Source organism: Salvia splendens, chromosome 10 (assembly GCF_004379255.2).
Source record: "Salvia splendens isolate huo1 chromosome 10, SspV2, whole genome shotgun sequence".
NCBI classification, from domain to species: Eukaryota; Viridiplantae; Streptophyta; class Magnoliopsida; order Lamiales; family Lamiaceae; genus Salvia; species Salvia splendens.
Window position 1 is genome coordinate 1,140,012 of NC_056041.1, and position 70,039 is coordinate 1,210,050.

General features: G+C 37.7%; 9 protein-coding genes and 1 pseudogene across 13 annotated transcripts; 4 read left to right on the forward strand and 6 right to left on the reverse strand.

Annotated features, from left to right (window-relative positions):
• The first annotated feature begins 6,892 nt into the window (after positions 1-6,892).
• LOC121753032 (putative late blight resistance protein homolog R1A-10) lies at positions 6,893-16,048 on the forward strand. Of its 4 annotated transcripts, none has more exons than XM_042148174.1 (5): positions 6,897-8,523; positions 8,591-12,210; positions 12,684-12,751; positions 12,875-12,993; positions 14,791-14,925. In XM_042148174.1, exon 2 carries the CDS (start codon positions 9,651-9,653, stop codon positions 12,192-12,194), a length of 2,544 nt encoding a protein of 847 aa, XP_042004108.1. In that variant the 5' UTR covers positions 6,897-8,523; positions 8,591-9,650; the 3' UTR covers positions 12,195-12,210; positions 12,684-12,751; positions 12,875-12,993; positions 14,791-14,925. The 4 variants fall into 4 exon arrangements, with proteins under 4 accessions (XP_042004109.1, XP_042004108.1, XP_042004106.1 ...); XM_042148172.1 differs by lacking the exon at positions 12,684-12,751 and having other exon boundaries at positions 6,899-7,109; positions 7,228-8,523; XM_042148173.1 differs by lacking the exons at positions 12,684-12,751; positions 14,791-14,925 and adding an exon at positions 15,915-16,048 and having other exon boundaries at positions 6,899-8,523.
• Positions 7,364-8,995, forward strand: LOC121751747 (LRR receptor-like serine/threonine-protein kinase GSO1). The gene is made up of 5 exons (XM_042146541.1): positions 7,364-7,799; positions 7,896-8,039; positions 8,118-8,168; positions 8,368-8,523; positions 8,637-8,995. Exons 1-5 carry the CDS (start codon positions 7,364-7,366, stop codon positions 8,993-8,995), a joined length of 1,146 nt encoding a protein of 381 aa, XP_042002475.1.
• LOC121753031 (putative late blight resistance protein homolog R1A-3) lies at positions 13,240-16,785 on the reverse strand. Of its 2 annotated transcripts, none has more exons than XM_042148170.1 (2): positions 13,600-16,785; positions 13,240-13,466 (listed from the first exon to the last, which is right to left on the reverse strand). In XM_042148170.1, exon 1 carries the CDS (start codon positions 16,654-16,656, stop codon positions 13,624-13,626), a length of 3,033 nt encoding a protein of 1,010 aa, XP_042004104.1. In that variant the 5' UTR covers positions 16,657-16,785; the 3' UTR covers positions 13,240-13,466; positions 13,600-13,623. The 2 variants fall into 2 exon arrangements, with proteins under 2 accessions (XP_042004104.1, XP_042004103.1); XM_042148169.1 differs by having other exon boundaries at positions 13,240-13,494.
• A 1,075-nt stretch (positions 16,786-17,860) lies between these two features.
• On the forward strand, positions 17,861-20,598 carry LOC121750574 (putative late blight resistance protein homolog R1B-14). Its single transcript, XM_042145134.1, has one exon. The coding sequence runs from the start codon at positions 18,020-18,022 to the stop codon at positions 20,483-20,485; it is 2,466 nt and encodes an 821-aa protein (XP_042001068.1). The 5' UTR covers positions 17,861-18,019; the 3' UTR covers positions 20,486-20,598.
• Positions 20,599-20,657: 59 nt separating this feature from the next.
• Positions 20,658-24,717, reverse strand: LOC121750575. Its single transcript, XM_042145135.1, has 9 exons — positions 24,090-24,717; positions 23,351-23,874; positions 22,131-22,181; positions 21,956-22,063; positions 21,687-21,782; positions 21,483-21,581; positions 21,355-21,414; positions 21,192-21,260; positions 20,658-21,028 (listed from the first exon to the last, which is right to left on the reverse strand). The coding sequence occupies exons 1-8, from the start codon at positions 24,574-24,576 to the stop codon at positions 21,195-21,197; spliced, it is 1,491 nt and encodes a 496-aa protein (XP_042001069.1). The 5' UTR covers positions 24,577-24,717; the 3' UTR covers positions 20,658-21,028; positions 21,192-21,194.
• Positions 24,718-25,172: 455 nt separating this feature from the next.
• LOC121750576 (splicing factor U2AF-associated protein 2-like) lies at positions 25,173-29,896 on the reverse strand. Its single transcript, XM_042145136.1, has 14 exons — positions 29,756-29,896; positions 29,380-29,460; positions 28,939-29,064; positions 28,660-28,862; positions 28,164-28,373; positions 27,920-28,012; positions 27,783-27,821; positions 27,213-27,302; positions 26,994-27,096; positions 26,794-26,874; positions 26,419-26,495; positions 26,012-26,092; positions 25,817-25,908; positions 25,173-25,587 (listed from the first exon to the last, which is right to left on the reverse strand). The coding sequence occupies exons 1-14, from the start codon at positions 29,778-29,780 to the stop codon at positions 25,464-25,466; spliced, it is 1,425 nt and encodes a 474-aa protein (XP_042001070.1). The 5' UTR covers positions 29,781-29,896; the 3' UTR covers positions 25,173-25,463.
• A 1,148-nt stretch (positions 29,897-31,044) lies between these two features.
• LOC121750775 lies at positions 31,045-31,823 on the forward strand. The gene has a single exon (XM_042145379.1). It carries the CDS (start codon positions 31,125-31,127, stop codon positions 31,695-31,697), a length of 573 nt encoding a protein of 190 aa, XP_042001313.1. The 5' UTR covers positions 31,045-31,124; the 3' UTR covers positions 31,698-31,823.
• Positions 31,824-32,308: 485 nt separating this feature from the next.
• Positions 32,309-34,703, reverse strand: LOC121751748 (stearoyl-[acyl-carrier-protein] 9-desaturase, chloroplastic-like). The gene is made up of 4 exons (XM_042146542.1): positions 34,673-34,703; positions 34,031-34,034; positions 33,215-33,719; positions 32,309-32,986 (listed from the first exon to the last, which is right to left on the reverse strand). Exons 1-4 carry the CDS (start codon positions 34,701-34,703, stop codon positions 32,426-32,428), a joined length of 1,101 nt encoding a protein of 366 aa, XP_042002476.1. The 3' UTR covers positions 32,309-32,425.
• Positions 34,704-35,485: 782 nt separating this feature from the next.
• LOC121753081 (chromatin assembly factor 1 subunit FAS1-like) lies at positions 35,486-40,752 on the reverse strand. The gene is made up of 12 exons (XM_042148244.1): positions 39,828-40,752; positions 39,078-39,177; positions 38,654-38,801; positions 38,448-38,571; positions 37,897-38,261; positions 37,496-37,813; positions 37,262-37,343; positions 37,049-37,186; positions 36,465-36,878; positions 36,242-36,379; positions 36,060-36,105; positions 35,486-35,965 (listed from the first exon to the last, which is right to left on the reverse strand). Exons 1-12 carry the CDS (start codon positions 40,323-40,325, stop codon positions 35,880-35,882), a joined length of 2,457 nt encoding a protein of 818 aa, XP_042004178.1. The 5' UTR covers positions 40,326-40,752; the 3' UTR covers positions 35,486-35,879.
• Positions 40,753-67,144: 26,392 nt separating this feature from the next.
• LOC121751749 overlaps positions 67,145-70,039 on the reverse strand; it is a 3,638-nt pseudogene continuing 743 nt past the window's right edge.

Consider the following 70,039-nt stretch of genomic DNA (forward strand, 5'->3'; position numbering starts at 1 on the left):
CAGAAGCAAAGTTCGATCAAGCAATCCCTGTCATTGCCGAACAGAAAAATTCTACCAATGCCGAACTAGCACAGCCCCTGGAATCCGAAGTAGAGCCACCGGACTGCTGGAGCGGATTCGTAGATGGAGCTTCGAATAAAACGGGAAGTGGAGCTGGTATTTTACTTATCGCTCCCGACGGACACGAGGTAACTTACTCACTTCGGTTCTTATTCCCAACTACTAATAATGAAGCCGAATACGAAGCTCTCCTTGCCGGACTCCAGCTAGCGCAAAGTCTATTTATCAAGTCTCTCAAAATCCATTGTGATTCACAAGTCATAGTGAATCACATGTTAGGTACAAGTGAAGCCCGTGATGAGAGGATGAGGAAATACTTGGACAAAGCGCAAAGCATTAGCCGAAGTTTCTCTTATTTTCGGATAATCCGCATTCCCAGAGCGGAAAACAGCCGAGCAGATATTTTAAGTAAGTTAGCCTCATATCCAAGTTCAAAGGTGGAGGAATTGATGCACAGAAGCATTGATGAAACTGAGGTACTTTCAGTAGCCAGCTCGCCGAACTGGATGACGCCGATCTTACAGTATCTAGATCAAGGACAACTGCCCGAGGATAAGAGAGAAGCTCGGAAAATCACATGCCGAGCCCTTCGGTACGAACTTCATGCAGGAGTCCTATACAGAAAGTCCTACCTTCAGCCGTTATTGCGATGTGTAGGACCAGAAGAGACGGACTACATCCTTAGAGAAGTCCATGAAGGATCTTGCGGTAGCCACATCGGAGCTAGAGCTTTAGCTAAAAAAGTTCTGAGATGGGGATATTATTGGCCAACTTTGGTACAAGACGCAGTGCAGCTCGTCAAGACATGCATGAAGTGCCAAATCCATGCAAATATCCCAAAGATGCCGCAGACCGATCTATATGCTATGCAAAGCCCTTGGCCTTTTATGCAATGGGGCATAGACATAGTGGGACCACTACCACAAGCTCCTCGGCAAATGAAATTCCTTATCGTTGCCGTGGATTACTTTACAAAGTGGGTAGAAGCTGAACCATTAGCTACGATAACGAGCTCGAAGGCATTGGATTTCGTCTGGAAGAACATAGTGTGCCGATTTGGCTTACCCCACATCCTCATTTCGGATAACGGGACTCAGTTCACCGACAAGACATTCAAGAATTGGTGCCAAGAGCTGAATATTCAACAGCGGTTCACTTCGGTCTCCCACCCACAAGCAAACGGACAAACGGAGGTAACAAACCGTATCTTGGTGAAAGGGTTGAAAACTCGGTTAGAACAAGCCAAAGGACAATGGGTAGAAAATCTCCCTCAAGTCCTATGGTCCTACCGAACTACACCCAAAGCTTCCAACGGTGAAACTCCGTACAGTCTGGTGTACGGCGCTGAAGCCGTGATTCCGGTTGAGATCGGCGTACCCAGTCCCCGAACTCTAAATTTCTCCTCAGAAATGAATGATGACGGACTGAGAGCCGAACTAGATCTGGCCGAAGAAAGAAGAGAATTGGCCTGCATAAAAGCAGCCAAGTACAAGGAGCAAGTAGCCCGGTATTATAACCAAAGGGTGAAAAAGCTGCAATTTCAAGTGGGAGATCTCGTCTTGAGAAACAACGAAGTAAGCCGAGCAGAAAAGCTGGGCAAGCTCGAACCCACATGGGAAGGTCCATATCGGGTGTCAGAAGTCCTCGGCAAAGGGTCTTACAAATTGACTCACATGTCAGGAGAACAAGTACCCCGAACATGGCACATTTCCAACCTCAAGAAGTTTCATTTGTAAGAGACAGTCCGGTCAGTCCGTCTTGTGTCTAGTTCGGTCCTAAGGCTATGTGCGTTTTTGTCTCTATGTGCTTTTTATTTGTCTAGGTGTGTTTTGTCTGTCTATGTGCGTGTCGTCTCTTACAAATGTTGCTGAGGTATCTTGTTCTTCGAAGGCTGATCCCCTTTTTAGAACATATATAAGCCTACGATTGTGAGTCCAAGCTTCTAAAGAGGATACAAGACCACAATTCGGCTTAAGAAACAAGCAGTTCGTCTGAAACGAACTGCAACAATAAGCCAACGATTGTGAGTCCAAGCTTCTGAAGAAGATACAAGACCACAATTCGGCTTAAAAAACAAGCAGTCCGTCTGAAACGAACTGCAACAAATGGATAGTCCGATCCACGCGATAAAACTCGCCGAATTAGGACAAGGGAAAGTCCGATCCAAGCGATAAAACTCGCCAAATTAAGACACAAGCTTAGTCCGGTCAAAGAAATTTATTTCATCAGACCAAAGACGAGTCCGGTCAAAGATGTTTATTTCATCAGACCAAAGACGAGTCCGGTCAAAGATGTTTATTTCATCAGACCAAAGACGAGTCCGGTCAAAGATGTTTATTTCATCAGACCAAAGACGAGTCCGGTCAAAGATGTTTATTTCATCAGACCAAGGACCAAGTCCGGTCAAAGAAGTTTATTTCATAAGACCAAGGACCAAGTCCGGTCAAAGAAGTTTACTTCATAAGACCGAGAACAAGTACGATGAAATTATTTCGCTGAGCTGTTAATACGCAGTGTTAGAAGCGAAATGAAAATTTCATTTATTAAATCTTGTTCGGCATACAACTCCGCTACTCTACAAAATGGCGTTACGCTATTACAAAGGACTATTCTACTGTCCAGGGTTGCTGAAGTTAAGCCACCTATTCACAAAATCCTCGTGAAGCCGAGTTCGGGCGTTCTCGGCAGCTGAAGAATAAGCAGGTCGACGAGATGCTCTAATCGACCTACCGCCTCTTCCCTGAGCCCGGGAAGCTCTAGCACCTCGGCGGCGAAGAGTCTCTTCACGAAGCATTTGTTGATCTTGCTCACTCATAACCACAGCTCCTCTGCGAACTTCAGTCCGTCCTCGACTTGACGTCTCTGGTTGTCCCTGAGTTCGTTGCTGACTTGGAGTAGGGTTTTGAGCAAGTGAATCAGAGGTTTGAGCTGGAGTACTAGCATCTGTTGGCGGGAAATGCCTGAGGAATCTCTCAATTGAGGGACGCCGGGAAAGAACTATGTCGTACCGAGAAGCCCAGCGCCGCAATGATTTCACGACTTGTTGGCAAGCCGAGCTCTCCAGCGCATTGTTCCTCCGGAGTACATTATATTCCTCCCACAGTTCGTCAACTCGTTCCTGAACTTCAGAGATGGTCATTCCCCCGCGCCTGCAGATGAAATCCTCATACGCAGTCCTCTCAGCGACGGCGGTATTCAGCTCGGCCTCCAGATCTTTCTTTTCGGACTCTAAGTCCTTATTGTCGGCCTCCAGCTTCACTGAACGAGCCAAGAGTTCGTCATTCTTCACCTGGTCAGCTATGGCTCTTTTCTCAGCTTCGTCTAAAGCCGAAGAGTACAGCCGCTTCCAGTGAAGTACCTCCAGCTCCTTAAGAGTTCAGAATATAGAGCAGCTATGTCAGTTCGGCATTTCAGATTACTGAGCAGGTAGTAAACCACAACAGGAGTAAAAGAGAGTACGAAAGGCTATACGAAGACACAAGAGCAGAAAGAAGAATTTTTTCATTCATAAGAAAAAAATTTTTCTACACAAGGGCTTCAAGGCCGTTTTACAAGAAGGAAGAAACTAAACTAAGAGAAGGGAGACGAAATCATACTCCGCCAGCTTCGTCTCCGCCTTCTCGGTGAGGTTCAGCTTCCTTCTCCTTGTCTGCTTCAGCTTCAGCCTCGGCCTCCCTGCTCTCCCCAGCCTGTTCGGCGCCACCGTAGCCGATCTGCTGCGCCTCCTGCTCGGCCTGCTCATTGCCGGTCTGCCGCTCATGCTGCTCGGTCTCACCCTCTCCATGGAAAATTGGAGCGGGTGAAACTGACCCTATGGAGGCAAAGATAGCCTCCATGTTCTCATCGCGGTCAGCTCGGCAACTACGAACTTGGTCTGCAGAAAGCAGGACCGAGGACGAAGCAAGCTCCTCAAGCACCGGCAGACTCTGAAGCCGAGCTGCTATCTCTCGGCCGTACAGCGGCAGGATGACTTCGGGACCCTGCTCGGCTTTATCGGTCATCAGTTTCAGCAGATCACCGACAAAGGCTGAAAATTGGTTGCTCAGAAAGAGTTTCTCCGTGAAAGCACGGAGAACCTCCCCTTGGGCAACCACGGCGGCAGCATCCCTCCGTTTTGTCTGCTCTCGCTGAATGACGAGCTGGTTTTTGGCAAACTGAGCTTCATCCTGGGCCGAAATCCTAGCAGCTCTGGCTTTCTCAAAGTTTGCCTCAGCCTGCTCGGCCCGGTGACAAGCAGCCGCCAACTTCCTCTGCATCTCAGCATAGTCGTTGGACGCTTTGGAGAGTTCGACGGCGACGAGCTTGGAGAGCATATCGTTCCTCTGAAAATGGAAAAAACAAAAAGTCAACAGAGGGGCCACAAAAAATACAGGAAAAAAGCAAGGCCAGAAAATCAAGAAGAGAATTCACCTCAGCGAAGTCCGTGGGCCATAAAAAGGGCTCACAGATATGTTCCGAAGGAGGCGCCAAGACCACGTCTTTCTCTGGCGCTCTCGGGGGCTTCTGGGTCTTCCCCTTCCTACTTGCCGAAGTCGACTCCGGCTTCTTTGGATCCGAAGAGGTCTTTTGCCTCTTCGGATTCTTCTCGGCATCAGGCGCCGAGCTGGTAGCCTTCTCTTTCTCCGGCTCCTTAAGCTCGGAGGATTTGCGGCTCATCTTATTCAGCATGTACACTGCCAAAAAGCAAGAAAGCAAGGTTAGTTTTCGCCGCTAAAGCAGTAAAGCATAAAAAAGAAATCCTCACCCTCAGTTTCTTCGTCCGAAGACGAGATATTGAACACGAGGTCGCCCTTGACGAGCTCAGTTTCCGAGTACTGTTTCCTAATCATAGGAATCTTATTGAGCTCGCCCTCGAGCTCGGCCAACGGTTCTAACCGAGGATGAGGAATCACGGACTTCGGCCCTCTCCAGGGAAAGCCCGGAGCCGCTGTCCTATTATAAAAAAGAAGCGGTTTTGCCATTTTGGCCACTTGGTTTTGCAGAAGGCCCTAAAAGGCTGTAAAGGGATCAGGTAAAACCAAGATCCCTTCCTCTTAAACTGGAAAAAATTAAGGATTGCCCTCAGAGACAGATCCTTATCTAGCCTACGCAGTTCGGCAGCAATGGCCGATAAGTGCCTCCAAGAATTCGGAGTCACCTGACCTAAAGGGAGTTGAAAGAAATCAAGAAGCTCTACAAAAGGTGGGGGAAGAGGGAAACGAAGCCCACATTCTAAGCAGGCTTCGTAAACGGTAGCATAACCCTCCGGCGGCTCGTTAGCCCTATGATCGTCGTCGGGAACCACCGCCTTCCCCCTGGGAAGAAGATATTTTTCGTATATGGATATCACAGTATCCTTACTCAAGACGCTGTGAAAATACTCTACGGTCTTCTCCCCAGATTCTTTCCGGCTAGAAGACCCCTTACCCCTTTTCCTACCGCTACCTGACTCAGAAGAAGAAGAAGAAGACATAGTTCTTACTCTTCGAAAGTCTGAAGAAATTCTCAAAAAATTCTTGAAAGCGGAAGAAAATTTTTACGCGAAGGAGATAGAGTGCAGAAGAAGCTATAGCAAAAGTGTTCAACTGATGAAGAAAGGACGTATTTATCAGATTCGGAGAAGATTTCAAAATCATCGCACCGTTTCGAATCCCACCTTTTCAGGATTCAACGGCCGGATTTTACTGTCGCATTTAATGCAGTCACGCGCAAGGCACGTCCCCTGACGTCAGCCTCCCCCGTACCTTTATCCAGAATGCCGAAGTGACTCGCTTCGCCGAAGTGATTCACTTCGCTTTTCGGGGGGGGTAGTGATGGGGTACGTACTAAACAAGCCCAATAGCAGTGACGGCCCATCAGCCCAAAGCCCAAGGAAGAGTATCAGTTCGGCATTACCAAAGAGTTCGGCCCCAGCCCACAGCTCGGTAAAAGCCGACCAATCAAGCTCCACTCTCAGATCGGCAAAAGCTACTCGGCAATAGTTCAGCAGTTCGGTCTCAGTATTCGACCGAACTGGAAGATAGTCAACTCATGCAGGATCACATGCAGGATAGTGGACCAAGCACAGAGATAGTGGACTCATGCAGGATAGTGGACCCATGCAGGATCTCCATGACCTCCACGACATTCACAACCATCATTAGTGGTGATGCAAGCCACGATCTTAGTTCAATGTATAAATAGAACTCAGATCAGATAAAGAAGGGTTAAGCTCTCTAGAGATAAAAGATCAAATAGCAAGTCTGTATTGTAAGCTGTAGAAAACAGATCAAGCAATACAACTCTGCCCTCTTTTCTTCCCGTGGACGTAGATTTACCTCAGTAAATCGAACCACGTAAATCTCTGTGTCGTGATCTGCATCTTCCTGCATTCATCACCATCAAAAATTCGCCAAGCCATCAGTGATCTACATCCACGGACAACAAAACGAATCCTTTATTCACCTCCGAGCTATCAAGAACATACAACACGCTCAATCAAACTCTATCTCTCTCTCTCGCATTGAATGGACGCAATAACCGCAAGATGCTAACCAAGAACAAAGACGAGCTAAGACGTTTTTGAGTGAACTGACTACTGTGTGTATGTGTGTGTTGATTCTTATATGGCTAACTGACTCCAACAGTCATGAACAACTCGGTGCAAGTCCGCAGCTGATCCGCTGCTTCTCAACTCCACCTCTTCCCCTGTCCCTCAGCTCCTTAATCACATTCACACTCCACAAATCTCCACCTTGAATGTGAGGTATAGGGCTGCTTAGTTGTCAACACCTGCCCTTGCTCATTTCTCCACCACATTAACCAACTCCAAACAATACTTGAACATATTCTTATACGCAATATTGAACGGAGGTTCAATCTTCGAGCTAATCAGTTGTATGGAAAGATTCCAAATTCAGTCTCAAATCTTTCCAAACTCATCACACTTGATCTCTCTCATAACTCGTTCACTCATATACCAATAGACCGTGGTAGTTTACATCAACTTCAGATGCTGAACTTGCAAGCCAATCAGTTGATGAATAACTTGTCTGACCCCGGGGAAGACTTCCTATCTTCCTTGGTAGCTTGTAAGAATCTCAATTCTATACACATCTCGTTTAATCCTATTACTGGTGTTCTCCCCAAATCCTTAGGCTCGAGTAATCTGTCTACCTCCCTTGAAACCTTCAAGGCTTTCTCTTGCAGATTGTCATATCCAATCCCTGATGAGATAGGGAACTTAAGAAGCTTGAGGAATTTGGGAATCTGAGGCAATAGGTTTCACGGCTCCATCTTCCCTGTCCTGTGCAATCTCAAACATCTCTACTCATTAAATGTTGCCATGAACAGTCTATCTGGACAGCTACCAAGCTGTTTTGGGAACCTTTCTTCGTTGAGAGAAATCTGTATGTCAGATAATGAATTCAATGGTAACATTGCTTCAATTTTATGGCTTCTTAAGGGTGTTAACCTGGTAGCACTGGACTTATCTAGAAATCAGCTTTCTGGAGAAATTCCAAGCACCATTTCACAGCTTGAGAATCTAGTTAGACTATCATTGTCGAGTAACAAACTGAAAGGCCCCATACTTGAATCGCTTACGGCTTTGAAGGATCTGCAATACTTGGATTTGTCCCACAACAATCTCTCTGGTGTGATTCCTAAGTCTATGGAGGCACTTTCGCATCTTCATTACTTTGATGTCTCGTTTAATGGGCTTAGAGGTGAAATTCCAGACAGAGGGTGTTATGTCAACTTCACATCTGAGTTTTTCATTGGTAATAATGGTTTGTGTGGATCACCTCGATTTGAAGTGAAGAAATGCCAATCCTTAAGTACGAGAAAACGTTTATCATATTTATCATTTTTTACAGTCCTTGTTATTGGCCTGGTGTGGAAATTTTCTGCAAGAAAGCCATCTCCTTTGTCTGATGAAGTTGGACAGGATAAGTTTAGGGGGATTTCATATCAAGCAATCGTTTGTGCTACAGACAACTTTGATGATAGAAACATGATTGGTAAGGGTGGCATTGGCTGAGTGTACATGGGAAGATTTTCTGATAAAAATGTTTATGCTATTAAAGTTTATGATTTAGATGTACAAGATGCATTGAAGAGCTTCCACAGAGTGCAGAGTATTGAGCAAAGTACGCCACAAAAATATTGTCAAGATGATCGATTGTTGTTCCCAGATTGATTTTATGGCATTGGTGATGGAATACATGCCCAACGGCGATCTAGAAAACTGGCTCTACTCATCCAGCTGTTCCTTAGGCTTATTTACAAGATTGAGAATAACGACAGAAGTAGCGTGTGCAATACAGTATTTACATGAATTCTCTACAGTCCCCATTGTCCATTGTGACTTGAACCCGAAAAACATCTTTCTTGGAGATGATTTGGTCGTACATGTAGGCGACTTCGGGATTTCCAAGTTCTTGAGTGAAGAAGAGAGAATGCTACGTTCGAGGACTTTGGGTACTGTTGGATATGTTGCACCAGGTAAGAAAGTCTTGTTCCAAGAGTACTCTGAAGTTCATTATCTAAGTAAGTTTATTTGTGTTTTTAGAGTATGGATTGCAAGGATTAATCATGACCACAATGGACATTTATAGCTACGGGGTTTTTGCTGATGGAAATGCTTTCAAGAAGAAAGCCTACAGATGAGATGCTTTCAGGAGAGTTATCCTTGAGGAGATGGATCTCTGAATCATTCCCTGATTCAGTATTGCAAATTTTGGATAATGAGATGCTGGACAAAGGCGATGAAGAAGCTAGAGTTGTCTTCAGACCTTTCTTGACATCAGCTATTGAATTGGCCCTAGAATGCACAGCAGATATGCCCGAGGAGAGGCCTAGTATCACATATGTTCTAAACAGGATAACAGATGTTCTAAGCAGCATGAGAAAGATCCTGATCCAGTTAAAAAACCTAGGAATGTCTCTCTCTCTCTCTCTCTCTCTCTCTTATTGATTCTGATCAAGCTGGTAACTGTCTATTGTCGGGATAACTGTCCATCCCGAGGTAGATGTCACCCTTGGGTGATGACACGAGATTTTATCAGATGTCTTTTTGTGTTAAGTGAAGAGAGAGAATATATTTTTATATTACTGTGAGAGATGACTTTTTCTGAAAAGGGAAATGTGACATTTTTTGTAGAACAAACTAAAAATGAAAGTTTAACATCTACCTTGGGAACGTGGGAGTATTTTTTTAAGAAGTACTACATTAAAGAATAGTAGATCTAACATTCATTGAAGTATTGTCTAAATTCGTTGGGTCATAGAGCAAATTCCTTAGTAGTTCAAAAATACCTACAAATCTTTTAGAATGTGTAGTACTAATAATGAAAAGCAAAATTTAGTGGTTGTCATGTGGAAGTGGACCAACCTTTTAGTAAATGATTTGAAGCCACAATAATGTCTTTTTGAAGTTCATCATTAGTTTTATAAAATTTCTCTGTATCTATTTATCTATGTATCTATCTTGTGCTCATTTTTCCATCTTGGTTTATCTTGATCTACAAAAATCTTACACATTAACTTCTTAATCTTGGTCACTTGTTTTTCAAACTTGGTTTAGTTTGAGTTGCAAAATCTTCTCAACTTCTTAACTGTGATCAGCAAAGATGGCTTATGCTGCTGTTCTTTCCCTTGCCCAAACTGCAGGAAAAATGATCTTGGATCAAGATAGATACCCCATTTCTCGTAATAAAAAACAGCAAATCCGATCTATCTATGAACCATTTATATTCTTGCAAGAGTTCCTTGAAGATTTTCCAGAGAAGGCCTACATTTTGGATGGGCGAATCCGAGATTTAGCATATGAAGCAGAAGGTATTCTTGAGTGTTTCATGTTGGGGGAAGCTAAATCACATTGGTGGACAGTTTTAGCTTCCAAATCCAAGTTTAAACACCAAATGGGGAAGATCAGAGCACAAGCAGATTCAATCACAAGGGAAGTGATGGCCATGAAGAATAATAGCTCAGATGCAGCGCAACATGGTGATTCTTCCGTAGCAGGTTCGCCTTCTAGACTTGCTCCAGTTACGAAGATTGAATATATGGTTGGTTTACATGAAGGTTTGGTGGAAATAAAGTCACGACTCTGCGGAGAATCATCCAATTTACAAGTTATTTCAATCGTTGGAATGGGGGGCATTGGTAAAACTACTCTTGCAAAGTGTGCTTACGATGATCCACTTACGGTGCAGCATTTTGACATCCGTGCTTGGGTCACAGTATCACTGGACTACAATGCAGAGGCAATCTTTTCAAGCCTCCTAGCTTCCATGGAAGAATTCAACACAGAAAGATCTGAGCGGACTAGTGAAAACGTGTTCAAAATATTGAAATACAGGAGGTATCTCATTGTAATGGATGATATTTGGAGTACGGAGGCTTGGGATGATGTAAGATGTATACTTCCCGATGATGGGAATGGAAGCAGAGTCATGTTAAAGACTAGAGAAACTGATGTGGCTGCTTATGCTGATCGTTTGAGCCCTCTTCACGAGATGCGTTTGATGGATGAGGGTCAAAGTTGGAATCTACTTCGTCAGATGGTGTTTGCACATCAAGATTGTCCTCCCGAATTGGAGAATATTGGAAAAGAGGTAGCGAGGTGCTGCAAAGGGCTGCCCCTCACAATCGTGGTTGTTGCTGGGATACTATCCACAATGGAAAACAATCTAGCTTCATGGAGAAAAATTGCACAAGATGTAAATTCAGTTACTGTAGGAGGACAATGTGAAAAGATATTGTCTTTGAGTTACACCCATTTGCCTCATTATCTGAGGTCATGCTTCTTGTACATGGGAGGCTTTCCAGAAGATTATGAAGTCTCTGTCTCAAAACTCATCAGATTATGGGTAGCTGAGGGATTCTTGAGACACCCGAAGAGATCTAAAACCTTGGAAGAAGAGGCAGGGGAGTGCTTGGAGGATCTTGTCCAGAGAAATCTTGTTTTAGTCACCAAGAGAAAGTGTGATGGAAGGATCAAAAGCTGCAGCCTCCATGATCTGATGCGAGATTTGTGCATAAAAAAAGCACACGAAGAGAAGTTTCTTATGAATCTCAGTAGCCGGAATGTGACAAACTTCATTTCAGTTGAGGGAAAAAACAATCAGCGACGTGTAAGTATAACTCCTTCGAGTTTACCACACTTTTCAAAAATTTCCTGCCTAAGTACCATCCATACGATTTTGTGCTTTCATCGCATTTCAGTAGCAAGCACTTTGGAAAGATTTAGATTATTGAGGGTGTTAGATGCAAGAGATGTTTATGTTTCATCATTACCAGGTGAACTATTCGACCTGTTTCATCTGGTATACCTAGCTATCTACTATCTTGGAGGGCTTCCTTCAGCAATTTCAAAGCTTCGCAGTCTTCAAACTTTACACCTTCGTGCAAAGAACGAATGGAAGCTTTTTAGATTCCATTGTGTCTGCTTGCCACCGGCAATTTGGATGATGCCACAGTTAAGACATCTTGTCTTCTATGGCAGGTTACCTGATCCGGAAGGAAGAACAACCCCTGGTCTAGATAACCTCCAAACACTTTCTATAGTGTCACATGCCATGTGCAGTGAAAGGGTTTTGAGAATGATCCGAAACCTTAAGAAGTTAGAGATCGATTGCTCTGATTGTGAAGTTTGTCTGAACAATTTGGTACATCTGCATCAACTTGAAGATTTGAAGTTACGTTCATCTTCTAGTAATGCATTTTACCAAAAGGATATGTTCACCTTTCCTAGGATGCTGAAAAGGCTGACCTTAAGCCGCGTGCCTCTTCCTTGGGACGAGATGACTATTGTTGGTTCATTGTCAAATCTTCGGGTGCTCAAACTAACTCATCAGGCTTGCAAAGGCAAGAAATGGGAAACAACTGAAGGAGAGTTCCCTCTTTTGGAATTTCTGCTGATAGAAAAGTCAGATATCTGTCTTTGGATAACTGAAAGTAGCCACTTCCCGATGCTGAAGCGCCTGGTGCTCGATGACTGTTGGCAGCTTGCTGAGATACCTGAAGATATCGGAGAAATTCCAACCCTTGAGCTGATTGAGGTGAAGGGAAAAGCAGTAATGTCGCTTGTGGAGTCGGTCAAGCGGATTCTAGAGGAACAACAGGGATGGGGAAATGATGCCCTTCAAATTCGTTGCATGACTCATCGGTGAATCTGCTGGTGATCAGGTACTTTGCACATCCCTTATTTGTTAAAGTGTTTACATTGTAAAGATGGTTTCTGTTTGATCATCGAAAAATATGCAAACAAATTTAATGGACTAGTCCTTGCATTCTCAAAATGACTGTTTTGCCTACTGTTTGATTTGTATTACTGGTTACATTTGCCATCTGAGTTGGTCAGGAACCATGATCATTTTCACTCATTATTTTCTTGAAAGTTGCTTCATTGTTAGTTACGATTATTGCTGTGATGTATGATTCATATGATACCAGTGACAACCTTGTTCAGTTGCTTCTGCTTCTGGTTTTTTTGTTGTAAAGAGCAAGCCCGGCAAAAGCTTTAGGTACCATGAATTCTACTTATGTGTACAACGTAGTTGTAGCTTTGGAGTTTTTTTTATTAGTGTTGGTTATGAAGAACATATGAAAGCTGATAATTCTTGGATCAATCTAATAAATTTTACTCCTTATCATTCAAGGATCGTTACTTGGTGATGTTTATTAAAGCAAGATTCATGATTCTTCTACGTTTTTTTTCAAGCTTCAGGTAAATCAAAATGATATTTGTTTTGTAATGCTCTGTGACGTATTTCCAACGGTTAATTGTGGTGGATTCAATCAAAATTTTTACAATCTTCAGCCTTTCTGATACGAATTCGACTGTGGCCAGGTGTTCGAGAAAATGCCAGAAAAATAAGTGCCCAGCAGGTGTTCGAGGAATTGCCACTAAGTTAAAGGACAGAGGGAACATGAATTTTTGGGGATTGATATGAGATCACTCCTCTCCAGGTTAGATCTTCGTAATATTCTATAAACCTAAAACCACAAATGATTTCTGCTCCACATATTTGAATAGAATGATATTACAACGTATATACTATGTTTCCTGACTATGGTTCTATTTAGTGTTTGGTTTCATGTACAATGAGATTACTTTTATGATGTTTTGGAAATGTCAACATTCATTCATTTTCATACAAATATTAGCAATAGAAAGCACACTAGGAAAGGATGTAGTATGGTACTTCCACACAATAATAAGAACATATTCATATAACACATCATATTAACATTCAAGTACAGAACGATTAAACAAATTGAAACAAGTTCCATAACAACAAATCTTAGAAAACCTCTTTAGTAAAGTCTCTTTGATAAAGCTTCAACACACTTCACACATTTCCTTCCTCCGACCCATTTGAATTTGAACCATGAGGAAGGTACATCATCTTCGTCATAGTCATCTTCATCATCATAGACGCCTTCATCATCAAAACTCGTGAAAAGGGGCTAAAAAACAAGGTGTGCATGTGAATTTCAAGCACACACCTTAGGAAAAAAATTGCTCCAATAATGTCATATATAAGTAAACTGTAAAAAGGGATCCAAAAATACCTCATTGGAATAATAACTTCAATGTCAAGACGACTGGGGAATGCAGAAAACTTGAAGGGTGTCATTTCCCATTTCTTCTTGTTCCTCTCTTATCAGTTCAGCCGACTCCAATAAAGACTTCTTCACATTGCCCATAACCACAATCAGTTCAAGAGTCGGAATTTCTCCAATATCAGTTGGAATCTCATTGAGATCCTGACAAAAACCAAGTAGCAGGCGTTTGAGCATGGGGAAATGACCACTTTCTGTTATCCAGTTCTCAAACCTTGAATGTTCAACTTGAAGAACTTCCAACACTGGAAATGTTCCTTCAGTTGTTTCCCATGTGCCATCACTGCAAGTGCAACCTCTCAGTTTAAGCACTTGAAGATTTGGCAATGAACCAACAACAATCATGTTGCTCCAAGGATGTTTCAAATCCCTCAAAGTCAACCTTTTGAGCTTCTCAGGAAAAGCAAGATTGTAGCTCAATCTAAACGAATGAGCAGCATATAATTCCAATTTCTCAAGTCGATGCAGATGTACCAGGTTATTCAGGCAACCTGGATCTCTATCATAATCATCATCATAATCATAATCATCATCATCATCACAATAAACCTTCAGTTTTTTGAGGTTTGGGATCTTTTTCAGGATACGCTCTCTACAACACACACTGCTAAGCCGCGAAACCGTGTGTAGATTTTCTAGTGAACATGTTGTTTCTATGGGATACTCAAAGGCAATCACCCCATGAAAGTAAACATGTCTTAGCTCTTGCATGCACCACGGCACCCACATGTTACCAGCTACTAATAATCCGATTGTGGATCTCTTTACTGCACGAATGATTAAGGTTTGCAGGTTTTTAAGATTTGGTAAGATTCTAGGGAAACGATAATGATATCTAATAGCAAGGTATCTCAAATGAAATAGCTCAAATAATTGAGATGGCAATGACTCCACATCAGCAGCTTCAGCATCCAACACCCTCACCAATCTAACACCTTCGACAAAGTCCAGTTTTACTAAATTATACTTGGAGCATTTGATGGAATGGATAGTTGATCCACGATAGCTTGAAAATAAACTTAGATAAGACGTACTTACCCGACGCTCATTTTTTATGCTTTCCATAAATTTCTCCTTTTCAATATGCTTATCCATCAAATTCAGAAAAAATTTACTTTCCTGAGCTTTTCTTATGCACAGCTCCCTAATCAGATCATGGAGGCTACAACTTTTGATTCTCCCATCAGATTTCCAATTTGTGACAAAAACAAGGTTTCTCTTCACAAGTTCCTCCAAACACTCTTCAGCCACCTCTTCAAAGCTCTTGGTGTTGATCGGAAATTTGAGAAAGCCCTCAGCTATCCATAATCTAATGAGTTTGGTGGTATATATCTCATGATCTTCAGGAAATGAACCCATGTACAAGAAACATGGCCTCAATAACTGAGGTAATTCCGCATAGCTCAAAGATAGTATCTCTTCAATATGCTCTTGCTCTGCTGTTTTTGCAGACTTCACCATTTCCGCAATCTCCATCCACGAAGCTGGATTCTTAGAGACTGTAGCTAAAAGTCCTGCAATCACCACGATAGCGAGAGGTAACCCTTTGCAGCTTATTGCGATATCGTTCCCAATATTTTCCAAATCTGATGGACAATCTTGATTTGCAAACACCTTCTCCTTAAGTAAGCTCCAACTCTGAACTTCATCCAGGAAACCCAACTCATAAGGCTTGATTGAAGGACCAGGATAAGAAGCCACATCATACAACCTTGTAGTTAGCATGATACGGCTTCCGTTAACATTATCAGGAAACACATTCCTAACAATATCCCATGCCTCACTTCTCCAGATGTCATCCATCACAACTAAATATTTCCTGCCTATTAAAATTTGGTACACCTTTATGTCAGCGCTTTCTTCCTTTCCACTCTGGTTGTTGTATTCCTTAAGGGACTCCAGAAGGTCTGAAAGAATTCTCTGTGCACTGTAATCCTGTGATACCGTAATCCAAACACGAATGTCGAACTTCTCCTTAATTAGTTCATCATCATAAACATTTCTGGCGAGAGTAGTTTTGCCGATGCCCCCCATACCACATACCGGTATGACTTGGAGCTTGGATTGTTCTCCACAGAGCAGGTCCTTGATGTTCATCACATGATCTTCAAAACCAACCAGGGAGTTTTTGTGGATGGGTGGAGCAGTTGATGAAGAACTGACGGTCAAAGAATCTGAATAACTTAGAGAAGAAGAATCAGCACCACGTCGAACTTCTTTGCTGCTGGAACTGGAACTAACCTTTGTGTTCTTCACTTTTGCAGAAATCAAAGCTATCTCCTCCATAACTTTTTCCAGCTGGAGCTCATGTTTTGCGCTTCGATGGCATTCAGACGCATCAGCATCATATAGAGGGAAGTCAACTATATCATCAACTGGTGCAAGTGTAGGAGATGAAGTGGCTTCAATTTCATTGCTATCATTCTCGATGGCCATCACTTCCTCCATGACCGAATCAATTTCAGTTCTTGTCTTGTTCAAGTGGTGTATAAACTGGATTTTGTCCAACTCTGATGGTAAAAATCTCCACTTTTCTCTAAAACGACGATGAGTTTTCTCCAACTTGTAAAATGCGTAGATTTCTCTCAAACCAGTTGTTATCTCCGTGATTCGGCCTTTCAAACTTTTAGCTTTAGCATCATCTGGGAATTCTTCCACGATCTCAGCCACTGTCTCCAGCTTCGAACAAGTCTCTTTGACGACTTTTTTCAGGTCGAGTCCATGGTCTCCACTTGGATGGGATTCAGACTCCTCTTCACAAGGCAAAAAAATCTTCTCCAACACAAGATATTCTATAGTATCTTCTGCTGCATTAGCCAGCTCCCTCATTTGCTCCTCCCAGCTTGTGGATTCATTAGGAAATTCTTCGAGAAAGTTTCGAAAGGGAGTAAGATACTCAAGCAGAGATGTAATTTGCTGTTTTTCTTCGACAGAGATGGAAAACAGATTAGCATTTAGGAATCGGTGTATGGTGTTTTCAAGAGAGACAAGAGCAGCATAAGCCATCTCTGGCTATGCTGATCAGCAATTTTTTTTCCTTTGTTTCAACCTTTTTTTGGTATATCAGATGAAGAAGATGATCACAAGCTAAGAAAGATATAAAGAAAAAATAACATCTTTGTGTTAAAGTGGTATTCTTTCTATTAATCAAAACAAAAAAAAAGCTAGTGGGAAAATTGATTTGATTATTTAATATGTCTAACAACATAATCAACCATGAATAAAAAAGAAATCCAGCAAAGTGGAGAATCCACTATATGAAATGTAAGGCACAACACAACAAAGGTGAAAGAGCACAGTAGTTACGAACATACAATAATAGTAGTATAATTTTATCGTTTCATTATCCATAATTCAAAATTAGTCATTAATAAATTTTATAGCTGTATGGCACTATCCGTGACTCACCACATATAGCGGCCGACAATACTAAAGCAATAATCACTAATAATTAATATTATATGTTAGCCATGAATCATGATTGTCATTTAAATTGTAATTTTTCATAATCTTAGTTCACTCTATTCTATAAAAATAAAATTCTTTTTTATCCGTAACCTAAAAATAAAAATTTTCTATATAAAGAAAAAATTTCTAGATGAGATTCATTTTTCATTAATACATTTTTCTATGTTTTTTGCTTTACTAATTTTATATTAAAACTCGTGATGTTTCAAAAGTTTCAGGTTTTTGGGATGAAGGGATTACAACATTTTAAAGTTGAATATAAATTATAAGTAACTTTAAAAAAAAGTTTGATTGTCTTATAATTATTAAAATGGAAAATACTCCAATACTTTCTCTATCTCTTAAAAATAAAAATTTTGGAGATAATATGAGTTAGTAATACAAAATTATTAAAATACAATACATATAGAAAAAAAAATGATTAGAGTAGTTAGTGGTGAATGAGAGTGCCTTCACAAAAACTCCTAAAAATTAAAAGTGTTTAATTTTGAGGGACATGTCAAAATAAAAAATACACTATTATTTGAGAAACGATAATATTACCGTTTTTTATTTTTATTTTTTTACTCTATAAATACTCCTATTTCATCCTCATTACACGTAAACACACATTTACTCTTCCCAAATCATTTTATTTCCTCTTCAATTTTCATTTAACCTCTCCGATTTTCGTCACAAAATAAGAGTTGCTTTGCTTGGTTGTTTCTGCAAATGAGGGAAGAGAGAGAAGAGAACACTGTGGGAGATAAGATAGAAGACTCTTTTCATAAGTTTCATTTCATATTCAACTAGTCACTCGCGCCCATATTAAAAATGTTAAAAACTTACCTTAAGTCCATTTTTCTGTGCGATTATCAAACTCTCTCTCTCTCTCTCAAATTATTGCTTCTTTTGATCGGCTATGATGGTTTATGCTGCTCTTGCTTCCCTTAAAAAAACTATTGAAAAGATCACCATGAATCCAGATCAGTATTCCAGTGCTCTTCATCAATTTAATCAAATTAGATTCATCGATGAACTATTTCTTCTGCTGGAGTTCACTGACTTTCCTCAGAGAGAAGCCAGAATCAGGGATACAGCAATTGAAGTGCAACATATTCTCGAGCTTCTCATTTCGAATCAGAGCCGATCGCGGCGATTCGGATTGAACAAGTATAACCGCTTTCTCCCCAAATTCTGGTGCAGTGCTAGGTTTCAGCACCAGATTGAGAGAATAAGAGAATTAATTGATGCAATCGCAAGGGAGATGATAGAGTTGGAGATGGATAGTGAAGATCAATTGCAGCTCAGTGACTCTCCTGCGGCAATTGAAGACGAGTTGCAGCTCGGTGATTCTCTTGCAGCAAACTGTTCTGCATGGATGGAAATGTTGATTAATAGCCTCGAAATCGAAGATGAAATGCAACTCAGTGATTCTCCTGATGCTAACTCGTCGTCTTTGATGGCAGTCGCTAGCAGGAGCAGTGATGTGGTTGGATTGGAAGATGATTCGCTAGCAGTAAAGACTCGGCTTTGTGGAGAATCCCCAAAACTACAAGTCATTCCAATAGTTGGAATGGGAGGTATTGGCAAAACTACCCTCTGTAAAACTGTTTACAACGATCAACTCACAATCGAATATTTTGATGTTCGTGTTTGGATCACTGTGTCACAAGATTATTCTACACAAAAAATTGTTGCAATGCTCATGGATTCCTTGAAAGATTTTGTCATAGAGAAATCTGGACAGAGGAGTGAAGAAACTGTGTACAAGAGTTTAAAGGGTAGAAGATATCTTATTGTAATGGATGATATGTGGAGCACGGAGCCTTGGGATGATGTGAGAGATCTGTTTCCTGACGATCATAATGGAAGTCGGATCATGTTAACCACAAGGCTGTCGGGAGTGGCTACTTATGTTGCTAGAGGTAGCCCTCTTCACAAGATGCGCTTCATGGATATTGAACAGAGTTGGGAATTGCTTATGCAGAGGGTGTTTGGCGACAAAGAATGCTCTCCTGAATTGGAAGACATTGGATGGGAGATTGCAGAAAGTTGTAGTGGATTGCCACTTGCAGTTTCTGTGGTTGGTGGACTCTTATCCATGGTTGAAAGGAATCCAGTTTCATGGTCGGAAATCGCAGATAATGTAGGTTCGATTGTTGTCAATGAAGATGGCCCTATTGATGAGATACTATCTTTGAGCTATGCTCACTTGCCTCATCACTTGAGGGATTGTTTCTTGTATATGGGAGGTTTTCCGGAAGATTATGATATCCGTGTCACAGAATTGGTCAGATTGTGGGTAGCTGAGGGCTTTATGAGAGGCTTAGATGGATCTAAAAGCTTGGAAGATGAGGCTGAAGAGTGTTTGGAGGATATTGTCAGTAGAAGCCTTGTTCTGGTTATGAAGAGAAGGTATAACGGCAGAATCAAACGATGTAGTCTCCATGATCTAGTCCGGGATTTGTGCATAAGAAAAGCCAACGAGAACAGCTTTTTCCTAAGACATCATCCTACACATACTAATACTATGTGCAGTTTAAGGATTCCTGCTGAGATATCAAAGCTTCAGGTTCTTGAAAGTTTATTTATCGATGCAAAGACTCTTCAAACTTTAATTATCGATGAAAAGGATCGGTGGAATCTCATAGGGAGGCCTAATATCAGCACTTTGCCGCAGGAAATCTGGATGATGCCGCAGTTAAGACATCTCATCAGCTATGGTAGGTTTCCTTATCCAAAAGAACCAACTTGTACTCTCAAAAACTTGCAAACACTCTCCTTAGTGTTGCATGATGTGTGTGCTGTGGAGATGTTGGAAAAGTTTCCAAACATCAAGAAGTTAGGAATTGATTGTTCTTATTATGATTATGGCACTCACCTCAATAATTTGGAAAGCTTGCATCAACTTCGAACTTTGGAACTTAGATATGCGGATTGGCGAAGAGATAGTATTTGTTTTCCTAAGACATTGAGAAAGTTGATCTTGTGTAACATGTCGCTTCCATGGAGTGAAATGAGTGTCGTTGGTTCATTGCCAAATCTTGAGATGCTTAAGTTGAGGGAGTTTGCTTGCATAGGCAGTACATGGGAGACATCAGAAGGAGAATTTCCTCAGCTGCAATACCTTCTTATTCACACTTCAAAGCTGCAGTATTGGATAACTGAAGAGTTCCACTTTCCCAGGCTGAAATACTTGCTGCTTCGTCAGTGTTGGTATTTGAATGAGATTCCAGAAGGTATCGGTCGAATTGCAGGGCTCGAACTGATTGATGTTATATGCTCCAACTTACCCGAGTCTCTTGTAGAGTCGGCCAAAAGGATACAAGAGGAACAACACAGTTTAGGCAATGATGCCCTTCGAGTTTTACCCAAAATGATGTGAGACTACATTTATCTTCTTTCACCTGCTTATCACATTTGTAGTGTAATTGTTGTCTTACTCTGTGTAAATGTATTTTCCTTTCCTATTGAAGTTGATGGAAGAATGTTTTGTAATTAATTTGAATACAACTGAATGACTTGATCTTCTTGTTAGCAAATCACTAAAATTCACCTTCGAGAAAAAAACAAAAAGGTTGATTTAGTGTATAATTATTTCATTACAAACCCATTAAAGCAAGTGACACAGCTCTACTACTTTATATGAAGTGTGGAGCACAACATTCAAAATAAGAACATTTTCATAACCTAAAATGCGAATTACAGATCATTCCATACATCTCTCTACACATTGTAATTGTAGGGTCATGTCATTCGCATCAAGATAGATGATGGGTCTCGAGTAATTTTATTAATCGACTGCTCAAAACGAAGGCAAGTGGTTCGAGCGATGCTCACTTTGCTCGATTCAGAAAGTTACAGCTTGGCTGTCCCAAATAGCCCGAGAGATTGATCTATCAATGACAAAATTGTTTCTTTGACAAACCTGGGGATATGGACAAACGAGGTAATCATATTAGTCACAACAATGTTCAATGAAAATGGTGCAATTTATCAAATTTAATCTAAGTGCATTAAATGCATTCACTCAGAAACCACCACCTCCAAAATGGAGAAACGAAACTAAGAAAAAAGATTAAAAATCATACCTATCACAGTAAATATGATTCAACCACAGTCCGGCCAAACTTTTCTTGAACATCTTTGGGAGTTTCAATCTGCAAACAAATGAAAGAGGAATTGAAAAGATAAACAGCGATGAAATAGAATATCAATGTAGATACTGTATAGCATATAATTCCTCTCATTTACCGCATTTAAAGCCTTGAAGACAGCCTTCACAGTGTTATGGGGATTCCTTGAGCCAACAACCTATGCGAGTGTTTTCATCAGGACAAAGTTGGTAACGAAAGAACATATTCCTCGAGCCAGTTTCTTACCTTTGATTTCACATTCTTGAAACCAGCTAAGCAAAGAATTATCTCCACAGTTCTGCCTGCCTTCATCCCTGCTTGTGTAGGAGCTGGCCAAAGATACACCTACAAGCACTTACAGATTTCATGCCAAAATCTCTAAAGAAGAGAAACAGTTTCCTATCAACTTCAATAGTCAACTAATATATACAATTAGAAATTTGAAGATACCTTTGTCTTTTTATATGATGTCTGAATTGCATGTGCAATTGTGTGATCTTCATGTCGCTCTACATAGTGCAGATTCTGAAAGCACTTCTCATATGCCTGTGGCAATAGGTCATCAGCATACTAAACTGTAAGTAACAGTGAAGAGGATGTGTTTCGATAAATGCAGCCTCTCTTATTTGAACAGACAATCTGGTGATATAATTTACACACATGTGCAGCACAAAGAAGCGTGGTGGTATGGATTTTGACTCAGTGTCAAGTTCTAATACCTTTTGAAGTGCAATCGGAACTGCAGGTGCCTTTGCTTTAGCAAAACCAATAACACCATTGTAGTTCCCACAAGCTAACATTGCAGTGTATTTGATAACTTGTCCACCCTGTTTCACTTATCAGTCATGATTGTGAAAAATATTGGCTAAATCGTAAATGAAGAAGCTATATTACCTTTGTAACTTTACATGTTCTATTCACATCGACCAGCCTAACATCAAAACCCTGCACACAATGGAGACACCCAGCTTAACATATTCATCCTGTTGAGTCATGAAATGAAGTTAAAAGAAAAATGGTACTCCCTCCGTCCCATAGTAGATGTCACACTTGGGAAATGACACGGGATTTTAGGAGATGTTATTTTGTGTGTTAAGTGGTGAGAGAAAATATAATTTTATAATTGATGTGAGAATGAACTTTTTCCAAAAGAGGAAATGTGACATCTTTTGTGGGACAAACTAAAAAGGAAAGTGTGACATCTACTATGGGACGGGGGGAGTAAGAAATATAATTTAGATCAAACGTGAGGAATGCTTCCATGGAGGTCATAAATAGCCAATGCATTTACTATGTCAGTGATCTATTCTTTGTAAGCACTTTACTAATGATCATGAAAAGTCTATGTTCATTATACCTGTAGTCCCTAACCTACAGAAAAAGACATATCGATACTTGCATTTTACTCCTTGTAAGAACTCCTACAGGCCTATTGTGGTTAAAGTAGAAAATAAATCCATCGTGACAATTAACAACAGTAGCATAGTATATTAGCTTGGTAAATGCAATATTAAATTTAAAGACCGTGCATTTACTTTGTCAGTGATCTATTCTTTGTAAGCACTTTACTAATGATCATGAAAAGTATATGTTCATTATACCTGTAGTCCCTAACCTACTGAAAAGGACATATCTATACTTGCATTTTATTCCTTGTAAGAACTCCTACAGGCCTTTTGTGGTTAAAGTAGAAAATAAATCCATCGTGACAATTAACAACAGTAGCATAGTATATTAGCTTGGTAAATGCAATATTAAATTTAAAGACCGTGACGTTGATCTCAAACCTGAGACCTTTTTAGGGTTGAGGCCTTTGCAAAAATGAGAACTTGCCTATTAAACAATCTCACATCTCAAATTCAATCATTTCATGCAAGCATATCTTAGAACACATGACTTGGAACAAATGGTAAATGATAAGAATAGGGACCCCATTAACATTGTTATAATATCATGCAATAGGTACTTGGATGTAGGATACAAAAGTAAATTGTGATAAGTAGAGCATAGAAATCCAACAGCTTTGAAATGATGTGTCTTTTGACAAGTGGAATTCATAGACAGGGAATCACAAGAGAAACTGAGGAAATATATTTATCTATGCATGTAGTTACCTTCCTATAAAGAGGCTGTCTCTTCTGCTCGATCAATGAGTTCCTCTCTTCAGCTAGATCTCTAATTTCCTCCTCCAATAGTTTCCCCTTCTTTCCAAAAGTATAATCCAATTCTGCCAGTTTCTCCTCAAGTTTTTTATCTATTTCATTGATCTTTTCCATAAATTTATTATCCTTCTGTTTCAGATCATCAAACTCCAATCCATCAATTTTCCCTTCGATTTCTTTTGATTCTTGATCCTCCTCCATGTCACGCTCCTCAACACGATCCCCAGCCGCACCAACATCTTCACGCTCAATGATCCCATAATTGGCTGGATCATTTGGATCAAAGGCGTCCCTCGCCTCCGCCAATCTCAGAGCCCTATTCAACTTAACTTGAAGAAGAAATTTATCCTTTCCTTCAGCTACTCTCAACTTATTCATCAACTCCCCTATTACCCGATACTCCGGCCTCAACGCAAAATGCTTCTCCTCAAATTCATCAATTCTTTTCATCCATTTAAATGCATCATCAAAGTTTTCTGTACAACTCTATAAAGTCAGACATTGATCTAAGCAGTAAGCACCAAAAAAAGAGAACATAATGGAAATACAAAACAATTCAGCTAAGCACAGCATCCACCAACAATTTCAATTTTTCCTAAAACAACAATACATCAAAAGCAACGTAATTAAGCACAACCTAAACCGAAAAAACAGTATGCACGTAAAAAAATGTTTCAACAGAATCACGAACCAGCTTTAGAAAAATTATCAAGGAATTTCTCAAACTGGTTGAACTTCTTCTCAAACACTTCCGAACGCATGTTAATCGCTTCCTCATCTTCCGGTTCAGAATCCGAATCAGTCGCCTCCTCGTGCTGATTCAGCTCGGACACCTTATCTTTCGCATTCCGCTTCTCCAATCTCTCAATAAGCGGACCAACTCCCAAATAATCCTCTTCATCTTCATCGCCAGCGACTGCAACCCCTGCTTTTCTGTTCGCCTCCCTCTCCCTGGTCGCTTGCTCTTCGATCTCGTCGAACGCGCGCTCCGCGGCGGCGAGGCGGGCAGTTGGGGATAAATCGAGGAAATTGGAGCTGTAATTTCGAGTGATAGGAGTGGCGAAAATGGAGCTTGGCGGAGGAGGGGAGGGGGGGAATGTGTGGCTGCAAAATCTCGGGTTGGTAAAGAGAGTGCGGCGGCGGAGGAGGAAGCGGCACAGGGCCGTCGTTTTGCTCATTGCGGCGGAGATGCGATGGAGGTGGTGGTGGAGGGGTTTAGGACTTTAAGGGTTTTGGTCGTTTATCATATGATTCGCCGCCGATCGGATTTTCAGTGTTTGTTGAGTTTGTATATTTTTTTCAATATTTTGGTTTAATTTGCAAAACCTTTATACTTTCTACTTTTATGAATCAACTAAATCTTATAAATAAAAAATTTAATCAAATTCTGTTCAATCGCCTCTTTATACTATTCTTTACTTGTTTCATTGAAATAGAAAATAAAAATAATTAGAAGCATTATTTTATGGAGTACTATATGATGAGTCAACTGCCTGAAATTATAACTTCATAATTTAATATTCAATTATCAAAACTTTATAGCAATATTCTAATTTAATTAAACTTATGAATTAAATTACTACTTCCTAGTAGTATATTTTATTAATAGAAATTCGAGTATATGCAGTTAGGTGCATTTTTATTGAACTATTCAATATTTGGTGAAAAAATACGAATATACTAGTATAATTTTAGCTCTTTTCCTATATTTGCATTTACATTTCATTATACCACTATGCAACTTTTACAATGAGAATTCATCTAGAGTTGCAAATAAGAAATGAAAATAGAAGATCCCATTAATTTTTCGATCAACAAGAAGAGTTGACTGTCACTTGTTCTCTCTCCTCTGAAATAGTAAGAGAGAGAAAGAGAGAGCTTTGATACATTCTGCAAAAACAATATACAGAATCCATCTCTCCAAAGAGCAAAAAGTGTAAGTAACTATAAATCAGCAGTAAATCAAGAAACTGCAAAACTAAATCAAGAAACTTGCAGGATTCAGGCATAAGACTCCTCATTTACGTTTTATACGAGATGACTGTGCCCTTCCTACAAGAATCTGTCACTCGTTTTCAAGCTCTTCCCCGAATTTCTCTAATCTGTCGGTTTCTTCTTCCAAATCGCGTACCAAAGCATGGTTAACTGTACCATCGTCCAGACATGCATTCACCTGCTTCCCACCAAACCTGAAAAAATATCGAGCAAGGTCAGAGCTGTGGATCGACAACGGATCTTCTTGAGTGAAAATACGCACATTGCATTTAATCAGTAAAAATGCAACCTAAACTCGACAAGAGGAACACAGCCATTATCACTCTGTGGTGTTGTGTGTTAGTGGACTAATCATGTTGATTTTGTCATATTTATGAATTACACGAAATCTAAGGTAGACAGTAAAATGAATGTGAATATTACCATCGCCCGTTCATCAACTCTATGCATTTTAGAGCATCCTTACTATCCTTGTACTTCACCAAGATAACACCATGAGGGTGATTCTCACAGATCTGTAAATCCATGCCAAAGTAATAAGTAATTAGAGATAAATCATAAGCTAAAAGTACAAGTATTTTGAATAAGCAGGGCTTGCTTACAATAAACTATTATTACCTTGACAGCATCCAATGGACCGAGCTTTCCACACTCATCACGGACATCCTCGTCCAGTTCAGTGCGTAAAGTCTCATCAGCCTATAAGAAAAACAAGAGAGATTGGTAAAAGAAAGTTTTAAGTGACACGCTATAGCCTATAGGCAAAAGTACATGCATAACGATATATAATATCAAGATCACTAAACTAAAGCAATGACCATAATAGACAGGTCTCTCAGAGCAAGATGATTATTACTTATGGCCATAATTCAGTGGTGTTACTTCACTAAATCTTGACATAGTGCTATCACTGATTTAGCATAAATAGGTTTGCAAGTCAACAAATTATGATGCTAATATTTTATGATAACTTTGCTTTCCGAGATTGACAGACCAAAGTCAGAAAGATAGGCACGATGCATTACCCTCAATTCAGCGGGAGTGAACATGTAACGAAGAAGGACAGTTGCTGGCATAGAAACCTTCGAATCATCACGGCCACCTGTTTGCACACTTAACTGGATAAACCCACAACAAGTGAATCGAAAACATGGAAATGCATATATTGATGGACGATGAGCTTGCATAGAGATGAAATCAAGAAGACCTAATCAGGTAGTCATTCTATCTTATAATGAAGGAGGAATGAATGACAATAACCCTCCTCCTTCATATGAACGAGATGAAATACACTTAGGTGGTCATATATATCAGTAAAAGAAATTGTTAGATATGAATTTCTAGAGTTAAGAAAGGGAATTTCAAAACACAATTACAATTTCACTTGCCACAGAACTTACCCCAGCCCAACATCTTCTGCTCGACCTTCTGAAGCTTCCTCTTCTTCTTATTGTCTACTTGCTTGGATATAAATTTTTCACCTGAGAGGAAATGTATATTAGATTAAGTACCAAAACCAAAAACTACAACTACAGCAATAATGATAACAAAGTAACAAACAATCTCCACCCATGTTAATGAAGCTGATAGCAATTCCTACCTTTTTGCTCGAACTTAGCAAGTGAAACTGACATGGGAGTCTTCCCATCAGGCCTTAGAGGAACTCCGTCCAAAATTTTGATAGCTAGGTCTACAGAAGGTTCCTAGTGAAAACAAAAAATTATATTACCACTAACATACAAAGAGATAAAAAAGAAAATTCATTCCATTCTCATGATCATAGTAAAAAACAATCTATCCTACAAGAAAGTAACATTACCTTCAGATAAGTTACCAGAGCATCTCCCTTTTTCTTTCCAGTTTCTCTGTCAACATAGATCTTTATTCGAGGCATCTTTGTTTCAGGATCCTAAAGTGTTTCAGTAAGGAAAGCCATAAGTATCAATTACTCTATAGGGCCCAACACCATTCTGTGTTCTTAAGTGAAGAAACTAGCTAAACATGCAATAAGTATGACAGAAGGTCACACTAATTGGGCCGAGGCTCAAATATCACCAAAAAATTAAAATATTTACAGGTAATTATCAACTATGGTATTCATACCAGTGGAACTCCAAATTACAATGTGGTCCAAGTAATGCATTGATGATGACCCCTAGAACTCGTGAAGTACTAGGAACTTCCGTATCAGGCAACAGTAGATATCTTCAATGTTTTAGAATGGTATATTACAAATTTCGACAACAAAACAAGGGTGACAACATAGCGAAATGTTTAAAGAGATGGATGGCATCTTATTTGAATGGAAGTGAATAAGTAAAAGTGTACTAAGGTATCATGAATATATTAGTTCCAACATTAAGTGATATATAACCAACATGTCAATTACCTCTTTTATGATCCCACACTTCGAGAACACTTCAGCCATCTGTATCAGATGGTCATGTCAGTCTCATTCTCAATGATGATAAGTTGGGAAAATGTAACTGCAGACTTCAGCTAGCAACAAATTCAGTCAATACTAACCTCTTCAATAGTGACATCTTCAGGCAAGCCATTTACATATACATGTGTATTAACTTTCAAATCAAACCAAGACTCAGGTGGTTTGTTGGGTTCCTACAGGACATGAATAACGAATCAAACCAGTTCTTACAGAATAAGTGCATAGTGCAATCTAGAAAAGTAAGGAAAAACTTAGTGCTCTTGGCATAGAGTTCTAGCTTTCTTCTGAGTATAAAAGAAACTAATAGTAATATTTTGAAAGAACCTTCTTTTCAGTAGTAGCCTTCTTATCAGCACTTTCCTCTCGTTGCTTTCGCTTGCCATTTTGTTTTTCTTCAACAGCTACAACAACAGCATCATTGTCCTCCTTTTTCACTGGCAGATCACTAGCATCCACTATTGGAAAGACTTCCTCTTCTTGCACAAACACCATATCCTCCAGACCATAATCCTCTTTCTTCTGATCTGTTTCCTCCTATCATAAGCAAATTTAGAAACAAGTTCGATAAGAATATATGCAACACCTATAAGCAAGTAAACAAATCAAAGTAACTCAGTATGTTACTAATACCAGGGAATAAAAAATAATGACTAGTCTAAACATTAAAATTAATCTAAAAGGTAGAAGACATAACAAATGACTGCAATGAAATAGACAAAAGGTGTTCAAATATCAAACCCCAGAGGTTGAATTGAATGGAAAAAATTTGCTAATAAACAAATCAAATTATCAAACATACTATGTATATATCAGAACCAACCTGAGGTACCCAAGCCCTAAGAGTTCGATCCCATTTATATCTAGTTCCATCATCATCAGTAAATTCCTCCTCGCCTTCAGGCGGAGTTGAAGGCCTCTCTGGATCGTCATTTAAGTTGTTCTCTGCCTCTGCTGCTGCTTCAGCCTCCTTAACCTCCCTCTGCCACTTTTCAAACTCATCTTCTTCATTAGAGGTGGCAGGAACTGCAAAACAAACTAAATTTTAATAACTGATCATAATACTTAACACATAAAACAGTAAATTGAAATGTATCAAAACCTTCACTGGGAGCATTTTGCTGTGAACCGGTTGCAGTCCCAAGAACTGACGACAGCGGCTGCCAATCACTGCATCCTTCAGCCCATACAAGTGTACTTTCATGCAAGTAGGCACTCGAGTGATGCTCTGTCCAGACAAATTAAACGAGCTTAGGCACCGCACACATCTTAACAATACAAAAGACCAGCCAAACATAACACATAATAACCGATCGTCTCAATACCAAGTCCTCCACTTAGTTGCAAAATTGAAATCCAGTTAAAAAGGAACAAGTAATATTTAAAAAGCCCCCCAATAATCCAATGGCGAATTGAAGAAGAAACCTTACAAACTACTAATTCCTATAATAAAAAACCTAAACAGAACATACCATACAACCAGCACCCTAATAATTCAGCACAGAATCATCAAACAATATTAATATATAGACAAATAGCTCACCTTGCAACACATAGATTGTGTACGGACCAATAAGCTGCTGGTCCTGGCCCAGAACGTACCATCCAACTCCAGTGCTAATTTCTGAATTCATAAAGTCGTCAGCTCAAACCACTAATTTCAAACAATATATTACAGAAAAGCAAAAATTGACAGTGATAAAAAAAATTCATCACTTTGCATGCAATATCGATTCCAGTTAAATGATGTATTTATCATTAATATCTCAATAAACTAACCCCAACTGAGCCAACTAATCAATTTTCAACTTGTTTCTTTTCATTATCAACCGAAAATATGTGCTTAAAACGAGTTTTCTAGACATGCTGCAAATTGAAGAATGAAAATACATAAATTCGTGAAGGAAGTAATCACGGACCAGGAATTTGCGGTTGCGACGACATCGAACTAATTCTTCTGGTAGATTCTTCTTCTTCTAGCTCGTTTTTTTGTTGTTCAAAATCCGGCAAATTGGGAGATTCGATGGGTTTGTTTGACCCGTTTATGTATTGGGTCGGATTCTAAATTTACATAGCAAAGAATTGGGCTTTTATTAGGCTTTTATTCAATATTGGGCTTTATATTAGGCTTTCTTGTGTTTGATTCATAATGATGATCCAAAGTTGAATTTCGATTTGTGGAGTGTCTTTTAAAATTGAATTAACAAATTACGAACTTTAAAAATTTACTATTGACTCATGAGTCGTGACTTAATTGTAAAAATTGTGCGACATTGATGAATAATAGCGTAAATATGTAATGAGTATGACGACGTGAATCACTAAACATCGTTGTTTTGAGACTAAAAATTTTGCTTCAAAAATAATAAATCAATTTTTGGCAAGTGAGATAATTGAGATTTTTTAACTTTCATGACTTTTTTTTTCTAATTTTGAAAGTCATTGAATAAACTATGACACATATTTTTCGTAATTATGTAGGCAATTAACTCTAAAACTAATAAGCTAGCTTTTATAAAAATAGTAAATAACTAACAAATTAGCTAAGTTTTCTGTTTTCTCAAAAAGAAAATATTCTTAAAAACTTGACACATTTTTTGTCATTTTAATCAAATAAAGATACATTTATTTTTCTATTTTTAGTAAATGGGCAACACACATCACTAACTTGTTATATTCACATTTTATTATAAACATAATATATAAAATATGATTAATATTTCATTAACTTTTTTTATTCATACTTTTTGTTATAAGACCAACAATTTCTTAGAGTATGTGTTAAATCAAAACATGTCTTCTATTCATAGAGTACATACCTTAATAAATTTAAGGATTACCACAAACATACATAAAAAAACATAAGGTAGACATTATAACTACGTTGGGTGTTAACAGTACCATTTATTTTGAATGACTACCTACTTATTTGTTACTTACAATAGAGTTCAATTCATTTTTCAATTTCACCTTTCTAGAACAAGAAATAAAACAAAATAATTTTTTTAATAAAAAGGGATGAGAATAAACAATGAAAATGAAATATGGCTTTTTAAAATTAATAGACTATCCGTTACATCTCCCACTCCCACTTTCTCTATTCAATTTCTTCTTCGATCAAACGGTCATATTCCCGTTGCACCGCAAATCCTCATCCTTATCTATCTGTATATATACATAGCCTCCTCCTTCTCTCTCTCAAATCATCACTCTCAAACCCTCTCTCTCTCTCTCTCTCTCTCTGAAAAAAACTCCCTCTCTCTCACTCTCTCAAACAATCGATCAGAAATGGGCGGTTTATCAATCGACACTTCCGGCGACTGCTCCCACCCGCACACACACAAGGTCTTCCTCCTCAGCAACTACATCCTCCTCGGCGGTGCCTCCAGTTGCATCTTCCTCACCCTCTCCCTCCGCCTCTTTCCCTCCTTGATCGGCTTCCTCTTCATCCTCCTCCACATCGTCACCATCGGCGGCGCTGTCTCCGGCTGCGCCGCCGCCTCCCGCGCCTCCTCCGGCTCCTCTGCCGGTAAATTCTACGGCGCGCACATGGTCGCGACAGTCCTCACCGCGATCTTCCAGGGATCCGCCTCCGTCCTCATCTTCACCCGCCCCTCCGATTTCCTAAGCCACCTGAAATCCTACGTCAGGGAGGAGGACGGCGTGGTGATACTGAAGCTCGCCGGCGGATTGTGCGTGCTGATTTTCTGCTTGGAGTGGGTGGTGCTGACGCTCGCGTTTTTCCTCAATTACTACGCTTATGTGGAGAGGAAGGGAGGAAATGGAGGTTACGCGGCGAGGAGCGGGAAGGTGCAGGATGATGAGGATTTGAAGAGCTATCCATGGCCGTTTCAGGTCTAAAATGCGCCGTTGATTTGGGGGAATTTGATTTTCGTATTTGTTTTTGTATTGTATGGCGATGGTGGTTTATCGCTGTAATGCTATTATTCAATATTCAATTAATTATTTATAAATTCTGATTATTCATTTGCCTTTTCGTTTTCTGTTGATTTGAATTTAGGGAAAATTATCATTAAAATTATAACTTCGTTTGATCAATCGTACTAGTAGTATAATTTTTAAACTATCAAAATAAACCTTAATTTTAACTTTCTCCAAGTCTCCCATATTATATTTACTGTAATGCTCTGTTATTCAATACTAACAAATTACTAAAACTTAATTTTAACTTTTTATGTGGGAAAATCGGCCACATATCATCATCACCACAAATTCCTTTGAAATTATAAATGATTGGGACAATTGCAACATATGCAAAAATTAATGTTTAATTCGCTAGTTTTCTTCAATTGCCAAATTATACAAATTTCATGTTCGCTAGTTTTTGAAAGCTAGCGAAATTGACCACAAATCAATACATTATGAATGGCGAATTTGTGGTGATACAGCCTAGTTAAATTAATTATGAATGGCATACCTAAATTTTGCAGTAACACTAACACACACTATATACAAGCAATAAATATTGATAAGCTAAATAGTCTTTTTGCGTAGCAAAAGCAACCTTACTGTGTTCAAACCACGCCGGAGAAGAAACAGAAAAACCACACATGGTTAGAAAACACAGTTTAAAGTATCACTTCTCGGCCGTGAATCCAGCTGAAAGGCACCGGGACCGACTTCTTCGTCCGTGCTTGCGCCCTCTCTTCAAGCTTCCGAATCCGAGGTGGCAAACCGCACACGTAATCTTGAGCCTTACGTCCCTCGCCAGAGAGCCCCGTCATCTTCTCCAACTCCCACCTCGCGACGAGGAACTCCAAGATGTCAGCGTAGTCCTTGGCGGTGTAGACTCCGAGCCGCTGTGCTACGGAGGAGAAGTGCTCGAAGAGGTTGTCGTCTGCGCCGTCGTACATCAAGTGAGCAGGCATCGAGATCTTCTTCCTCATCATGTCAGCGAGTGCAAGCACTGTGCCGTCTGGATCGACCTCAAACAGCTTCTCGGTGATTTTGGTGTAGGCCGTCTCGTGCCGCTTCTCGTCCGCGGCTATGATGCCACAGATCTGAGCCAGCTTCAGGTCGCCATGTTCCTTGGCAAGCCGAGCTGTGTTTCCGTGAGAAACGAAGGTTGCCCTCTCCTGGAACGAAGTGTAGATGAATCCGAGGTAGGGGTTTTTGTCTGTGCCTGGATCCTGCAAGTTATAAACGAAACGAAAACAGTTCAAACCACAACATTAGTAAGAGTCACACATCCAGATTCAAGCTCATATTCAATGACAAATTTGTAATACTACTAAAGCTTTCTAGTGTTCGAATTCGGATCATCGCCTCATACACCAAACCACCCCCGGGTTCAAATAAAGCGAAAATGTACGAGTGTGAGGTGTCGGTGGGTGTGGGTGAGAGTGGAGCAGCCTTACCATGCCTGAGCCGATCAGGTACTGTATGGTTTTCTCAATTTGCCTCATGTCAACACGTCCAGAAAGATAAAGATATTTGTTAAGAAGGTCTCCATGCCTATTCTCTTCAGCAGTCCACGCCCTCGTCCAGATAGCCCAAGGAGTGAGGCTGGCACCAGTCTCATCTCGCACTCCATCAAGAGTGTTGAGCATAGTTTGATACGTTGGAAGAGATTCCTCTGTGATCATATCACCGACCAACACGACAAAATAGTCATCAGGGAGATCCTTGGTTTGCTTCCTAAGTTCTCTGACCTCTTCTTCAAAGCCCTCCGAAGATGGATCGGGAAGAAAATCATTTGGCTGCCAACACTTCTCAACAGGCTTCAGGAGTACCAGGATGTTCTCTTCAGCCCAATCTTGCAACGAATTGAAGATCTCACGCTTCTCCGGTGGCAATGGGTGGGTGACTTGGACACGAACCTCACGAGGGGGACTAAAAGGCTTTTTAGCTTTTCCAGCATCTCTGCTTGCAAAGAATGAAACTGTCAAGAGTAAATAAAAGCAGAGCAGTAGAATAACTGAATAAATCACAAAATTCCAATGAGTTCATCAAATACAGGTATCATCCAATGTTGTACCAACCACCAGCTTATGCATAGGTATAAAAAGAAATAAAGTAAACAATGAAGTCAAGAAAGAAATTCAGTATACTAGTGCAGTAGGAAGGAATAGAACACTTCCAAGCTTAGAAGAAAGATGTAGGGAGAAATTATGCATCCCTTAACACCGACATATTCCACCTAGTTATTACTAACTACATAATACCACCCCAACACTTCTATACATGCACTTCAACTCAAATTCTATATCACATTTCCATGAGATGCAGTAGAGTACTTTTCATACACGAAAAACGAGCATTAGTGATAGTGAAACGTAAATGTGATTCAAAAGTATCCCAGAAAATCATATAATGACACTCTTCCCCATCAGTGCACTTTATAATCTGAATTGTGACCTACACTTCTATACATGCACTTCAACTCGATTCTATACCACATTTCCAAGTGACATGGTTTAGTATTTTTCATGCATGTAACGAGCATTTGTGATAGTGAAACGTAGATGTGATTATGTTTTATAAGCTGAATTGTGATAAACATAAAAGTATTCGAAACTACCAACAAATCCGGCATTTAAAAATGAAATCACTGCCAGCTAGAACTCATAAAAGCCAATAGATAGGAAAGAGACATCAATTGAGCATGATATAGTTGAAAATTTACATGCTAATAGTGTTAAAATTCTTAATATCTTGTCACACATCGACTTGGTAACGATCCTAGCTCACCTATAAAAGTATGGATAACTCTCTCCCTTATAAGGCCTTTTAAGGGATGAGTGGCCCATTTCTAATATGGTATCTGAGTGGGCGCAAGTCGATGATGAATTTTATCTCTTTATCTCTCCTCTTACCTACCCACGTGATGGAAGTCTGATGTGTCATTCCGGTCCACACGTGTAACGATCCTAGCCCACCTATAAAAGTATGGATAACTCTCTCCCTTTTAAGGGGTGAGTGGACCATTTCTAATAAATAGTATAAAAAAAGTAAGATACTTGTGCTTAAGATCTAACAATTTTAAAATTTTGGGTGATGAAAATCTGTTTAAATCCACAAACAAAATACCTCAACTATAAAGTGTGGATCTCCGACCTATTAATTAAAAAGAAAACATCTTATCATTTTAGTTATGCTTTATCGTTAATCTAATTGTTTGTTTGAATGGGTATTCATTTATTATTTCTATGAATAAATTATAAATTAGCCTTTTTGGTATGTGGAATTAAACAAGTTCCGTATTCATTTAGTATCCATTTAAATGATTTGGATTACATCTATTTGTCACCCAACTTATAAATTGATTAATATGAATAAATAATTTTGGTTCCGTGTTTGGTTTGGGCTTATCCATGTAAAAGATTTGGATTACATCGATTTGTCATCATTATCTACCAAGTTTTGATATGTACACAAATGATTTGTTCATGTTATATAATGTGGCAATAGTAACTGTATGATATAAACTATACTCCTCAGATTTTGATGTATAGTTTGTGCTCGTGTTCGATTTTGAGGTTTATTTATTTTCTCTATAAATATATATAGGAGTATTCAATATTTGTTTGGTAAAATTACATCAGTATTATTAGCAATGATAAAAACATATGAACATTTTGCAAAATGTTTAACAAGATCCCAAACTCAAATGCAGAATAACAAGGAAATTGAACTCCAAAAACAATAGTAGTAGTATATTATTATTAAACTCTCAACTCAATTCATTTTCTATCCTCCCAAACAATCCATATGCATACCTAGTGGTGCTCGGTTTTAACCGGACCAGCGGTTAAGAACCAGAACCGGACAGTTTAGAAACCATGAGCATCATCACTATGCATACCTGCTCTACACTATATCTAGTACAGAGATCACTTTCAAAAAGCAAAAACTGCCACCAAACACAGAGAAAGATGATCACTACCTAATTTACACATACAATGGGCAAAAGCAGAAGAAAGAAATACTCTATTCCCATTCACCGTTGCTCGTTCAAGCATTCTTGCTCTGAGGAGGCAATAGCTGCTGCATGTTTCTGAGGCGGCTGAGGCAACGTCTGGCTCACATCATAGTGGTGTTCTTAGACGGAGGCAAGCATCTTTTTGAGAAGAATGAGGCTATACTCTTTGCCTTGAGAGACTTCCTTTCTGCACATATAAAAGAGCATGTTTTAGTGTAAATAAAGGAATGGACTTTAATTAGAGATTAAAGGCTAAGCGAAGGAGGTTAACCATATGATACCTGGTGATATAGATATGCCAAACTTGTTCAAGATTTCTTTCTTGACCTGAAGCATCATCATATTAAACATGTTAGAGCATAAGATCTAGCAAATATTTTTGTAACTCAGTCAAAATTCACAAATAAGTCATGATTGTTTGAAAGCCAAGTTTGAATAAGTTGAAGAATATGAGGCTAATGACCTGCCAACGATTTTCTGAGAACTCTGATATTTCGCGGACTTTTTTCCTCAATAGAGACTTTGAGAAAGCCGGGAACATATTATGTAGAGCATCAGATAGTTTTGCAATTCCATGTGGACATGAATTAATTATGGAAATCTGCAAAATATAAGTAAACTTCATATACAGTATCTATACTGTATATACATAATGAATTATGCAACGAGGAAAATGAGAAACTTACAATCTGAGGCAAGTCTGAATCAGGTATACCAGCAGAAGCAGCAGTTGAAGGTGTTGGAGTTGATTTGTTTGGTAAAGCTTCTAAATCCTCATCTACCTCATTGTTATTAATTGATGTTTCTGTTGCTGGGGAATCAAACAAAGGATGGATAGAAAGAGCTTGTAAGCACATTTTTTCGAGTTTCTCTGAACCAGATAGCTCTTCAGCCGGTGACAATGTGGTCTTTTCATGCATAAGATTTAATATGATCAAGGGCTGATTCTTTTTAAGCGCGTGCTCTGTCATATTATTCAAACACTTCTGCTGTCGGAGCATGGAGCAAAATTCTTCACTCTGTACTTGCTCTTTGATGTCAGGATGATCTCTCACTTCCTCGACTAGTTCATCACATTCCATCTCATCAGCCTGTACTCCCTGCAACCCACAATATGATAAGCTCCGAGAAAAAGAAAGAAAAATGGAACAAAATGCAAACAAACTTTGAATCCCTCACTTTTCTATAATTTCCAGTAGTTCTTTTGCAATAAATGGATATAGAAATAACCCAGAGAATAAAAGATAGGCGATCAGAAATTCTAGCTCACCTCACTTTCAGAGAGATAACCATCAGGAACAAAAAATCCATCTTCACTTTCATCTTCATCATCAACCTTTTGCTGCTCATCCATGCTTTCATCCTCCTCATCCTTCTCACAGTCCGATAGGCTTTCACCAGGTTCTTCCTGCTCAGTTGAATTTCAGATGAGAAAAATCTTAATGAGAATGCTTGTACTAAATTAGCGAGTAGTCTAGTATACCTCTTCCCACTCCTCATCGCTGTCAATCTCATAGTCTATATCTGGATCCTTTGCCAAAGGGCGGCGCCCTCCAATAGATTGACTAGAGAAACATAAAACTTATAATCAGATAGAAAACATTTGTAGCAAGAAGCCATTGTAGGTCGATACACAAAAGAGATAGAGAAAAGTGGCAAGCTACAACTAACTTGAACAATATTGGCTTGAAGTGAAAATATAATACAACCACTTTACCTTTTATTGGGCCAAACACCATAAAATGCAGGTCTGTGGCTCTTATCAAATTGCAAAAGCTGCTTACTGCGTTTTCTCTTTTGGCATTGAGAAAGAGGCCTGTCTATGGTAATTTGAGACTGGCTTCCATGAATATTGAGGTCAGTTGATCCATCCACACTCTTCTCTTCAACTTGGAGCTCATCACTAGGTATTTCAGTGTTAGTCGTAAGCTTAAGTTCCTTGACCAGTTCAGTCTTAGGCTTCTGACGCATGCCCCAGTGAACTTTCTTTGAACGAATAGAGTTTCCGATGCGACGCCACGAATTCAAGTGTGACCTGCAATAGAACACAATATGGCATTGAGATTCAGCACATAATAGGTTGGAACAATATATGGTGGAAAAGGGAAATGGCTCTACTTCCAGATAGCTTTGGCCTCAATTTCAGCATTTCCAACCAAAACAGAGTCCATGTTTTCTGTAACTGTTTCAGATTCTCGTTCAACCAAGTTTGGAGATGGGGTAGATGTGGTGGCTTTGTTTGAAGAACTGTCATTTTGAGAAGAAGTAGATTTCTTTCTTTTAAGAAACTGCTCCATCATTGATGCTTGTTTCTGAACGGCAAGTTGCTTTTTCAGTTCAGCTTCTTCTTTGGCCTTGCGTTTTTTATCTTTCTCTGCCTCCTCTTGCTGCCTCCGCAGTTGTTTCTGCATGTCATTTTCTTCTTTCTCACGGCGTCTTTCCTCCTTCTCCGCCTCTTCTCGCAAGCGCTTCTGTTCTTTTTCCTGCAGGGTGAGTTTAATTAAAAATAGACTTATAAGAAAGAAACTATGGTTCCATAAAGTAATTAGTTCATGCAATAATCTTCTTCATGTTACTATTATCGAATAGGAGTATCAATCTATTTTAAAAAGAAGATCAGGCCAATAACTAGAGAAAGTAAACAACAAAATAACTGCAATAACATTTACATTCTGCAATATTTCCTTCTGAAGTTCCCTCTCTCTCTTCTTCTTTGCCTTTTCCATTTCTTGTTTGTCCTTCTCCATTTGCTTGATTAACATTTTTTCATCTTTCTTGACTTCTTTCTCAGCCCTTCACCATCAAATGATAATAAGACCATAGGCCATCTTATAAAAGGAATTGTATGTTTATAACACCCCCAAATAACACTTACATTTCAGCAGCATTTTTCTGTGACAAGTTCTGCATTAACATCTGAATATCTGTCTCATTTAGAACTTTACCAATCTTTTCCGAAGCTTTTGCCAAATCCTGCGGGCGATTTGGATGGTCCTCTGGCTTTTCAAGGGCATTAATCATTGCTGACGAAGATCAAATATATCATGAATGAGCAAACCTCAAAAAGAGACCTACTATTAAAGTGTGCCTACTCTCCCACGAAGATCATAGAACAAAAATGTTTGCGAGCAACAAGACCCTTATAAAATGGCTGCACAAGTTAATCTAGTGAAAGAACAACAGAATTGCTAAACTAGGATAGCTGTGTAAAGAATGAGCCAACCAGCCACAGCTTCCACTCAGCAACAAATATCAATTATGATACAACTATCCAAGTACCATAATTACATAAATTCTACCTGTAACAGCTGCAATTCTCTCCTGAATCTTTTTCCGGCAAGTACGGCGAACTTTCACTGATGCACGCTCTGAATTTGGGATCAGTTTCAAGTCTCTAGTCTGCAATAGAACAAAATATGCAATCAGTGTAAAAATTCCGTATCTAAGCCAAAGGAGGAACATAATACTGTAGGCAAGACGGAAACAGAGATAGACTGGCACATAGCTATATGGTAAACATATATTAGAAGTTGAGTGTAAGATTAATGTCAATTAAAATGAGTAAAACCTCTGATGTATCAGAGACAGGGATCACAACTTATCACAAACATAGTATCCCAGTTCGAAGGAACAACTTAACTGGACAATGAGCTAACCAATAATCAGCTAAGCATGTAAGACCTAAACTACATTAGCCTTCTATTGATACAAAAACTCCTGGAAACCATGACTTGAACAGTTCTGATGGAAGATACACGAAGTCCAATATCATTGGTACTTCAGTCCTAACAAGTATAGTACATAGAACAAGATTGAAGACATAGACAACCCTATGATCACAAGGAGCAAGATCAAGAACCAACATAACTCATCAAATGCAAAACTAGAAATAGTAAAAATACAATGTGATGCAACAAGTCAAGCAACACCAAAATCTAAAGGAGAGTAGAGACAAACCCTATAATTGTATGAAGAAGAAGGTTACATACAAGATGCAATACTACTCAATCACAAAATCAAAATCGACATTTCATCAAAATTATAAGTACCTCCCAAAACCAAAGAGCATGCTCCGCCTCATCCTCTAAAAGATCTGCATCTGCACTAGCCACACCGTAACACAATCTCTGCCCAATCATAAGCACAATACTCTTCACACTAGCTCTAGTAACAGTGTCGCCATTTCCAATCCTACCCTTAACTTTCTCAAATATTTCATCCGCGAGTATCGACAATGGAAGATCGCTCTCCTCCATTAAACACGCAATCACACTATTCAGAGAAGCAGAAGAAAACCCTACTTTCTCCACATTTTCGAGCAATACCTCTCTGCTTCTACACGCTAAATCTTTACCAAATCTAACAAGGCTATTGATTTCACCGTTCAATGCGTCGAGTTTCGCCTGTTTCTCTCCCGGGCTTACAGCATATAAACATGGCATTAACCTTTTCCTCTTCTGTGGCCTCTTCTTCTGGTCCGAACCGTCTGATTTCCGCTTCATTTCATCCGCCGCAGGGTCGATTTTCATCGGCTCAACTCCGGCCATCGCTAGATGCAATGAATTTGTCTTTTTTTTAACCAAGAACAAAAACTACACTCAAAGATACAAAAGGAGATCTCGAACTTCTTTTAATTTGGGACAAAAATCAAGCAGAAACAACATAAAACCTCTCGAATCAAGTGTCAAGAAACTGAATTAAGCTATATAAACGAGTGATTCACTTTCTGTGAGATTTTGAAGACGGCAATCAGTGAAAATCAGCTGAATTTAACTCGGAACTAATCTGAGATTCGAGTGGAATGAAAGAGCAACACATTTCTCTCACGGTAAATCGATTTTGCAGTGAGATTTTGGGTTATGTGCGTGTGGATTTGCTGGCTTCCCGCTTAGTTTTGGCGGAATAATTCTCTGTTTGCCGCCTAAAATTTTGCTGTCCGCCATTTTTGAACTCACAGAGATTCCAAAGCATGCCAATTTTATTATTCTATTTCAATATTTACCTTTTATTCAAATAAATGATTAATAACTGCAATTCGTCGTTCTATACTCCTCATTTCAGACGATTATGTGATGTTACTTTATTGAGATAGACACTTAATTCGTATGTGAGTGGCACTGTACTTATAAAACTAAAATATTAATAAAAAATTGATTAAAATTATTTACACGGGACAATTATAAATTATATTCTTTTCGTTCCATATTAGGAATCTCGATTATTTATTTTAGTCCGTACTGCACTAGAAGTTCTAGTTCACTCTTTTTGTAAATAGTAATAGGTCACCTATCAACTAACCTAATTTTACTCATATTCCGCATTTTAATACTCCATAAAAATAGAGCTCGCATTCTGCATTTTTTTTCATCAACTTTTTTTATACTCCAGTTCTTAAAATTCGTGGCAATTGTAACTCCTATTATGGAACGGATGAAATAATAGGATTATAGTAATTTAATTTGTTTTTCGAAATTATGAATTAATACTGGGATACAATGACAATATTCTTTACCATGGGTCACTGAAAACGGGCCAGCTCAGCATAATTTTTTATTAATTTGGGTTGAGATAAATTTGCCCCTATTGAAATTGGGCTGAGCCCGATATTAATAAAGTATAATATGAGAAGAAGAAATTAGTATTCTAGTAAAAAAAACTGAAAATTTTCTCTCAATTTATTACATTTTTCATCGATCTCTCTCCTATTTTATACACATTTTCTCCTTTTCTTTTTTATTTTACCACACTCTCCCTCTTTTTCTTCCCTAGTTAGTCCACTTTATTTTTTTTCTCTCGTACTTTACCATTTTCGTAAAACTTGTGGCATCCACCATATACTCTAATCAAATAATTTAGCCAATTTATCGACTTAATGTGTAAGATCGAGACATTGTCATACTTGAGATGATGAGCGTCATATCTTAGACGATGAATAATTTCTAAAATTAGAAAGTGCATATTTTTTTATAGACGTGCTAAAAAGTAAAGGGTGCATACTATTGTGAGACGAATGAAGTATAAAATTATTATTAATATTATAATTAAAGTAGGTATCAATTTTTTTTTGTTTTGGAATTGAGAGAATAAAGTAAGATATATAAGAAACTAAGTGATCGATTTGGGTAAAAAAACAAAATCAACTATAATAAAATGATCCAAAATGAATACGACTCTAACACTAGTGGAACAGATGAAGTACATGTTGTCGTATAACATTATGCCGGGAGACATAAGGAGTAGTATTAATCTGTGCCATTATACATTGAAAAATAAAATTGGCAAGGAAAAATTATTATTGAAAAAAAAATTGAAGTATTGTTGGTAGATAATGGATTGATCCCACCTTATTAGAAATATAAAAAATTATCAAAAATAGAAATAAATTATTTTTATAGAAGAAAATAAAGTATAAAAAATGTCTGGAGTATAGGATTGTTATGGAAAATTATTGGGTAAATTGCCTAAAAAGTCACAAACTTTGGGGAAAGTTTGGTTTTTCCCTCAAACTATAAAAGTTGTGCCTAAAGTCACGAACTTTATCAGATCGTGCACTTTATCATATTATATATAAAACAATAATGCATATATTAGTTTTGGTGATTATGCATTTTGATTAGTTTTATCTTTTTGTCATAAATATCAAGATAAAGGAGATAAATTGTGCCTAATACTAAAAGTCTATTCTTATAAATATTAAATTTGCAGATATTCATTATTCTACTTGTTATCATCTCAATTTTGGAATATATTAATGTCATATACCTTATTAAAATTGTACTACTACTTACTAGTAACTGGAGTATATGATAAATTTTCATTTCCATAAAAATGAATCACATATATACATTATTTCAGTATTATTTCTTTAAGATTATGAATTAAGATTATTTTTTCCATCACAACTTTCCTTATACATATAACCTAAGTCTTAATGCGTGTTCGATTTTCATTTTCATCATGGAGAAAAAGACTATCTATTTACTTCTCTCATGTCCATTGATGATTGTCGGTGTAGTAGTAGTAGATGGAAGGAACAATATATTGTCAAAAAATCAAGTAAGTATACATTTTTCATCTTCAATTAACATCAATAATAGTTTTATCTTATTTTTCAATCAAGTGTTATCTAATTTCTCTAAATTAATTGATAAAATAAATTTGATTTTATTTAGGGCTCTTGGTGCATCTTGAAAGTAACGATTAATTAAGACAGGATGCAAAAATTTGTAAAGATTATAATTGCAGATTTGAGGATTGTACAAGTATTAGAGAGGGAGGTGCATGCTATTTTCCACTTGTATTTTTAGCCCATGCTAATTATGTCATTGATCTTGTCTACAGACATAGAGTGAATGCAATCCTGATTTCGCCAATATCGTTGCCATGGATCCTTGTAAGCAGGGGTGGGGCCAGGGGCCAGGGGTCTTTGGCCCCTCATCCATTTTCATAATTAGTATTCCCTCCGTCCCATTGAAGATGACCCACTTTCATTTTTGGTTTGTCCCAATCAAGATGACTCATTACTTAAAATGGAAATCTCTTTTATCTCTACTTTATTCCCTCTCTCTTACTTTACTCTCTCCACTTAACATACAAAATAAAATTGCATAAAATCCCGTGCGTATGCGATGCTTAGTATATATTTATGCGTATGCGATGCTTAGTATATCAAACATTCAGCTCAGGTGGTTTGATTTTCGGCCATTTGTTTGTGGGGTGCTGGGTGCGACTCCCTCCAGCAGCAGATCTCATATTTAGTAATATGCTCGAGAAACTTTTATTAATCTCTTTCACTTGTAATTTTGTATAAAACATTTTATTTTAAATTATAATCGTAAAAAATGATTTTTATAATTTAAGAGTAAAAAATAATTCTTTGACTCTATAAATATTTTAAAATATTAAAATGATACTATTAATAAAATCAATTTTAATGTTATTTCCTTTATTATAAATTTTTTGGAATATTAACTCTTTGATCTAATAAATATATAAATATATCACATATTATTAGTAAAATTGGTGTTATATTCTAAAAAAATCATCATCCATTTCTCACGCGTGGCTTTTCATATTATTGCTCATGTCCGAGTTGTTTTCGTGTCATCGGCACTAAACACAATCAACAAATTTTAATGGTCGTTTGGCCCCCCACCGTAAAATTTCTGGCTTCGCCACTGCTTGTAAGTTACTCGTTTAATTGTCGGAAAAATCATGAAGTTCGGTCAAGTTCTAGTCCAACCGTGAAATTTAAGTATCAACTTAAAAAAACATGAAGTTAACATTTTTTTGCAAGTATCACACTTCCAAATATTCAGGCTAATTACACATAGGGTGCTAACTATTTACAGTAATAACTAATACCTATCAATGCTATGTATTAAAATTATCAACACAAAGACATAATTATATCAATACAACATGTAAATTTAAATATTAATACAAAGACATAATTTATCAACACAAGAAAGATTTACAAATTTATATCTTTGTGTTGATATTTTAACATATAATATTGATATTTATGTATTAGTTATTACTATAAGAAGTTAGTATTTGATCACAAACATATATATATATATATATATATATATATATATATAGTATATGGGGAGCGTTATTCTCCTATTCATCCCTTAGATCCTTTATTCTTTTTAATATGGGCCGTTAGATCTCATTCATCAACGATCCAGATGATCTGCATTATTATACTATAATGGTGCATTATTAGTCGGTGTGCATTATTCAACTGAAAATCTGCATTATTACACTATAATGGTGCATTATTAGTCGGTGTGCATTATTCAACTGAAAATCTGCATTATTAAATGACACGTGACATCAATCTAACCGTCAGATGACAAAATCGTGGAGCTGAGATCAAGAAGGAAAAAGGAGGAAATATGCAAAAAGGAAATGAATACATCCCTATATATATATATATATATGTTTGTTTTGACATGATACTGTTAGGTAGTTATGTATATGTTGTCCAGTTGATGAAGTGTCTAAATATGAAACTACAAATCCAAATTTTGTTTGTCACATCATATATGAATATGAGTATCTGATTATGATGCTCGTAACAATTGTAATATGTATTCTGCCTTCTTGTTGTCACTTTATAAATATGAAGATATAAAGAAATGTCCAACTATCTTGGGAGGGAATACTATATTTTTATTCCTTTCATCCCATTCAAGATGTCCACTTTTCTTTTCTAGTTTGTCACATTTAAGATGTCCACTTTCTATCTTTGAAATAAACTCATTTATCATTTCCCCTCATTAAAATATTCAATTACAATTTTCTCTTTATTTAGTCCACCTAACAACTTCTCCTAAAATCTCGTACCACTCAAGAATGTGGACATCTTGATTGGGATGAACGGGGTACTAATGAATAAATATTCCCGCATTGCAATTAATATGAAAGTCAACCATTTGGTAAAAATATCATTAAGATGGGCAGGAAAGATGAATATACCAAGGCTGTAGCTTTATATATTTATAGATTATAAATAACATGATCAAATGATGCATATACATATAACCTAATTTATTCAAAATAACATAATTTAATAAAATAACCTAAACAAATGATGCATATACATACAATTTGAATATTAATCAAATTAATATTGAAATGTCACCAGCTTAGTTGATTTCTGCTTCAAAATAGTCTCCAAGATTGTATCCTGGGGAAATGGATCCCTAGTTTTGCAATATATCGCCTTGCTGCCATAGAAAAATACAATAGACTCTTTCAAATATTTGGGGCCACGGCAAAAACGTAAAGAATTAGGATGGAACCATAGATCTTTAATTTGGTGGCAACATCTTTTGCCTAGACTCCCTTGTAGATCAAGACCGCAGCGTTGCGGAAGCACAAGTGATTCGAGTCGGGGGCAGCCATCGAGAATCCATTCTAGTCCTTTAATTTTCATATCAGCTACAAAAACTAGGAGGTGCTGCAGATTAGGCATGTTTTTTCCGATTGCTTCAGCAAAGTGTGAAAATTCCAGAGAGTCAAACCAACAAGAGTATGTAAATGATTTCAACATGGGACAAGAGATGCCAATGGCTTCAACATATGTGGATCGATCAAGTGTATGGCTCAAGTAAAGGTGCAACTCTTCCAATTGTGGGAGATCTTTTATTTCCTTGGTGAAACCAAGTGTATCATACTCCTTGTTATAAGGAATTGTGTCGTATTCTAAAAGTGTAAGGCGTCGAAGATGGCTTGATCTGTCAAGAAACAATGTCAAATTAGAGGTTCTACAACCAAAAATAAGGAATGTTCATGGCTCAGTTTCGTAGACTATCTACAATAATGGTGTGTTCTAGTTATGTGGAGTAGTATAGTATATAGTTGGTGTGTTTGATTGTTTAGTTAAAAGCTCACGCTATTTATTTGGTGTAAAGGAGAAAATACTATGTTCAATTTTATATTGACTAAAATAGCCTCAATAATATATATGTCCAAACAATAACAGTATATTATATGTAATTATGCACAAACTGATATTAGAAAAGATGAAGGCCAGCTTAATAATTTTGTCAAAAAAATGATTTGGTTAATTTTCTAGGTTGGTTGAAACATGGGTTTCCATACCAACTTACTGAGGCATATAAATCCCTTAACTTGCTCTTATTAGGTGTATTTGAGTAAATTAGTAAATACGAAGAATTTGTTTTATATCTACAAAAAGTTTATTAGTACATCTTTACTTATCGCACTATAATATTGTCAAAGCAACCAAACGACACACAAAAAGATTAAGTAATGACAGCAATTGTAAGAATTATACCGCTGGGCTACATAGTTTAGCAAGCCATCGACATAAACACCAGAGAGCTTGAGCTCGACCAATTGTCCCTCGCTGCGATCCACTGCGCAACGGAAAATGTTCCCAAATTGGTCGCGGTTCGTGCAACGTCCATAATCCACGTCAATCACACGCCACATGGTAGGAATTTTGCAGACTCTCCACCAATTACTACACACTTTTTGCGCGCTCATCAGTATCTCTTCCGTGTGCAACCTTTGCAGGATATTCGCCGTCAAATCATCCGGCAGTTCGGTCCATGGCGCCGCCACGGTGGGAATTGAAGGTTTGGATTTCTTTCCCATGCTCAGCTCAACATTTTTCGTTTTAAGGGTTTACTGTTAATTTATGTAACACTCATTTTGTTTGTTAAGGTTTCCTCATTTAACGTTGTTTGTTACTTTTAATTTGACCGAATTATATACTAGTACTTGTTTAGATTTGTGATTATGCATTAATTTCTATTTGATGGTCAATATTTTCGTGCGATATCCTTTGATCTAAATGTTAAGTTGTTGCCTAACATTTGTTACTCGATGTTTTAAATAAATTTTTCTCTACAATAATGTTTGAAATCTTGATATTTCAATCACTTTATTAAATTTAATTAATGCATTACAGAAAATACCATAATTTAATTTCAAATTCAAATTCTATTTCCAATTCAATAAGAATGCATGTGAATATAGTAATTCAATCCTAAATTGGGCAAACATAATACCGTGAACTAAAAAAATTGAACGCTGCCTACCCAAGCATATAATTAAAAGGTCCCTAATACAATACTACTTGATCACGAAATCAAAATCGACATTTCATCAAAATTATAAGTACCTCCCAAAACCAAAGAGCATGCTCCGCCTCATCCTCTAAAAGATCTGCATCTGCACTAGCCACACCATAACCCCTCTAAAATTAAATTAATAATTTTAATTCAAAGTAATTTATTAATATTTAAAAATCTAAATTTTAAACTTAATTTTATAAAATTAAATTTGATATTGCAATAAAGAAATGGTGAAGGATGACAACGGGAAGAAGAAGATAATTTGGAAATAATATCAGATTCAGTAAATCATTGAAATAATATTGGATTGAAAAAGTGAAAATTGTGTAAAGACGAAATTACTCAGTCCCAAAAGAAATTTTCGGATAAAAATAGAAAAGGACGATTTTAAAATAAACCCTTTGTCCAAGGATTATTGTAGGTATTTTTAAAGTCCAGGGTCTATTGATGAAAGAAACCTATAGTTCAGGGCAATGACGGAACCAGAGATTTGAATAAGCCGGGGCTGAAATTTAAATAATAATGTAATAATAATTAAAATATTTAATTTTCACCATAACAAAAAAACAGTTAAGAAAATTTTAAAATGCAATTAAAGGCGCTAATTTATATTTATAAAAATATCACCAACGCTTTAAAAAACGTCCTTACTGTTTGTGTCCCAACTAAACTAGAGGATGCAAAATGGAAGTATCCTACAAAAAGCGAAATAATAAGTTAATATATCCTTAATTTAGGAACGTTTTCTTTTGCATCATAAATTGTTGTTATAATTTAAAAGTTTACAACATAAGTAATTGCGTTTAGAAGAAGATATTTGTATTTTCATAAAAAATGAAAATTTATTCTCAATTTGAAAGTTTTCTCTCAATTTATTACAATTTTCATCGATCTCTCTCCTATTTTATACACATTTTATCTCTTTTCTTTCTTACTTTACAACTCTCACTTTTTTCTTTCCCACTTCACCCATTTTATCTTTTTTTTCTCTTGTACTTTACCAATTTCGTAGTATTAAAACTTATGGCATCCACCATATACTCGAATCAAATAATTCAGCCAATTTATCAACTTAATTCGTAAGATCGAAACATTATCATGCTTGAGACGACGAGCGTCATACCTTAGACGATGAATAGTTTATGAAATTAGAAAGTGCATACTCTTGTGAGGCAGATGATGAATAAAATTATTATTAATACTATTAGGGGTGAGCAAAAAAAATAAAAAACCGAATATCCGAACCGAACCAAACCGAAATTTTGAAATTCGGCTCGGTTTTTTCAATTTTTCGGTTCAGTTCGGTTTTAAAAATGAAACATTTTTAGCCAATGCAAATTATGTCGTCAATCTTGTCTATATACGTACTATTGCAATCCTTATTGTGCAACCTTTGCATGATATACATCAACAAATCATCCGGCAGTTCGGTCCATGGCGCCGCGACTGTGGGAATCAAAGGTTTGGATTTCTTTCCCATGCTCAGCTCAACATTTTTCATTTTGAGAGTTCACTGTTTATGAACACTCGTTTTGTTTGTTAAGGTTTCCTCGTTTCATGGATTTTGTTACTTTTAATTTGACCTATTTGTTTAGAATTTGTGATTTTGCATGAATTTTATTTGGTGCTCAATATTTTCATGTGATAAATATTAAGTTGTTGCCTAACATTTGTTACTTGATGTTTAAATATATTTTCCTATAATATTGTTTGAAACTTTGATATTTCAATTACTTTGTTAAATACAATTTTAGTGTAATTCAATTTTTTGATTTGTTTTGAAATTGAGAGATTAAAGTATGAGATATAATAAGGTAACTGGCATGCTCGACTTTATTAAAAAAATAAATTAAACTAGAATAAAATGATCCAAAAAAATAAAGACTCTAGCACTAATGGGACAAATAAAGTATATATTGTCATATAACATTATGCTGATTGCTTTGTAACGTTATATTGATAATCACATAACAAAAAAAATAAAAACTATTTTTATGAGATATGAAATAAAATGAAAAAAGTGCCTTTTTTTTTTGGAAAGAAGTAGCCCATACGTGATAGTAAGAAAATTGATTTAATGAATTTCTTATTGGGCTAAAATAAATTCAATTGTTTGGGTTTGGACGTTTGGTGTTATTCAGACCACAGGAATTAGTAGACTTGCTCATCTTATGTCATTTAATTTAACCATTAGATATTCAGACCGCGGTTAAAACACTTAACTTAGTACCCAATCATTTTCCCAATACTCAAATTGACCTCAGAAACCCTTTGCTTTGCAGAAATGTCCAGCTTGGTGGAGAGGCTGCGGGTTCGATCAGATCGGAGGAGGGTGATTTCGACAGGGGCCCGGCCCGTTTTCTGATATTTTTGAACGCCCCGATGTGGCAATTCTGCCACTTCATCGCCATGATTTGATCACATGCTTGATTATAATAGGCACAAAATCATGTGAGATTGAAATTTGGATGCCAACAATTTTTTTTTTGTTTTTTTAATCGCTGTCTAAATCTGTTGTTTTGTGGCGGTGGTAGAAGTTAAGACGCATATGAAGTTATAATTTTTTGCAGCGTAATCTGATTCCAGTATGTGGAAAAATTGTGAAGACTCATGGTTTAATGTTAAAACATTCATGTTATGCATCTCTCTTCCAATGTCTATGGCTTAGGAGTTGGTAGTTTCTATCAAATGTAAAACATAAATAGCTTGATTCAGCATTATTAATTGAGGTGATTGTTCTAATGCTCTAAGAAAATGCTCTAGTTGTTGTACGAGACTTGTACCTGTCAATCTTCCCTTCAAACATTCTTCAAATACTGAAGTACACATTTCTTTGTGGAATAACTATACAATAATGCTTTGTTCATATAAGCATATGTTATCATCACTCCATTCCTTATATCTTTGGAGCTGTGAAACATGTACCTATTCTTATCATGCCAAATGCTTGCTTCCAGTACCAAGAGAAGGTCCTCCCCCTAGCAGCTGGAAATGTCCTGAATGTGTATGGTTTTTATTTTTCTTTTTGTTTTCTCTTTTTGGGTTTCATATACAAGAAGTTCGCTTTTGAACTGTCTCATCATGGTGTCTTGTGCTGTGACAGGTGGGCGGGCCATCCGAATGAACTTGATAAGATACTTGACTCTGAGATGCACCCATGCACTGTCAGTGACAGTGATGCATCCGAGCTCGGATCTAATCAAGTTATGATGAAACATTATTTAGTAAAATGAAAAGGACGGTCCCACCTTCATTGCGTATGGTAGGTTTTTTTGTCTAACCTCCCATGTTCTTGGTTCCTTTCCAATTAATGGCTTTACACCATGTCTTCTCCCCAATTGCTCCATCATTGGCAGCTTCTCACTCTGGTTTTCTCTTGTTTTATTGGATGAATGACAGGAGTTGGTGCCTGAATATCATGTTTTTTTTTCAGCGTACATCTCTTGCATTTTGGTCGTCTCACATTATTATCCCATGCAATTGTTAGAATCCTATGGTAAATTGCAACTATTGGACAAGATGATGTTAAAACTCAAAGAGGATGGCCACAAAGTTCTGATATATTCTCAATTCCAGCATATGAAGTTATAATTTTATGAAAAGAATGTGCTTTCTTTGCAACATAATCTGATTCACAGTATGTTGAAAAAGTGTGAAGACTCATGGTTTAATGTTAAAAATTCATGTAATGCATCTCTCTTTCAATGTCTATGGCTTAGGAGTTGGTAGTTTCTATCAAATTTAAAACATAAATAGCTTGATGCAGCATTATTAATCGAGATGATTGTTCTAATGCTCTAAGAAAAAGCTCTAAGAAAATGCTCTAGTTGTTGTGCGAGACTTGTATGACGCGTGTCAATCTGCCCTTCAAATATTCTTCTGGTTTTTTGGCTGTTTGATTGGTTTCAATCAAATTAAAAACACAATTAGTTTGATGCACCATTATAAACCGAGGTGGTTTTTCTAATGCTCTAAGAAAAGGGGGTTTGTGGTCCATTCCATGAGCTGGCTTTTTCTTGAGCTTAATAGCTTCATCTGCCACCTGCTCATCATCAATCCTTCCCATTTCTTCACTTAGATTTGTCGTGTGTGTGTGAGGATGCAGGGCATTGCCTTGATCAGTTTGATCACCTATAGCAACATCTCTAATAGTGTCACGTGCCCTTCAAATATTCTTTAGGGTTTTTTAGCCGTTTGAATCGTTTCTATGTATATCCCGATTGTATTCTCCAATCTTGCATTAAATATTATACCTTTTTCGTGTTTATTAGATGCACAGTAAATGAATCTTTGCACTTAGGAATTAGTATTTGTCCCATATACAGCAGGGATCACAAAAGAGATTATTAATAAATGAGTAACTAATACACGCCTTTGTCAAAACTGTTCTCTATCTCTTGTCCATACGAGAGTAACGTTACATGGCATATGTTGAGATGTAACATTTTTTGTCATCATATATACGTTGATAGATTCTAGCAAACAATGTCCATTGCAACCTAAATTTTTGCTATTGAACATACTGACTGTTGGTAGATTGTGATGGCTCAAGCGTCAAGCTCGGCAAGCTCGTCAAGCTCGGCAAGCTCGTCTAGCTCGTCAAGCTCGGCAAGCTCGGCAAGCTCGGCAGCTCGGCAGCTCGGCTGTTATGACAACTCGTTTCCGGCAGCCGTTAGATCTGTTTTGTTAGTCAAGTTTTAATCCTAGCCGTAGGATTGAAACTAGCCGTTAGTTTCTGTTAAATAGCTATTTCATTAGTTAGTTTTACACGGTAGCTCATCTTCTCTCTCTCGTTTTTCTCATTCCAGTGAATAAAATTTCCTTTATAATTTCATTCCAATCTTCAACCGATTGTTCTTGCTACTCAAATCGTTCCTCAATTGTTTACAAATTGGCGCCGTCTGTGGGAATCGGGAGGCGCGATTGATTTCTAATTTGTTCTTTCGGTGGTGAGATTGGAGGGTGTTATGGCTTCTAGGTTTGAGGCCGAGAAATTCACGGGTAGGAATGATTTCGGCTTATGGCGGATGAAGATGCGGGCTATGCTGATTCATCAAGGCCTTGCTTCGGCGTTGGAGGCGGGCGGAAAGGAGGACAAGTCGGAGGAAGGGGAGAAGGTGGATCTTGACGAAAAGGAGATCCTTAAACGAGCTGAGATCGAGGCGAAAGCTCATAGTGCAATTGTGCTATGCCTCGGGGATAAAGTTCTTCGAGAGGTTGCAAAAGAAAAGACTGCAGCCGGAATAATCGCGAAGCTCGAAGACTTGTACATGGCTAAGTCCTTGGCCAATAGGCTGCTCATGAAGCAGCGGTTATACTCCTATCGATTCTTGGATGATAAAGGGATATTGGAGCAACTTGAAGACTTCAATAAGGCGGTCGATGATCTTGAAAATATCGACGCCTCGATAGGGGATGAAGATAAGGCAATATTACTTTTGAATGCTCTGCCGAAGTCATTTGATCAGCTACGAGATGCTATATTGTATGGCCGAGAGGGTACTATCACCCTTGTTGAAGTTCAGTCGGCCATAAGAGCAAAAGAAATTCAGAAGTCAGGCTCTAAGAATCCAGAGGCTATGGCTGAGAGCCTAAATGTCAAGAAGTTCAAGGGAGTCAAGAGGTTTCAGAAGCCGAGCCAAGAAAATCAGAAAACTCCATCAAATGATCAAAAGGAAACCCGCTCATGTCATTGGTGCAAGAAGCCGGGTCACCTCAAAAAGGATTGCTTCGCATGGAAAAGAAGGCAAGCAAATGGTGGTGGAAACCGTGTTCCATCCACTGACTGTGTTGAGGAAACTGATGTGCCAGAAATTCTGAATGTGATGGAGGGTGGTCTGGGAGGATCTTGGATCATGGACTCGGGGTGTAGTCTGCATATGAGTCCGAATCTTGGCTGGTTTGAGGAGATCCAAGAGATGACTGGATCGGTTATATTGGGCAACAACCAAGTTTGTACCATCCAAGGTATAGGCAAGATCAGGCTGAGAATGCAAGATGGATCTGTGAAGATTATAAGTGAAGTGAGATATATACCTGATATCAAGAGGAATCTCATTTCACTTGGGCTTCTTGAACGCAAGGGATATACATTCTGCTCTATTGGGGGAAAAAATGACAGTTTCCAAGGATCAAAGAGTGGTGATGGAAGCTGAAAGGAGGGGAAGCTTGTACTATCTACTGGCTAGTGTTGAGATCCCTACTGCACAGGCAAATATTGTGAAGGCTGATGACTTCAAAATCTGGCATATGCGGCTTGCTCATGCAGCTGAGGGAAGCATTAAGGAGCTGGCCAAGAAGGGGATTATACAAAGTTCTGGGCAGATGGACACTACTCCATGTGAGGAATGCATTTTGGGTAAGTCCAAGAAACAGCCCTATCCCAAAGGCAAGCACACTTCCACATCCACTCTTGATTATGCCCATAGTGACTTGTGGGGTCCTGCATCTGTGGTGTCAGTAGGTGGAGGGAAGTATTATATGAGTATCATAGATGACTACTCTAGAAAAATGTGGATATACATTTTGAGAGAGAAATCAGAGGCTTTTAGTAAGTTCAAGCAATGGTGCCTGGAAGTGGAGAAGGAGAAGTCAGTGGTTCTTAAATGTTTGAGGACTGATAACGGCTTGGAGTATCTCTCCAAAGAGTTTGATAACTTTTGTAAGGAGAGGGAAATTAAAAGGCACCGGACTGTACCTCTGAATCCTCAGCAGAATGGCATAGCAGAAAGGGCAAATAGAACCATATTAGAGAGGGTGAGGTGTATGCTCCTCTCATCTGGACTTGAGAAGAAGTTTTGGGCCGAGGCTGTATCCACGGCTGTGAAACTTATCAACAAATGTCCCTCATCAAGTATAGAGGGAGACACACCTGATTTTTGATGGTATGGCAGCCATGGAGATTACACCACATTGAGAGTGTTTGGCTGCAAGGCATATGCTCATCTCAACCAAGGGAAGTTGGATGCTCGGGCTATTAGGTGTGTGATGTTGGGATATCAACCTGGGGTGAAGGGATATCGTTTGTGGTGTGTAGAGCCAGGGAATCACAAGATTGTGATTAGTAGAGATGTTGTATTCTCTGAAACTGAAATGCCTTTTCTGGATAAGAACAAAGTGATAGTTGAGAAGCCTGATTCTGTGACTGATTCTGTTGATAAAGCTGACTTTGAGGTGGAGCATGGGAGGCATGAGAAACATGGGGAGAGTGAAGAAGTCACTGAGCCTCAGAGTGCTCAGAATGAGACACAAACACAGCCTCAAGATAATCTGGAAAACTACCAGCTGGCTAGGGATCGAGTCAGAAGAAAGATCAAGCTGCCATCAAGATTTGATGATTCTGAGATGCTATTTTATGCATTATGTGTGGCTGAAGATGTTGAGTATATAGAGCCATCCTCATATAAGGAAGCAATGGAGAGCAAAGAATGGGAAAAGTGGATGAAAGCAATGGTGGATGAAATTGATTCTCTACTGAAAAATGGCACTTGGATATTGGTTAAGAAACCTGATGGAAGGAAGGTTATCAGCTGTAAATGGATATTCAAAAAGAAGCTGGAAGGTGCTGAGGGTGATCAGATCAGATTTAAAGCCCGGTTAGTGGCTAGAGGATTCACTCAAGAGCATGGAGTTGATTTCAATGAGGTCTTCTCACCGGTTGTAAAGCATTCTTCCATTCGAATGTTGCTGGCTTTGGTTGCTAAGTTGGATCTGGAATTGGAGCAGCTTGATGTGAAAACGGCCTTCTTACATGGAGGACTAGAGGAAACAATCTACATGGCCCAGCCTGAGGGCTTCATCAAACCAGGGAATGAAAATAAAGTATGCTTGCTGAGAAGAAGTATATATGGTTTGAAGCAGGCTAGTAGACAGTGGAATAAGACTTTTGATGATTATATGATCAAGATTGGTTTTCAGAGATCAAGTTATGACTCCTGTGTATATGTCAGAAAAGGGGGCATACATCCTACATATCTTCTACTTTATGTAGATGACATGCTTGTTGCTGGAGCTAGCAGGAAGGCAGTGCAAGAAGTGAAGGATGAACACAATGCTGCGTTTGAAATGAAAGACCTCGGGCCAGCAAGGAGAATCTTAGGCATGAACATTATCAGAGATAGAGCTAAAAGGCAATTGTGGCTCACACAATCTGATTATATATCAAAGTTGCTGAGAAGGTTCAAGGTGGAGAATATGAAGGCAGTGGCTACTCCACTAGCAATGCACTTCAAGCTCAAGGCTGATCAGAGGCCCAACAGTGAGGCTGAGTCCAGAGAAATGATGAAGATACCCTATGCTAATATAGTAGGGAGCATTATGTATGCTATGATCAGCACCAGAGCAGATATAGCACAAGCCACAAGTGTTGTCAGCCGGTTTATGGCAAATCATGGAAGAGAACATTGGATTGCTCTCAAATGGTTGATGAGGTATCTAAGGGGTGCTGGGGATGTAGGCATTCTATATGGAGTGAATGATGGAGGTGGAGCTGATGCTATTGTGGGATATTGTGACTCGGACTTTGCTGGGAACTTAGACAACAGAAAGTCTCAGTCGGCATACATATTCACAATGTTTGGGTCTGCTATTAGCTGGAAATCAAGTCTCCAAAGTGTGGTGGCACTTTCCACAACGGAAGCAGAATTTATCTCACTTGCTGCTGCAATCAAAGAGAGTTTCTGGTTGAAAGGAATGTTGTCTGATCTTGGGATTGAGCAAGGGGCGATAGCAGTTGGCTGTGACAATAATAGTGCCCTATTTCTGGCCAAGCATCAAGCTTATCACGAGAGATCAAAGCACATTGATGTGCGGTATCACTTCATCAGGGAGGAGATTGAAAGAGGCAATGTGAAAGTCTTCAAAGTTCATACTTCAGAGAACCCGGCAGACATGTTGACTAAACCATTGCCTAAGGAAAAGTTTCTGCTATGTTTGAAACTAGTGGGACTGGAAAGGAAGAGTTTGGTTGGTGATTGAGCAATCAAGGTGGAGTTTGTTGGTAGATTGTGATGGCTCAAGCGTCAAGCTCGGCAAGCTCGTCAAGCTCGGCAAGCTCGTCTAGCTCGGCAAGCTCGGCAAGCTCGGCAGCTCGGCAGCTCGGCTGTTATGACAACTCGTTTCCGGCAGCCGTTAGATCTGTTTTGTTAGTCAAGTTTTAATCCTAGCCGTAGGATTGAAACTAGCCGTTAGTTTCTGTTAAATAGCTATTTCATTAGTTAGTTTTACACGGTAGCTCATCTTCTCTCTCTCGTTTTTCTCATTCCAGTGAATAAAATTTCCTTTACAATTTCATTCCAATCTTCAACCGATTGTTCTTGCTACTCAAATCGTTCCTCAATTGTTTACACTGACAAATAGAAAGAATCAATATCAATATAAATCAAATGCACTGCCTGCACACTTATAAGACAATCCAATTACACATACAACACAGATGATTTGTAGAATGAAAAGAAGGTTGCTCCATGAGATTGGGTAACAGTTTTTTCCGGTGGTATCTAGATTTTAAAATGGTGACAATTTCAGAATATCTTTCAATGGATTTAAGAATTAGAAGCCATGTGGATAACTGAGAGTGCAATAATACTTGTTTCATATACGCTTATGTTACCATCATTTCATTCCTTATTTCTCAGTTTATTTTATTTTTATTTTTACAGAAGGAAAAGTTGATGATCTTTGGAGTTATGAAACATGCAAGTATTCTTGTATGCAAAATGCTTGCTGCCAGTACCAAGAGGAGGTCCTCTTCCTATCTGCTGGAAATATCCTGAATCTGTATGGCTTTTCTTTTTCTTTTTTCTCCTTTTGGGTTCCAGAAACACTCTTAGTAGATGACCATGTGCAAGATGCTCATTCCGAACTGTCTCATCATGGTGTCTTGTGCTTTGACAGGTGGGCCATCTGAATGAGTTTGATTAGATACTTGATGCATTCGAGCTTTGCTCTAATCAAGTTACGATGAAACACATTATTTAGTAATGGAATAGACGGTGCCACCTCAATTGTGTGCGGTAGGTTTTTGTCTAACCTCTCATATTCAAGGCTTTCAATCCAATTCAAGGCTTTGCACTATGTCTTATCTGCGATTGCTCCACACCAGAGAGTAAAGCCTCTGTAAACAATCCTGAATGTGCAAGCTTCTGGGAAGATCTGTTGCGAGATAAATATGAAGTGCAGGAAAGTAGAAGAATTTAATGGTATGGGCAACGGAAAGAGGAGCCGCAAGCTGGTGCTGTTTGTTGCTTATTGGGACAGACATTTATTGAAATTCAAGAATGATGATGACAGTGACAAGCATGATAGTTGATTTATGCATAATTAAGTTTCATTGGACTAAATGAAGTCTGCGTCAGCCGTCATTCAGGACTTTGCCTTGCTCTGCTCGACCCATACTCATATGATTACAGGTAGATATGCGCGATCACTCTCCCCCTCTCTTTCTCTCACTCAGACACATTTTTAAAATCATTTCTGAAGTAAAGCTACCTCATTAAGATTGAATTTTCATCCCATACTGTAATGTGCAAGTTTTCCAACTCTGATTCATCATGGATGCACACATGTGACTGCAAAAGTAGAAAAGGCATGGTTTTTACTATCTGATTAACTTATGATTAGCTAATTAAGTATTGGGATTGACTTAATCATGGTCAGTAAATGACATGGATAGTATGATAACATGATTTTTTTTCTTTTAAATAGACTTGACAGCAGTGTCTGTCCATCCAGACCAGACCACCACGTGGTTAACTATATAAACCAACTCCGAGTATTGTTAGGCAACTACTGGCAGTTATTCATTTGCTTTACATAAAATAGATATATTATTATGTTTTTGTTTTCCTGAGGAGTGCATGTTCTGTTCATACATTCTTTCATTGGTTGTAGAAGCAGCTTACATACGATGAATGCACATGGGAAGTGGAAATCAACATTGCATTAGAAGTATGACAGAATTGTCTCAAAAGGTATCTGCAATTCTCCTAACTAGACAACCAAAGCTGCAGAAAGTTTATTATGCAAGTCTTTTTAACATTCCTCTAAACACTTGTTTCTAAATAAGATATCATCCATTACAATAAGATATCTTCTACCCTCTAAACTCTTGTACAAGAAACCAAATGGAGTTCCGAACAAAGAGGCACCACGCAAGGTCAAGGAAACAGAAACTCCCTAATCAAATATGTGAAGAGATGAATGACTCCCCTACATTTTCAGGCAACTGATTGCTTTATAAGTCTTCTCAGCTTATATCTGCCTGTGAAAAAGTTTCTAGGTCCAAATAAGATCGACTACTACACAATATTTGTTGGCTGTAGACAATGTAACCAAAGAGGGACTAAGAATAGAGAATGTACTCGTCAGAATAGGAACACTATCTCTTATCAGGGACAAAGTAAGTTTTGTATCTTGGAAATAATTACTTGTTTTAAGTTCCAGTATTCACTAAAACATACACTTGATCTGCCTTGTTTTGTTGGAGATGGAGGGGAAGAATGCTTCTATCTACTGCATGTGTTAGCTAGTTTATACTTTACTTAGAAACAATTTCCCCGAGGGAAATTGCAAGCTCATGTTAAATGTGCTGGAACATGTTTGATCTTTGTTTTAGTATAGTACTTATATATTTTGGTTTACAGGTAAAGGTGTTAACTGATGGCTCTAGTGTTTTCAAAGACGATATCATATCCCGCTATCCAGGATTGATAGGAGGGAGAGTTTGGAAGGAGCACCACGATAAGTTGCTTTTGCAAGCAGTAATGAACTATAGTGTCTGTTACCCTTCCTTGAGATTTTTCACTAGGTTAAGTTTATCATATGAAAAAATAGCCTATGGGGCAACCAAAAGAATAAATTCTCTTGATGAAATTAACATAATCAATAAAACAAAAGATCCAACTCACACATGCTTGTGTGGAAACTCAACTACTCAAGTGCATTTGAGTGTTTGCTTTTTGGGATGAAATGAGAGGATATGTGAGGGATATGTGAAGCAATGTAGGCATACTACTGATGCTGTGTAGTGTACTTGATTAAAAAGGCTTATTTGTCAACTAGAGCTACTCATCACATATAACATGCTTAGTAAACAAAACATGTAGAGAATATGATGAACAAAAACACTTGTAACATCATTTTAGAGAGTATAAGGAACCTTTCGAATTCTACATGATTACACGTTCCTGTCCAAATTTTTCACACCTCCTCTGTCTGTTGTTGTAACATTCACACCTGCAAAAAATGTAGTGCTATAAGTTATTAACTAAAAACAGTATCACGTTAAATTTGAGCTAGTAGTGGTACCTATGGAGGTGGTAAGGGTTGCATGTCGTTGAGTAGGTCGGGCCTGTTTTGTTCACCTAGGTATAGTGTGTTAGTGCTGATGTACCATCCAAGTGAACGTAGGAATCCAGGAACAAGCTCTTCCTTACTTGCTACGATATTCAATACTTTGATCCGGTGTAAAACCTTTGGTTCCTGTGCATGAAAAACAAAATCTGGGGGGGCATCCGTATAGTTGAGCCTGATTGTTAGCTGCACAACAGCTGAGCTAAATATCTTCAAAAGCTTCTTCAAATCCAGAAACCAAGCTTGTGTGGTCTCCACACAGGCTATCTCCAAATTGCAATCCCACCCAACAGAATTTGTCTTGAAGGACTCAACTCCCGGTGTGCTTTTAGCCACCACCTCGAACTCTTTAATACTTGGAACTTCAAACTTGGCTTGAGTTAATTCACTTTCAAACAAATTAAGACTGATACTCTCCAAGGTGGGCTACAAATTGTTACACCAGCCCAATTAAGGTTGGAGTAATTGTCTAGAATCTCTAGTGATTTCAGCACAGGAAACTTAGCCCACACCTCAAACCTAGTAATATTTTCTACAGGATCCACACCTACCAGGTCTAGGGATTGCAGACTAGTTTTTCCAATCATGTTCTCCCAATTGGGGCCAAGCATATTTGTTTCTTGAATCATATTTACTATGTACCCCATTTCAACTTTCTCCAGTTTGGTACATTTCAAAATCAAGTCATTGAATATGTCTCCATAGGTAGATAGATCAGCAATATGAAGCATTTCTAAGAATTTACATTTTACCTCAACTCTAAAATCTACCTGGCATCCCACCACGCAGAGCTTCACCAGGGTAGGTGAGCCAAGAACTTCTTCTGGAAGTACTAACTTTTCTGTACCGACAGGCCCCACACATATCGCCAAATCCCGTGCCCCCAAATTGATTGCATCCCTAATTAAATTCCTTGCATCATTATGGTTGATTGTGTGGCTCCACAGCCTGAATGATCCCACCCTCAGATTTTCATCTTTGTACCTATCCAAAACCCTGGTTGCCACTCCAGTAAGAGAGTCCCCATAATCCATATCATTGAAGTCGAGGGTAGACATAGTCCACCAAGCCAGCTTACATAGTTTTGACACAAGCGCGGTTCGCCCCGCTTCTTTTTGGTCTAGTGCCCCTTGAATATTTTGTAGTAGATGGGTTGGCATCTTTTCGATGGGAGACAGAGCCTCAGTCATCGATTTTTGCAGATCCTTGGTATCATCCACTTTATCTTGACCTTGATCATCCATTATCAAGATTTGTGGATTGTGCGACTGGAAATTTAGCTACTGTGATGAATTGGGGGTTAGGTTTGGGGAGATTTGTGTGAAACGTGAAAATTTGATCGTGGAACTTAGCTACTGTGATGAATCGGGGGTTAGGTTTAGGGAGATTTTGTGTGAAACGTGAAAATTAGAAGATTTGTGAAACTTGCTAGCTACGGTGAGGATTTGTGAGTAGTGATGAATTAGATTTGTAAAACGGTGAAACTTGCGATGAATTGGGGAATAAACAAAAAATTAAAGTTAAAATATGAATTTGTGTATTTTTATAATATTATATATAAAACAATAATGCAATATTAGTTTTGGTGATTATGCATTTTGATTAATTTTATCTTTTTATCATAAATATCAAGATAAAGGAGATAAATTGTGCCTAATACTAAAAGTCTACTCTTATAAATATTAAATTTGCAGATATTCATTATTCTACTTGTTATCATCTCAATTTTGGAATATATTAATGCCATATACCTTATTCAAATTTCAAAATAACCCTTAATCTAGGGATGTCTGACGATATCTTTTAAGTCCATGGACTATTGGCAAGATAAACTCATGGTGCAGGGACCATTTTGTAATTCCCTCAAAAGTTAATAATATATGTAGGTTGTGTTCGGTTTCCAAGATAAAATAATACGAGATACAATTTAGGATTGAGTTGTGAGATTATTTTAGTCATAGGGGGTTAGCTATGACTAATTATCCCATGATTATCTATCTAGGATTGAGTTGTGAGGGTGAATCTCATGAACCAAACACACTACAAATTTAATCTCGGATATAATCTTGCAAACCGAACACCCTCGTAATGTACATCGCCAGCCGTTGTTAGCTCTATACTACTTACATGGCATACAAAACAAAAATTAAGAAGATGGAACCGTTTTTTTTACTAAAATGAAACAATTAATTAAATTTTTTATATTAGGCTAACATTATCTAAACTAAAATAACACAATTTATTAAACTAAAACATGATCAAATGATGCATATACATATATACTAATCCGTGAGAATAATTACTTTTTGGATTGAAGGGAGATCCATAAAACTGATAGATTCATGAGATTAAAAGTAGCAAATAACTCCATACAATTTGAATATTAATCAAATTAATATTTAAATGTCACCAGCTTACTTGATTTCTGCTGCAAAATAGTCTCCCAAAATTGTATCCTGGGGAAATGGATCCCTAGTTTTGCAATATATCGCTTTGCTGCCATAGAAAAATACAATAGACTCTTTCAAATATTTGGGGAGACGGCAAAAATGAAAAGAATTAGGATGGAACCATAGATCTTTAATTTGGTGGCAACATCTTTTGCCTAGACTCCCTTGTAGATCAAGAGCGCAGCGTTGCGGAAGCACAAGTGATTCGAGTCGAGGGCAGCCATCGAGAATCCATTCTAGTCCTTTAATGTTCATATGAGCTACAAAAACTAGGAGGTGCTGCAGATTAGGCATGTTTTTTTCCGATTGCTTCAGCAAAGTGTGAAAATTCCAGAGAGTCAAACCAACAAGAGTATGTAAATGATTTCAACATGGGACAAGAGATGCCAATGGCTTCAACATATGTGGATCGATCAAGTGTATGACTCAAGTAAAGGTGCAACTCTTCCAATTGTGGGAGATCTTTTATTTCCTTGGTGAAACCAAGTGTATCATACTCCTTATTATAAGGAATTGTGTCGTATTCTAAAAGTGTAAGGCGTCGAAGATGGCTTGATCTGTCAAGAAACAATAAGGAATGTTCATGGCTCAGTTTGGTAGACTATCTACAATAATGGTTTGTTCTAGTTATGTGGAGTAGCCTCAATAATATATATGTCCAAATAATAACAGTATATTATACTATGTAATTATGCACAAACTGATATTAGATAAGATGAAGGGCAGCTTAATAATTTTGTCAAAAAAATGATTTGGTTAATTTTCTAGGTTGGTTGAAACATGGGCTTCCATACCAAACTTACTGAGGCATGTAAATCCCTTAACTTGCTCTTATTAGGTGTATTTGAGTAAACTAGTAAACGCGAAGAATGTGTTTTATATCTACAAAAAGTTTATTAGTACATTTTTACTTATCGCACTATAATATTGTCAAAGCAACCAAACGACACACAAAAAGATTGAACAATGACGGTAAATGGAAGAATTATACCGTTGGGCTACGTAGTTTAGCAAGCCATCGACATAAACACCAGAGAGCTTGAGCTCGACCAATTGTCCCTCGCTGCGATCCACTGCGCAGCGGCAAATGTTCCCAAATTGGACGCGGTTCGTGCAACGTCCATAATCCACGTCAATCACACGCCACATGGTAGGAATTTTGCAGACTCTCCACCAATTACTACACACTTTCTGCGCGCTCATCAGTATCTCTTCGGTGTGCAACCTTTGCAGGATATTCGCCGTCAAATCATCCGGCAGTTCGGTCCATGGCGCCGCCACGGTGGGAATTGGAGGTTTGGATTTCTTTCCCATGCTCAGCTCAACATTTTTCGTTTTAAGGGTTTACTGTTAATTTATGTAACACTCATTTGGTTTGTTAAGATTTCCTCATTTCACGTTGTTTGTTACTTTTAATTTGACCGAATTATATACTAGTACTTGTTTAGATTTGTGATTATGCATTAATTCTACTTGATGCTCATTATTTTCGTGTGTTATCCTTTGATCTAAATGTTAAGTTGTTGCCTAACATTTGTTACTCGATGCTTTAAATAAGTTGTTACAATCATTAATTTGTAAAGTCTTTCTTAAAAAACTGAAATAAACAGGTATTCGTTAGTCATCTCAATTTTTTTGATATTAATCTCATACATAATGATGGAAATGTTTGATGAATAAGCTCGAAATCGACATTTCATCAATTTTTTGGATGTTAACAAATACTACTCCCTCCGTCCGGACTACTCGCACATTTCCTTTTCGGCACGGAGATTAAGGAATGAGTGTATAGCAAAGTCAACAATTGCGGCTGTAGGTGATAATTTTTACTAAAAATGGAAAGAGTGCAAATAACTTGGGACGCCCAGAAAGGAAATAAGTGCAAATAGTCCGGGACGGAGGGAGTACAATACTACTTAATCACGAAATCAAAATCGACATTTCATCAAAATTATACCTCCCAAAACCAAAGAGCATGCTCCGCCTCATCCTCTAAAAGATCTGCATCTGCACTAGCCACACCATAACCCCCTCTAAAATTAAATTAACAATTTTAATTCAAAATCATTTATTAATATTTAAAAATCTAAATTTTAAATTTAATTTTATAAAATTAAATTTGATATTGCGATAAAGAAATAGTGAAGGACGACAAAGGGAAGAAGAAGATAATTTTGAAATAATATCAAATTTAGTACATCATTGAAATAATATCATATTGAAAAAGTGAAAATTGTGTAAAGACGAAATTACTCTGCCTCAAAGGAATTTTCGGATAAAAAAATAGAAAAGGACGATTTTAAAATAAACCCTTTGTCCAGGGATTACTGTAGATATTTTTAAAGTCAAGGGCTATTGGTTGAAAGAAACCTATAGTAATTAAAATATTTTTGTGTTTGAATAAGTCAGAGCTGAAATTTAAATAATAATGTAATAATAATAATTAAAATATTAATTTTCACTATACCAAAAAAAACGTTAAGAAAATTTTAAAATGCAATTAAAGGCGCTAATTTATATTTATAAAAATACCACCAACGCTTTAAAAAGCGTCCTTACATGTTTGTGTCTCAACTAAAATTAGAGGACGCAAATGGAAGTATCCTACAAAAAGCAAAAGAATAAGTTAATTTATCCTTAATTTATGAACACTTTCTTTGCATCATAAATTGTTGTTATATTTTAAAATTTTACAACATAAGTAATTGCATTTAGAAGAAGATATTTGTATTTTCATAAAAAAAATGAAAAATTAATCTCAATTTTAAAATTTCGCTCAATTTATTACATTTTTCATCGATCTCTCTCCTATTTTATACACATTTTCTCTCTTTTCTTTCTTATTTTACAACTCTCAAATTTTCTTTCCTACTTCACCCATTTTATCTTTTTCTCTTATACTTTACCAATTTCGTAGTATTAAAACTTCTGGCATCCACCATATACTCGAATCAAATAATTCAGCCAATTTATCAACTTAATGCGTAAGATCGAAGCATTATCATACTTGAGATGATGAGCGCCATACCTTAAACGATGAATAGTTTCTAAATTAGAAAGGCATACTCTTGTGAGGCTGATGGTGCATAAAATTATTATTAATACTATTAGGGGTGAGTAAAAAACAAAACCGACATTTTAAAATTCGGTTCGGTTTTTTCTATTTTTCGGTTCAGTTCGGTTTTAACAATGAAAAATTTTCATTTTTTCAGTTCGGTTCGGTCGGGCGAAATAAAAAACCACAAAACTGAAAAAAACAATTATATTTAAAATATTATATATATAGGGTAGTGTTATAATATATTTATATAATATGTATTATATTTATATATTCTATTAATTATATATATATAGGGTCTTGTTAGGTTGAGATTTTTTAGCTTAATTGAGAATTGAGATGCATTTTCAGCCACTCATTTTGAAATGTCAACTACAAGTAGATTATATCAACTAAGGGTCTTATCGTCATTTCATTTCAATAGCCAGAATATCAAATGTCAACAACTCGTATTAAAATGTCAACAACCTAAAAAATTTTTTTTTTTTTTTATTTTTTTTAATTTTCACGCGATGTCAACTACGATGTGTAGCCTGCACATCAAATGTCAATAGCCCTGCACATCAAATGTCAATAGCCTGCCACATCAATGTCAACAGCTTATAGTTGACATTATATGTGTATAGGTGATATGAATCATATATGTAGTTGACATTATATATGTGCAGTTGACATGAATTGTATATGTAGTTGACATTATATGTGTGTAGTTGACATGAATTGTATATGTAGTTGACAAAAAAAATAAAAAAAATAAAAAAATAAAAAAATCGAAAAAAATTTTATTTTTTTTAAAAAAATAAAAAAATATTTATTAAATAAAATGTATGATGAAATTACCATTCTGCCCTTTCCCAATTAATTAATCTAAAATATTTTCCATGTGGTAAATTCTGGACCACTCATTTAATAAAAATGAGTGGCTAATAATGCATCTCAATCTCAATTAGGCTAAAAAATCTCAATTGATCACAACCCTATATATATATATATATATATATATATATTAATTTCGGTTTTTTTTTCTTCTGGTTTTTCGGTTATTTCATACATTTCGATTTTTTTCGGTTTAGTTCAGTTTTGAAAGTTCGGTTTTCGGTTTTTTTCGGGGTCGGTTTAAAATCAAGCAAAAAAAACTTATAAGAAACAAAACGAGCTAGACAAATTAAGAGATGAGATTGTTACTCCAAACATACACGGATAAAATGGTGATTTATTCTAATATTCAATTCTATCTTATGAATTATGGGACTATAAAATTAATTCATGATGCTAGACTCAAAGCTCAACTATTATCAATTATCTTTTGAATAATTCTAATTGATAATACATTACCACAGCGATCCATCTGATTTAATATTAGTATTTCTCTCAATTCTTTCTCCCAAAATCTTCAATGGTAAAAGACGTCCAATTTACTCCAATTCAATCTCTTGCCTCTAGATCTCTCTAAATCTCTCAACTTTTCTCCCCCACAGAACGTGCTCTTCCTCAATTATATTCCAGATCGTAGTTTCCCTCTCTCCTATAACTATTCTTCTTTTTATTCAAAGCAACTCCCCCACCACTTCCATAGAAATCGCAACTACCTATACACACATATACATAAACTTAAATAATTCCACGTTTCATCAATCTTTGTTTTTCGCTCAAATCCATCTCCACATTGAAAGAATTTTGCTTTTGTAAGCTGAAAATATGAATAAACCACGCTAAGTTTAGTGGATAAAAATTCGAACATTTGATTCGCATCAAATGCCATATACCTTAATTCACAACTAGAAACGATATGATGAATACGATTAATAACCTTTTTACTATCAATCACAATTCACAAGTCACAAAACTAATTCAAAACAGAATTAAGTAGTAATTGGCAATAATCAAAGCAATAATGATGAATACAATTATATATACAACGCGAAACTATTGATATAATTTGATACAGATGCGCATTTTCATGTGAAGATAGCCAAGGGCTATAGAGACTTAATACACATTAGTTTCTAAAATAAGATGATTCCATTCCATTACTTGTAGTCACCATGTCTCTTCCTCTATGTTTGTCTACAGCAGAGCACAACATGCGGAACACACACCCCACCTCGGATTCCCTGCGTCCGAGCGGCGGCACGTCTGCCTCATCACTTCACCGGTGGCGTTGGCACATCTCGCAGACAGTTGATGACCTCACATGGCATAGGGTGCAATGTTCACAAGACCAATGGCCGGAATCGTCTATGTTTCTAGAACTGCTTGATCTAGATGATATACTCCCTTGCCCTTGCTGCTTCTTCCTTTGCCACTTCCGCCTCCCGCAGCCTGGGAGCTGCCTGCCCGACTGCTCACAGTGTGAGAGTCCACGTCGGATAGACCGTTCTCCAAAGCTCGGACGAGGTTCTCAAAGTAATTCTTGGTTACACTGCAGCATTAGAATTTAGGTAGTCATATAACTGCATTTTAGCAGAAACAAAGGCCTCTTTTCTATGAAGCTTAACTCATTATCTAAAACAATGCTACAATTATGGGGCTAAACTCAACAAATTTAAACTTCCTGATTAAATATTGGTCAGATTTACCGGATTGTAGAATTAACATCCAATCATTTTATGGGAGTCACAGGTGGAAAAAGATTTTCTCCATCTCGAGATTTTTCTGCCATTTCCAGTTTGAAATAAAGCTTATAAACAGATCCTCATCATTTCTCTACCCTAAACCCGAGATTAATTGTTCAGCGTAAGCTTTAAACCTGAACTACTACTGTCTACGAGTCAGACTAACTGTACTATCTAATAGTACTAGATACTAATTGTTACCATAAGCTGTACTCGGATTCTCAAGTAGCAGCAATAGGATTCCCTCATCACCAAAAAGACGATTGTCATAAACCAATAGCAGCTGGGAGATAGTACAAATTATCTAACTATAGGTAAAAACTTGATTTAACAGCAATTCATGAGACACAAGCAAGCACTATAAACAGGTAATATAAATGGGTTGAGCACTATGTGGCATAACCCGGTGGCAGTAAATTATGGTTAAATGGAGGGGAGGGGTTGGAGGAAGGGAAGTAGGCTGTTCTTTGTTTTCTTATTACGCTGACAAGGTCGAATCAAGGAAATACTAGGAAGGCCCCAAGCATGATACAATTTGAATTAGCAATACACATGATGATGCAGACCAAATAGGAAGTAGACAAGAGAAATAAACGGTGTAAGGAAATCACCTAGTCAATCCAGCCAACTTTGTTTTAAATTCATTGAACTCCTGTGAAGGACCTTCAGAATTGAGGTAGACCTGAAATTCCTTCTCCGCACACTGATGAAGCCGTTCCAAACCAGACTCCGCCTCACCTTAAGGAACCCAGAAATAAATGTCACAGAGGCACATGAAGAACATGCAAAAAAAAGGGTTCCTGATTCGCATACCTTGTAGATACTCAAAGAACTGCTTCCTAGCAAGTTCCTGCTCGTTTAAATAAAATCCATATGCATAGGTCCATTTTAGGACTCTCCTACATTCAACAATCTGCAGTATGCAAAAAAGCAAGCACTTAAAGAGAAGAAAATATATCTTCCTTACATGAAAGATTATATGTGTGTTCTACACAAACACTTTTTACCCCCGTCCAACCAATTCTAAATAAGGAAACTCTATTTATATCTCTAATGTGTGGGTCCCATTCTCCACTAACAATACTCCATAACTTTTTCTTGGTATCTCTCTCTTCATTTACCAATTACGCATTAAAACAAGTGTCATTCCAAAATTAGTCTACTTTTTGGGGATGGAGGGAGTAATATATTGAGACTGAACTAATGAAACTAGACCTGCTATTACTTAGAAACACAAAAAATACGAGGAGCATCAATGTGCACGGTTAACCATAAAGGTCACAAAAAAATGCTTAGCTTCTGTAAACAAGAAGTCATAAGTGGGCAAATCTCAGACTATAAAAGTCAAGGATGTGACTGTTGTGCTGTTAGTTAATTGCAATACTAATTCATGAGATACAAAGCATGATTTGACAACAGCACTGCTGTGCTAGATACATCAAATTTATCTTTCTCAACTCTCAAGTCCAGCGCACATATAGTACTTTCTAGGCTTCTAAATACATGCAAAATGTAAATTCCAAATACGCCTTAAGAAAGCAGTAGCAATACTGAAACTTAAACCTGCTGCCAAGCCTCTATAATGAACTTAAGCTGGGACTCAGGCTGGCGTTGTTTATCACTTAGCTTCTCTAGCTGCACAATACAGTTTCAAGATTTTAATGATTAAAGTATATGCTTAGGGCCCAAACATAAAACCGAGAGTTTCCTTACATGTACTGTTTGCATCTGATGTAGATTCTCAATTGCTCGTTGCCTAGACTGCAGAAAGGAAAATTATGACTTAAGTCATGCAAAAGAAATAGAAAAATGAAACCCACACAAATTCAAGTAAAGCCACAAAAATTCATTGATAAAGTAATAAAAACTGAACAGACATTACAGATATTAATTAACACCTACCGATTGGTTTGTAGCCCATCTTTCATAATAATGTGTATATCTTTCTAAGGAATTTTTAGCCATCTCTCTCCGTTTTTCAGCTTCATCATACTGTGACAATAGGCCCAGTTAATTGGATAATGTATAGGCTTTTATATTCCAGTGATAATTCAAAGCAGATAACCTTACCACTCCTCCTTGCTTGGCTACTTCATAACGGTTGCATGCATAGAAACCACCAGTCCTTTCTCCATGTTCTGACCATGCACCAAGGCATAACCTACAAGTATA

Bases quoted from the DNA above. Each gene is read 5' to 3' on its own strand.
- LOC121751747 (XM_042146541.1), top strand. From the start codon at position 7,364: ATGAACAGTCTATCTGGACAGCTACCAAGCTGTTTTGGGAACCTTTCT. The intron at 7,800-7,895 runs GTAATAATGGTT...CATTTTTTACAG, and splicing joins CACATCTGAGTTTTTCATTG to TCCTTGTTATTGGCCTGGTG. The intron at 8,040-8,117 runs GTAAGGGTGGCA...TTTATGATTTAG, and splicing joins TGATGATAGAAACATGATTG to ATGTACAAGATGCATTGAAG.
- LOC121753032 (XM_042148174.1), top strand. From the start codon at position 9,651: ATGGCTTATGCTGCTGTTCTTTCCCTTGCCCAAACTGCAGGAAAAATG.
- LOC121753031 (XM_042148170.1), bottom strand. From the start codon at position 16,656: ATGGCTTATGCTGCTCTTGTCTCTCTTGAAAACACCATACACCGATTC.
- LOC121750574 (XM_042145134.1), top strand. From the start codon at position 18,020: ATGATGGTTTATGCTGCTCTTGCTTCCCTTAAAAAAACTATTGAAAAG.
- LOC121750575 (XM_042145135.1), bottom strand. From the start codon at position 24,576: ATGAGCAAAACGACGGCCCTGTGCCGCTTCCTCCTCCGCCGCCGCACT. The intron at 21,582-21,686 runs GTATCTTCAAAT...AAGTGCTTGTAG, and splicing joins CATCATATAAAAAGACAAAG to GTGTATCTTTGGCCAGCTCC. The intron at 21,261-21,354 runs GTAAATGAGAGG...ATTTGTTTGCAG, and splicing joins TCTTCAAGGCTTTAAATGCG to ATTGAAACTCCCAAAGATGT.
- LOC121750576 (XM_042145136.1), bottom strand. From the start codon at position 29,780: ATGTCGTCGCAACCGCAAATTCCTG. The intron at 27,822-27,919 runs GTTAGTATTGAC...CATCTGATACAG, and splicing joins AAGATGTCACTATTGAAGAG to ATGGCTGAAGTGTTCTCGAA. The intron at 25,588-25,816 runs GTAATATTCACA...ATATTTTTTCAG, and splicing joins GAGTTGATGAACGGGCGATG to GTTTGGTGGGAAGCAGGTGA.
- LOC121750775 (XM_042145379.1), top strand. From the start codon at position 31,125: ATGGGCGGTTTATCAATCGACACTTCCGGCGACTGCTCCCACCCGCAC.
- LOC121751748 (XM_042146542.1), bottom strand. From the start codon at position 34,703: ATGACACATCAGACTTCCATCACGTGGGTAG. The intron at 32,987-33,214 runs GTAAGGCTGCTC...TATAACTTGCAG, and splicing joins ACCTGATCGGCTCAGGCATG to GATCCAGGCACAGACAAAAA.
- LOC121753081 (XM_042148244.1), bottom strand. From the start codon at position 40,325: ATGGCCGGAGTTGAGCCGATGAAAATCGACCCTGCGGCGGATGAAATG. The intron at 37,814-37,896 runs GTAGAGCCATTT...GTTCTATTGCAG, and splicing joins GAGGCCAAAGCTATCTGGAA to GTCACACTTGAATTCGTGGC. The intron at 36,879-37,048 runs GTGAGCTAGAAT...TGTGGGTTGCAG, and splicing joins GTTATCTCTCTGAAAGTGAG to GGAGTACAGGCTGATGAGAT.